The 71,027-nt window shown below is 38.9% G+C and overlaps 4 protein-coding genes across 8 annotated transcripts in view; 2 read left to right on the forward strand and 2 right to left on the reverse strand.

Annotated features, from left to right (window-relative positions):
- Positions 1-6,271, reverse strand: part of pou6f2 (POU class 6 homeobox 2) — a 96,472-nt gene extending 90,201 nt beyond the window's left edge. For both annotated transcript variants that reach the window (XM_008396660.1, XM_008396658.2), the window contains exons 1-2: positions 6,127-6,271; positions 5,553-5,654 (exon numbers count right to left, since the gene is read on the reverse strand). The gene's annotated coding sequence lies outside the window, so the exon portion shown is untranslated. The remainder of the gene's footprint in view (positions 1-5,552; positions 5,655-6,126) is intronic.
- Positions 6,272-7,105: 834 nt separating this feature from the next.
- Positions 7,106-28,059, forward strand: vps41 (VPS41 subunit of HOPS complex). 2 transcript variants are annotated; one of them, XM_008396661.2, is made up of 29 exons: positions 7,106-7,320; positions 7,601-7,639; positions 12,392-12,499; positions 13,969-14,046; positions 16,324-16,398; positions 17,245-17,307; positions 18,066-18,131; positions 21,369-21,488; positions 21,566-21,712; positions 21,794-21,860; positions 22,352-22,366; positions 22,703-22,800; positions 22,885-23,014; positions 23,149-23,264; positions 23,352-23,470; positions 24,101-24,182; positions 24,266-24,358; positions 24,446-24,573; positions 24,659-24,803; positions 25,544-25,585; positions 25,673-25,723; positions 25,808-25,945; positions 26,032-26,086; positions 26,155-26,295; positions 26,395-26,531; positions 27,323-27,422; positions 27,505-27,549; positions 27,627-27,706; positions 27,786-28,059. In XM_008396661.2, exons 1-29 carry the CDS (start codon positions 7,300-7,302, stop codon positions 27,864-27,866), a joined length of 2,580 nt encoding a protein of 859 aa, XP_008394883.1. In that variant the 5' UTR covers positions 7,106-7,299; the 3' UTR covers positions 27,867-28,059. The 2 variants fall into 2 exon arrangements, with proteins under 2 accessions (XP_008394883.1, XP_008394885.1); XM_008396663.2 differs by lacking the exon at positions 22,352-22,366.
- Positions 28,060-29,486: 1,427 nt separating this feature from the next.
- LOC103456849 (protein MLP1 homolog) lies at positions 29,487-45,212 on the forward strand. 3 transcript variants are annotated; one of them, XM_008396664.2, is made up of 10 exons: positions 29,487-29,586; positions 31,904-41,264; positions 41,349-41,448; positions 41,557-41,659; positions 42,680-42,743; positions 42,844-42,975; positions 43,236-43,325; positions 43,433-43,576; positions 43,665-43,849; positions 44,164-45,212. In XM_008396664.2, the coding sequence occupies exons 2-10, from the start codon at positions 31,905-31,907 to the stop codon at positions 44,330-44,332; spliced, it is 10,347 nt and encodes a 3,448-aa protein (XP_008394886.1). In that variant the 5' UTR covers positions 29,487-29,586; position 31,904; the 3' UTR covers positions 44,333-45,212. The 3 variants fall into 3 exon arrangements, with proteins under 3 accessions (XP_008394886.1, XP_008394887.1, XP_017157375.1); XM_008396665.2 differs by having other exon boundaries at positions 29,509-29,599; XM_017301886.1 differs by having other exon boundaries at positions 29,557-29,634.
- Positions 45,213-46,508: 1,296 nt separating this feature from the next.
- LOC103456850 (uncharacterized) lies at positions 46,509-58,318 on the reverse strand. Its single transcript, XM_008396666.1, has 4 exons — positions 58,211-58,318; positions 55,381-56,020; positions 54,393-54,549; positions 46,509-54,034 (listed from the first exon to the last, which is right to left on the reverse strand). The coding sequence occupies exons 2-4, from the start codon at positions 56,005-56,007 to the stop codon at positions 47,676-47,678; spliced, it is 7,143 nt and encodes a 2,380-aa protein (XP_008394888.1). The 5' UTR covers positions 56,008-56,020; positions 58,211-58,318; the 3' UTR covers positions 46,509-47,675.
- Between the last annotated feature and the right edge of the window lie 12,709 nt (positions 58,319-71,027).

The following is a 71,027-nucleotide window of genomic DNA, read 5'->3' on the forward strand; positions in this document are numbered from 1 at the left end:
CCTGCCGCCGTAAACACATTTTCCCCTCTGTCTGAGCCTGGCCGCGCTCTGCATGCGTTCGGACCCACCCCCCCGCCTCCCACCGCCCACCGCCTCTCCTTTGAGTTGCTTGATAGGTCCACTGGAGGGCAAAATTAATACCTAATTGAATCTTGCAGTCATCAAAATAATCAATAGTTTTTTATTATTTATTCTTCACAGTCTGTTGACTGTTTGAAAGCTCCGAGGGACAGCGGAGAGCACAGGCAGGCCCTGAAATTTCTACCGTTTCACAATGTAATTTTCACTGGGGCATGAGAGTTTGCAAGACCTATAAAAAATGAGCAGTGCTTTTTTGTCAGGAGGTGGAGGGGAAAGAATAAAGGAAAAATGGGAATCTTTGCCCCAGCAGCTACAATGAAAAATAGAATAAACAAGCTACTGACACTTCAGAGAAGGGCATGGTCCTTTCTGTCCATCCCTCCATCTTTTTCCCTTTCCCCTTTTCTCCTTATTTCATCATATCAGGAGTGTGGCGGTACCTCTCTAATGCTGGCATTTCTCTTCCTGACAGACTCCAAACAAGTGCTGGGAATGAGATCACAGCTCTAATCTTCCTCTGGCCTCTAAGGCTGCAGGATAACAGGGCAGCACATCTCTCACCATCTTACACAGCACATAATTACATCCAAAAGATGAGCTTCGCCTATTTGCAATCATGCCATCGAACTGGGTGTGTGTTTTAAAAATTTAGGTGATGGGTAAACATTATTACCTTTGTAAAAAATAAATAAAAAAAGCATCAATAGTTTATTATAAAGAATTCCATCACTGGTTTCAATGAATGATTGTGTAATATAATTAGGTATCAATTTTTAAAGTCACAGAGCCTCATAAAAGTATTCATACCCTTTAAACTTTTTTTTCATATTTTGTCACATTACAGCTAAAGTGATACACTAACAAAAAGTATTGCAAAACTGTGAAGTGAAGGGGAAATTATCTAAGGTTTTGCAGTTTTTCTGTTGATAAATATCTGAAAAATCTGAAATTTGTCTGCAACATTTCCACAGCATGACTCAGCCACTACCATATGTTACAATGCCCATATATTCATCTCCCAGGGCTCACCGCTCATCTCCCAGAGCGGTGAGCCCTGGGAGATGAGCAGTGAGCCCTCATCTCTATCATATGGAACGATGACATATGATAGAGGCCCACATTGCCCTTTTTCCACCAGTACCTTGTCTCTTACTGGGTAATAATTGTTTTACACTAATAACGGTTACATGGTACCAATCCCCTTTTATGGAAACTACTTCACTGAGGTTACATGCGTACAGAGTTGGGCTGAAAACACGACATCAGAAGACTGCAGGTCACTCATTGGCTAAGGATTGGAGTCATCGGTTTAAAGTCTAAAGTTTAAATTACAAGAATCATTCCCACCATTTGTAAAAGTCAACAGTGACAACAGTGAAATACGTTGTGTTAACTGGTCGCATCGCAAGTTATCAAATTAAGTTTATCCAAGTGAATTTTTTAAGTTGCCATGTTATGCAAATGTAAATAAAGTCACATAATTCGACTACAGGTAACAAATTAACACATTTTTTTTAACCTGGAGCATCATTCGCTTTGTTTTATGGTAGAGTTGTGTTGTGTTTGAGTTGCATTACTTTTTGGAGTCCGGGGCCGTCCTGCTATGGCGACTCCACCCAGTATTCAGTTGTAAAGGAAAACAACCTGAACCACATGCACTGAAAAAAATTATCTTTGAACCACCTTAAAAAGATTACTCAAATCTTTTTATTAGTTTTGCTCAAGTTATAATTCTGATTTTAATAATTCTAATAAAAATCTAATAAAATTAGCTGTAACAAATTAGAGTCATTTTTTAAAGTTGGTTCAGAGTAGAGTCGAGTGGAACCACACTCAGTAGGTAGATGGCTACATTAATTAATAATTCTCTCTGAGACAGCTGGTAAAAAACACATTAGGGTTAAAGAAAAGTTTTTCTTCCAAATTAAGTCCTGTCTCTCTTTTCAGGTAAAGAAATTAGCAACTTTTATTGACCGCTTGATTATAGAGACGCAGTACATATAAAAACCTCCTCACAGTGTTTAATCACAGAAAGCTTTGAGATTCATCACAAACCTTAGAAGTGTAACTCATTATTGGATGGTCTGCTTTGTCAGTGCACATATCCTCATTTGTAAAGCTATTCTTGGTCTTTCCCCTTAATTTCTAACATCCTGCATGTTTGATGAAATACAGGTGCTTATTAGTTTTGCTTGCAAAAGCTGTTCCTGTTGCCAGTAGTGCCAAGGGTTCATACAATTTGGAGAAAAACTTCTTGCAGGTTCTCTGCTTCTGCTCCAAAATCAGCTAGATTTGAAGGAACTAATTTAAAACAGTTACTAAACACTTTAAATAGTCAAACATATAAATGCAACTGTTTAATGTAAAAAGGTCTTTCTATTGAATATGCCATTGGACTTGTTGTAGTTTTCCTTATAGTTTAGTGGCCTCTAATGTTTTTATAGTGTGTTCATTTTTTTGTGTAGGTTTTGTCCTGAGTTGATTTTATTGTGCCCAGGACAACTTGCAAACAAATTTTTAAATCTCAATGGATATTTCCTGGTTAAATAAAGTAATTAAAAAAACTGTCTTTGTAGGTTTGCAGTTGCGCTTTCTTTGATTTCACAATTGATTGGCCATTGCTCAAAGCCTGGTATGGTACCCTGCTTTAAACTTATCCACAGTTTTATTCTTCTAAGTCTCATGACTCAAATTTCTTTATAAACCTCTGAGCCCCTCACTGCATAGCTGGATTTATACCGAGATCATATTACACACAAGCGGACTCTGTTAATTAGGTGTCTTTTGAAGGTAATTGGTTGTACGTGATTTAATTAAGGGGTATAGACTGCATTCAAAAGCACCCCATTCCTTTCCTGTTTTTATTTGAGAATAAACTGAAAACCACTTCTAATTTTTCTTCCACATCACAATTATGCACTATGCTTTGCTGACCTACCACAAAAAAAAAACAATGTTTAAAATGTAAAACAGTTCATTGAGTATAACTGTTACTATGTCCCAATTAAGCAATAATGGGGGACAAGGTCTGTCTCATTTCCTCTCTGTTGGATCAGGGTGGCCACAACGCTAGAACAGGTTGCAGGAACAAGAAAAAACACTCAACACCCCCCTCTTCAAACCCTCACAGGCAGCAGAATCAGTAGTTAGTGGGGTCCTGAGAGTCATCAGATATCTCTGCTAAGTGCTGCTGGTCTTATCAACTTCCCCGAGCTGAAAGGAACTAAATGGGGAATTTTCGTTTAAAACCAAACATGTAAAGAAAATATTTTTATAGCTGTTCTAGATATAATCTGTTGTATTTAAAACTGCACAACTCCATTAATAAAAGAAAGCTATTTTATTTGAGTGATTTTTTTTTTCAATGACGTTTTTTTTTAATCTTGCTGTGTGAGATCATAATATCTGTAAAATTAAAATCAACATGAAGATTTTGCAGTAAGAAGTTAAAGTTATGAAGCTGAATTTGAGCAAAGTTTTTTGTTTTAATTATCATTTGATGGTTGAGCTGCTCTTAAACTTGGAAATAATGAGTTTCTCCAATTCAGATAAACCTTCTATCCTCCTTTTTCAACAAAATTATTATTATTTTGCTTATGAGACTAAAATAATATAACACTCAGCAGGTGAAAAGATAATCCACTGCTTCTTGAGCCCTTATATGATGAGAACCAGCATAAATCTGAAATTCACTCACAATTTAAAAGGACTTATAAACAGATGCACTCTTAATTTTCTGACTGTCATATTAGACATATTGTAACCTACTACAACTTTTTGAGTGGCTGCATTTTTAATTTTTCATGAGCCACTTGCTCCTCTAGATCTTAGTGTACATCAAGAGACCAGTAACTGGCAGGGCTAACTAATTACAGCTAAAACACAGATAATTAATTATGTTTTTATATCTTTTTAATCTTGTTTGTTGGAATGTGCTAATAATAAGCAGATGTTCACTTTATAACTCTACCATGCAAAGTGTCATCCAATGACATAATAATATGGCATTAGTAAAATGCTTTAATTGCTGGAGTGAAAGTATTTTAAGTATTTCCATTATTTTTTTTATCCACTTTTATGTGCAAGTAATTTAAAGCTCAAAAAATTTTACGTGGATGTCAAAAAGAGAAAACATATTGATGTTTTTTTCTTCTGAAGTCTCATCCTACATGCAGTAATTCACCTGAAAATGTCAAAACAAGATAATGACGACAAATGAAAAAAATCCAAAATGCATCTAAATAACTTAATTCTGTCTTTTTTTATGATAGCAAACACAAATAATAACCAAAAATTTGACAGCCCAATTATTTCATATCTATGTGAATTCGCTGCACTGAGTTAGATGCTGATGCCTAATGGGATTTGGTAGATGATAGTTTGTCTCCCCCTTAGGGCTATTAACCAAACTGTTTCTCTATATCCTGCTAAATTTGAATTGATCCTTGCACAGAGATTTACTAATGTCACTAAACGTCCTCATGCATGTGAATCTACGACTATTCATTTCAGAAACTTAAACACAAAGATGCATCTTTTTAAAATATTGTTAAAATTAGTTGCTTCAATTTCTCTTTTTCCATTCTTAGATTAAACGTTAAATGTTGAAAATCAACCCCAAAACTTTAGGTGATACGTTTTATTTTATTTTATTTTTTTAGGCTTGTTAATATGATCAACAGCTATGCCTCTCTCCCCCACTAAAGCTAAAACGCTCCCCAGTGGATAGTCGGTGGGGCCAGTGAAGGCTGAGGGCTATCAAAGCAGTGTATTAAAAGGAGCTCTTTGAAGCTTGTAAACCGCCGTGCCCAGCAGGTCCACAACAGATAGGCGCCTCTGATTGGTCAGGTGTGTGTGTGTGTTTTTGTGCTAGATCGATCCGTGGAGCTGACATTCTGGAGCATCAAAGCTTTCAGTCCACTAATATGACTCCTCCTATGTGGGCAAGGGTTGTTTTTTATTATTTTCCTTTTTTGTTTATGAGCTGCTTATGCCTTGGAGGGGCTAGTCTGTGATCATTATGAGTGAACAGTGTGCTTTCATGGTTTGGAGAAGGGATGAATACATATGAAATCAGGTGATACTTACTCACCAAATACTGAAAATAGTGATTAACGGGAAGAAAGTTGGAGAATCACAGAAGAAAACCATTAACCGCTGGCAGCAGAGGGGCGACACCGCAGAGATTCAAGCATAGCTGCTCCTCAAAGTCAGTTTCCCCCCCCCTCTCATTGCCTCTGGAGACCTGTGCCACATACACACTCATGAAAGGTGTGAAAATGTGATTTCCCAAAAAGGATCGGTAATTCTTCGTAAGGGTGGAAGCAGCAATCAATAAATCATTGCTAAGCAGATTGTACAGAAAAAAAAATATATTCCCCCTCGGTATCGGTACATTAGGATTCTCCTGAGGATGGATGAGGCAAGACGGAGGTGTGAGACAATCTCAATAAAGAAGAGGCAAATCATACCTTTGGCATTCATCTGGACTACGGCTGTCAGCAGAGTGACAAAGGAGCGGCGCGAGTCGACCAATATCTGAAGGGTTCTTTCAACATCTTCCTCAGGAATGTCTGCAAATATGCATAAAGTAGCGTCAAGGAATATTACAACTTACATTAAAAAAATAAATCTCTGAACTTGTTTGGACATTTGGACTCAATGAAGTTAATTTGACTTTGTGTCTTGGTATTCAGCGTGTAATATTAAAATAAATTCAAAACATACCGTACACAAAATGCATGCGTAAGTATCAAAAATGTCTCTGTAATAATACAAGTTAGATTTTCTTATAATGAATAAGTGGTTTTGAACCACAGGCAGTACCACAGCATGTTGCCGCCACTACCAAGCTTGATAGTATTTTTAGCTTTCACACTTTTAAAGATAATTTCCTGGTTTACTTTCTTACTTCCATAGCATTTGTGAAAATTGCCTTTTAAACTGTATGCCATGGGTAAATGTTGTGATATCTTTCCTCTTGTTTTTCACAATGGGCCAAGGATGTAAGTTATCAATTAACGAGTTAGTATAAAGTTTACTTACGCTGCGCCGCTGGCTCATTGCTATTAAGGTGATAGTTTAAGGATAGTTTAAATAGCTTGTCGAGTGTTTATATTTCAAAATAAAACCGCATAAAGTGCATTTTGCGTCCCGTACAGGAATCCATCAATCTTTTCACTTTCCTTTTTCGGGGGTGGTCCGCCATCTTTGTTTTTTGTATTAACTGGGTAGCTCCGCTTAAGCAACACCAGTGGCGCCGCCTTCTGGATGGCGACCCCATTACCGTAAACGGACATTTAAACCCTAATCCTAACCCTAGTACAGAATTGGTCACTGACCAGGGGACCGTGATCCAAATTTATATGTAACTTTTAAATTAATGTGCACACTTCTCACCCCAACGCATTCATATCTGGAACACAGAACCCATCTCTTTCCTGGACAGTATGATGTGTGGTTATATTGCTCATGAATGTCACATTAAGCTTCTGAGGACAACCAAGACATGTGAAAATTTTTCTTTATATATTTTTTCTTCAAAATTGCCTCCATTCAGGCATATAGCAAATAGAAATAACTTAATCCCAACTGGGTAAAAACGTTTAATCTGATTTACCTAAACCAGTTAAATTTGCTAAAACTGAAAACAATTAAAGGGAGCAGCAACAAACAAAAAAGGCAAAAACTATGAGATAAAAATTATCAAGCTTTTTTTTTGTGTTAGTGAAATGAGGCATCGTCTCACTAGTCACATAGCCATGCCTTTTTTGGAGCATTTTAAGATTGTCGAAACCATTATTGATGTGCCATTCTTTAAAAAAAAAAAAAAGTCCAAAACACTAAAGACAAAACTTGCCTTATTTGAAAACATTAACACTATAGCTTCAAAAGCTTGGAGGTAAAAATAAACAACAATGGAAACGAAACGGAAAATCTCTTAGCCCCTACTAAATATTTGGTGCGTCATCCACAAATTTGCTGTAGTTATTATCGTTTCTCCAACGTAAGACTCCAATACCCATAAGACTTAGCGGTCTGAACTCAATCATGTGATTTCACCGATGACCAAGAAGCTTCCTTCGACAACAAACATTATCGTGTTGTACGGTATATTGAATGCTTTCTTCATGAACCTTTGTTTTCCCCTCTTAGCTAACATGTATTTAACGTTTTGAGATAACATAACGATTGGACAAAACGCTATTTGTCATCACAATGGCGGAAGTGGAAGAGCAGGTAAGCTAACAGGCTAATTTTGATGCATTAATGTACAGTTTTATAATTTCATTACGAAGTTTATTCTATTAAAATGGCAGGCTGACTTTTTAAGGAATATTCAGTTTGCCATTCATTTAATTTGGAGTACGTAAGACACATATCTGAGATGATGTAGCTGTGCTATTGCGAGATTTCTGTAATTCTCTCAAATTTAGACCAAAGTCACAAATATTTATCATCCGATCTGGCACTGAAAAGTTTTTGTTTAAAGAAACTCTCCGTGTTTTTATTTTTCCAGGAAAGGCAGCAGAGTGGGGAATTCACAGATGAATCTGAGGTAAAGCTAGTCATTACATCATTTTGTACTGATGCTTTCTTTCTCTTTCAAAAACAGAAGCAGGGGAAATGAGTGTTTGAGTAGTTTGTATGAAGGTAAGCTTATAGAGAGGGGGAAAAAACAACACAAGGCAGAAATATCATGCAGTTGCACCAGTATGTCAGCACAGAAATGCATCAACAACATATTGTTAACGTCAGAGGGGTGTGCATAGTTCTGTCAAGCCTGGATGATTTTTAACTCGTATAAAGCTCTGTGTCCGCTGAAAGGACTGTAATACATCAACACAGCTTGATCCCCGAAGGATCTTTGTCAGAGTTTGAGAGGTGTCAAACACTCATGAATTACAGATGGTTTTCCAGATCTTTCAACATTATGACTGAACTTTGGCATGTTACAGTACACCTGTGCTCCGGAGAATCACATACGAGCTAAATAAAACATGACTTCTACACGGCAGCCAGGGAGGAAGCTGATTTTTAGGTTTTTGCACGGGAAGCAGAGATAAAATAAATTATTAGAGGTTATGTACGTTTGTCTCAAGCAAGTCACAGTGAGCTAAAGAGAAGCATGGAAATCCATAAATTATGTGGAATATTTAATCCAATGTATGTTGCTGTTTCCGCATAAGATAGAAAAGCGGCTTTAATAAATTCTGCTTTTGAATGCAGCAGTTATAAATTATAAACTGTGTAACACAGAAACACTTTCCAGCGTCTTATCCACTTTAAAGTCAGAGAGAAATTATTTTAGTTCATTTTTAAATTCTCCTTATTTTAAGTCTGATTGAATATGTATTATATTCTGAAGAGCCATTTTGCTCTCAGGCCAGTCAAAAAAAGTTTTTGATCAGAGCCACAAATGTCACATCCCCTTTTGAAAAGACATTTGATGAATTTTGATAAATAGCTACTTTAGGGAATGTGTTACTTATTTTTCAAAGAACAGCCATTTTATCGCTGTTTATAGGATTTAAAATAAAAATAAACATCAAATTTTGCAATGAGAGGTTGATATTTTTTTCTGTGGGATAGAGTTTATTTAAAGAAAAAGGAAATGTATAGATTTTTAATGGTTTCTGTCTACTTTTAAGTATTTTATTATGAAATTAATATTTTTAGAGTCCCTGTGATTGCTACTTGTAACTTTGACTTGTTTGCATTTCCTTGTGCATCATTGAGAAAGAACTACTTTAGATATGGAATGTGATTTCTTCTTGAAATCACCTCATTTGAAGTGATTAACTCCCAAGTCAATTTAGAGTGCATTCACACCATCCCTGTTTAGTCCGCTTTTTTCAAACTCTGGTTTGTTTGCCTAGAAAGTCCGGTTTGTTTGGGGAGATGTGCGTGCGCAATCAAACTATTATTTGGACCAAAGAAAGCAAACACTGGTCCTCCTAAAAACCTATATCTCCGTTTGATTGAAGTGAACTCTGGCGCAGTTTGCATGTATATTTGAATGCCAAGCAGGCTGGAGATTTTTCCAAAATCAATAAGCGGACTGTAGTGCTGGGAATTCTGGGTAAATACAGGCAAAAAAAATCTTGTACGTGTCTAGCGCTCCTGGGAGAAATGGTTTGTGGCCTTTTGCCAAAGACAAAAGGAAGATCCTACAGCCGCTAAAATCTGACTCCGCTTTATTTTTGTTTAAATTTCGTGAAGAAGGAAGCTGTGCTCAGTGTCTTCTTCAGAGGTTTTGTTGTCGTTTTCTTCACTGGTTCTTGTTGCAGCGCCACCACAGGTGGAGGGTGGGAGGAGCAGGTTTTCAAAGATTTTGAATCGTTTGACAAAATGAACCGCAACTGCTGAAAATGGAACAAATGTTGTAATTTTGGTTCCCAGTTGAACCGAATCTACTATCAGGTGTAAAAACACCCTTCATCCCCTTGAATGGTGATAGGTCAGCCTGTCAGACTGCATGATTTATTTTCTGTTGTAAAATTTTTAAATTTAAATACAAAATGTTAAGGGTTTTGCAATGACCCAGATGACGACCAGAAGCCAAAATTCATTCGATTCTGTTAATTACCAGACCAATTAAATATATTTCAGGTTTTGCTGGAGTCTTCACCTCACCAGGTTTTGTCCTTTTCCTTGCACCTTTGGAGTCGAGTTGAGCCAGAAGCTTTTAGATCTCTGCATCTTCTCATGAAAACTGGGGTCACATCATTTTTGTTTTACATTGAGCTTGAAAGTATTACTTCTGAATCTATTTGCTGTCCAGACTTGCATGTCATATTTAACACAGCTGGATGGTTAGCTACATGCCACATTATTTTCTTGATATTGAAGGAATTATCTCCTCAATCTGTGTCGAGTTTAATCCTTCTGTCCTGTTTTATGCTTCAGGTAGAATGTTATCCTTGACGTCGTCACATTGAACGGTTCAGCATGTCGTACTTAAACTGACAAGAGGCAAAAGAGCGGCGTAAACGATTACAACACAAAACCCAGTTCTTTAGTTGACAAAAACAAAAGGCAACTTACAAGATAGCAAAACTTTTAAAATGGGTATTTTCTCTGTGGGGATGAAGTTTGCCTTTGTTGTTTGATACGCCTTTGAAACCCGTGACAAATGCCCTCGCATCAGAAATCTCACAACCAGAATACACAGGAAATAGCCTAGATATGGCGTTGTTGAGTGGGGAAGGATTGTTTTTGAAAATAACATTTTTTCCACGCTATTGTCCCCCACCTCCAAGCCAGAAGCACATAATGGCAGACAATGTTTTGAGTTGATGCACCCTCTGGGCAGCCACAGACTGTGCAGCATTGGTTATAAACCGAATTATGAGTAATATTCAAGCTGTGACCGGCCTCCAATGTGGACTCATGCTGGAAAGTGTAACACAGTAGAATACCTTAAGTTTGTCTTATGAAAACAATAAATGCATGTATTTCACTGGGGACGAGCAGTACCAAGAAAAGAGAGGTGATTCTTTTTCATAAAGCATTTCATGCAAATTAAAGCAAAAGTAGATGTGTGCACACTATCCTTTAAAAACCTATTGATTTAATACAGTGGTACTTGCTGCTGATTGCAGTGAGGGAACATGTTATTCTTTACTTTTGCAGATTTCTCATATGGTGAATAAAAATATCTGTGAAAAAGTAAAGAAAATAACAAGCTGCGTTAAATTTATTGCATTTTTTATGGTATTTTCTATGTTTGCAGCGTGTTTTCTGTTGCATTTGTTTTCCTGCGTTTGTGTGGTAAGGAGTTTGCATCATTCATGCGTTTGCAGAATGTTTTGCCGTTTGGTACGTGTTTGCACCTGTCAGCCTGGGTGCTTTTTTCTGTTAAATGATAACATGGCCTCTCCTTACATATTATATGTAGACTTTGTTAAAACAAAGAAAACAAATTTTTCTGAAAATATATATTGTTTTTTTTTCAACTCCGCTTGTACAGACACTAAAACTAAACTTTCCAACCATCTCAGTGATTTCATTGGCTACTACTAACTACTGTTTGACATTGGTGTCTTAAAAATGACAACCCGTTCATGAAAATAAGTAAATGCAAGTCACCAAGATTTGAGGATAGTTTAGAAATTATTTATAAGATGTTTATTGAGAAATGAATTGTTAACTTAATAGATGCATTTTTCACGTAAAAATTATAGATAAATTTTTATAAATTTTTACTCCATTGGTGTTCTGAAACAAAAGCATTTAAAATCCAAACATGGTCTAATTGTATTTATGATCAAATCTGAACTCTGGATTCATTATATTAAGGCTCATAGCTAGTTATTGGTAATACTTTCTTTAAAATGGCTACAAATTATAACAATTGTGAGATGTAATGCAGTCTGCAGTAGTAAAATTAAACTCTAAATTTGGTGTTAAAAAACCTGAGTAAGACGGTCTGATTTAATATTTATGTTTATATTATTTGTCTTAAGTGAAGCTGAAAGGGTTAATCACTTATTTAGAGTAATTAGAAAAAAACCTTATGCAACCCAGTAATAACCAAGCAAGCATGGTTATTTCTGTCACTATTATGCAACACCATACATTACCCTAAATATTTGGTGAAATCTGATTTGGCTCCATCATGCTGTGGGAATGGATTTATTCCAGGAAGGCTGATCTGAGCTGTTGGAGCTGAAAACAGGATCATTTTGGAAGAAACTCTTTAAGCGACTACGTGAGACTTGGGTGGAGATTCATATTGTTTCAGGACAGTGACCCTAAACATTCAACCTGAGTTATGACAAGGGTTTAAATCAAAGTGTGTGTTTTTATAGAACTCAAACTAGGTGGAGTTTTGGGTAGAACATATTTATAGACAGTGTTTTTTTTTTTTAATCTTAAGTGCAAAATGTATACATTTTTGCACAATTTTGGCTTAATTACTGCTCTCTGTATGTTTTTCTTTCTGAAAATGACCTTTTTTAGAATGTGTACACTCAGGTTAACGATTAAATTAGTTGACGATTATTTCAATAATCAGTTCATCACGATTAATCCGACTAATTGTTTCAGCCCTTCCTGTAAGTAATTATTTACCATTCCTGCTTAGTTTTCAAGAAAGTATCTTCAAGCCCCGTTCCCTACAGCATCTTCTGACTTACCTTTGTTTTCAACACAAAATACTAAACGGGGGGACACTTTGTATATTCCTTCTCACTGCATGATGGACCATTTTCCAAGAAAGCTCTCAGAAGTTTTAGAGGTGACCCTGGAGTAATGACTACCTTTTAAGAACGTGTTTTGGTGAGAGCCCATCTCCTGTCTCCACCAGGAGGAGGACAGCGAGGAGGAGCCCAAGCTGAAGTACGAGAGGCTCTCCAACGGGGTGTCTGAAATCCTCCAGTCCGACGCAGCCAGCTGTATGACCGTCCACGACAAGGTGAGGGTGATAATCCACCGCCCACGAGGGTGTTTCAGCTTCAAGTCCAATCATCTCCGGGGGGGATTTTTTTTTCTTTTTTTTTTTTTTTTTTATGTTTACGCGCACATTTGAGAGATGCCATCTTCAAAGTTGGTTTTCGTCTCTTCTTGCTGGATCTGTTGAGGCAGGCCATTCTTTTCTCACCTAGCCTCCTTGCTTTGTCCCTCTCAGGGAGGTGCATCAGAAGGCACCATTGTCTTTTCCTCTGTTTTTTTTTCCCACTTCTTTCATATTTTTTGCTCCTCTCCTACTCTCTGCTGAATGTAGGATTTTTTTTTTCTTATTTTTATTTTTTTAAGAGAGCCACTCTTGGCATGATGTTTAGCCGTCGTGGCACCACCAGCACACCCTCACGCCTGAGCAGAGCAAAAGTCAAGCCCAGTTTCGTCTCCTCACCTGATGTTTTATTAACAACAATTGATTTTCATTTATTTATTTCTGCTTTGAGGATTCAGGTCTTTTTTTGTGCCGCAAAGAAGCTACGTTTGTTAAATCATAAATTAGATCCAACTGTTTTTTGTTTTTTTTTACTTCGTAATTTTTGTGTTTTTCTACCTTTAGCCGTCCGGCTACATGTGTGGTCCCCGTGACAACCCCCTACACCCTCCAAAGCCAGCGGCAGCACACGCCGCCTTATGTTGCCTCATATTTTAAGTGTCTGAATTGGAATTTCATTTGAACAATTCCCATCCTGATAAATCCCTTTAAAAGTCGCTCCGCCTCACAAGGCTGAACCTTTTATTTATTTATTTTTGGTTATTTTATTTGGGGAGATTGCAGGGGGCTCTGTCTGACATGCTCAGCTGTGCCTGTAAATATAAGCATTTCATTATAGACTGCACTGAAGCATGGTGGGCTCGCCGCACATCCACATGCTGCTCAGGAAGGGAGGGGGATTAGGAGACGGCATGCAGCAGGGGCCGGGCTGGAAGAACACACACTTAATCTAATGCTAGAAGCCCCCCGGTTTCTGTAATTTTTTTTGTCCCCGTGGACCTGCACGCACGCACACACACACACACACACACACACACACACACACACACACACACATCCACAGCCGTATGGACACATGCATCCCTGCTGAAGCCTTAAAACACAGAAACCAGTTGCTGCTCAGGAGGAGAAATGAGTCTATCCTGGAAAAGAAGGCGATTGGGTTGCAAGAGGAGCATGTAGAGTGCATTTATTATGCTTAAGCATTTTAATTTGAGAGGGGAAATGCCATTTCACACTGTCTGCTTTAATAAATAGGGCTTTTCCACTCCCTGCAATTTCACAGCTTTGCCTCCAAGCCCACCCAATCCCCACTATGACCACGTTCCAGGAAATATTTTTTATCCTTTCCCACAGCCAACTTTTTTTCTTCTTAAAATTGTTAAATATGTCCTTGTTTAACTCACTTTTTGTCTTTTTTTTTTTTTCAGTTTCTTGCTCTAGGAACCCATTTCGGAAAGGTTTTCCTGCTGGACATTCAAGGAAATGCCACTCAGAAATATGATGTTGTGAGTATGAAGTTCTCAGATGTTTCGCCATGTTGTGTTTTAGCAATAAACAATCATTGAAAGTGTTTGATCGCTGTGATGCCAATAAACATTTTTACATTGATTATTACAAATGGCACAGATCATTTTTGGCATGACCTTTTGAAGGAATATAATAAAATAAACCTGACAGGAGTATGCATAATTTTTAGTTCAACTGTAACCTAAAAAGTTGTCCTTAATTTTTATTAGGTTGATCAGAGCGTCAATGGAGTTTTCATGAGTAATCCTTAACGAAGTCATTTGTAGGGAGGTACAGGGGCCTAAAATGGGAACAACACATATCTGCCATCTGAGAAGTAAACCTGCTCATATCTATAATCCAAGGCACAATCATAAAAGTTTAACTGGAACTGCCGCAAAGTTAAAAAAGAAAAAATTTGGAGGCACGCACTGCGAGTGAGAAGATGAGGGTATCTCAAAGGCTTGCTGCTGGAGCTATAAGCAGCAGTTAAAGTGACATCTAGGGTCACCGAGTCGCCATAACAACAGCTGGTTTAAGGCTTTTGTACACCTTTTTACAGGGACGCCTTTAAATACTGGAGGGAGCTACAAGTCTTTTTACATTCTCAGCTTGCATAAAGAGAAAGAAATTCAGATCGTCTTGGTGACCTAAAAGCTAGACGGAAAAATTCTGCCCCATTAAAGCTACTCCATTTGTAAAAAGCTAATCACGGTTCATACAAAGCCTATTTTGTCAACATTTTTGCTGCCGTCACTTTTACTTTCAACAGTTTTTGTCTTTAGTGTGCATTTATTTATCCTGGAAGTCCAATCGAAATCAGAAATCTCTTTTCCAAAGAGCCAAGATAGCAGCTTATGATTTCATTTAGTGGCTGTTTAACATATTTTTGTTCATCTGAAGCAGATGTGTTAAAGCAGAGGAACATCTACAACATGCAGCTTTGAGAACCAGGGTTTAGAAAAACTGAAGCGTCCCCAGTGCCTTTTAGTACTGCACAATATTTCACAAATATATCATCATTGCAATATTGATGCATGCAATATTCACATGCCAAAGAACTTTCTGAAGTACATTAATAATATGCAATCCAAGTTTTATGAATTTGTATTTTATCTGTTCCTGGGAAGCCTGTGTGACACTTTAGCCCAATCACATTGGCTCTTTACGACATTGACTAAGAAGAATCAAAATTAACTATTTTTACCTCATAAATGCAATAGATTAAATCCATCGTCGGATGCAAATCCTGTAATGTTTTTGACCTGTTGGGTATCTTTCACTGCCCTTGACGCCGACACGTCTCGTATATTTTTAGTGGATTAGATGCTAAAGCTGCTAAAGAATCAGGAGAATTTGAGTTAATCAGTGTCATTATTATACTATTCAGCCATGCTATCACAGTTAAATGTTTTCCTGATGTACGTGTGATGGTTATGTGAAACATTTTTAAATGTGAGATCATTTAAGGTTTTTTCAGGATCAGGGTAGCTCCGATTCATAACTATGTGTTTTCCAATGTTTCATATGGAGCAATTTGTTGAAGAGGCTGGTTAATTAATAATTCCCCTCATAACATTTCCCTTTGCTGTTCTAGTTGATTGTGTGGAGATGTGCTTCAAATACATAGGTCTTTGCCTAACTCTGTTATTTCATTTACCATAAAGCTTTCGAGAGATGAGTGTCAGTCAGGGAAACACATTAAACATAAACATTTTTATTCTGTTTCTTTTGATAAACGTAAAAAAGAGAAGATGTCTTCTTTTATTGCTTTGACCTGTAGGAACCGTTCAAAGCATAATTTGAGTGCATAGACAGAAAGTAGGTTGCTTATTGGTTTCAGGCCTGTTGTTATATCAGCTTTGAGCAAGAATGTAATTTGAAAATCAGTAGTCAGGACTGAATTGATCAGCACAAAAGCATCTGTTTTATATTACAGTACCTGCACTCAGGCTTTAAACTGCTTCAAGTCTAGCTTGCTGCCAGATAGCCATCATTTCCTAGGAAACAAGGAAGCTGAAACCTCTGAGTTCAAGCTATTGGCTTTAAATATGAGTCTCTTATTTGATAATCGACACAACTTATCTTTTGAACACTTACAGTCTATAACTTTGGACTTGTTTTTGTAATCTAAAAGCATTATTAGGGAATAAATTACAAAGTTCTTCTTTATATGCCTATTTCTTTATTTTTATGGTGATTAAAACCAGAAACATTTAGTCAGTTGGACTGAAATATCATGACCTCTCGTAAATGCTATTTTGTGCCATCTGCAGAGTTCAGTGAAGATCAACCAGATCAGCCTGGATGAAAGCGGGGAAAATGTGGGCATCTGCTCTGAGGACGGGAAGGTGAGATCCATCTGCCCATCAGTGCAGGCTGCAGATTCTTCGTCCCACAGCTTCTTTCCAATCAGTCGTTTCCCATCTTTAAGCTCCTCTTATCAGCCTCAAACTTTATGTTAATAATCTGAAAGTTTCGGAGACAATTCTTCCACATTTACAGCATTAACCTGGAGTTTTATCTCCCCGCAGATCCGCACGTAAATTTTTGTCGCAGCATTTTGAAGAGCAGTTTAAGGGATTGCACGCTGATGCGTTGAGCTGTCAGTCAGCCATCAGCTCTTCCATGGGTGTCATCTCCATGTTCTTGCTGTTATCTTGTCTCTTTCCATCATTATCACTACCCTTCATGGATGCTGTCAAGATATGCTCTGCGATATGGCGCTGTCCCCCTACTTTCAGCAAAAACAAGATCTTGTCGCATAAAAAAAAATGCAGCAGACAATTAAAGCTGATGCAACAGCAGTTGTTCACCACCAGTAATTCAGTTTGCTGTTAATCCTTTGAAATTAGACTTAATCCGTAATCATTAATGCGAACAAGTAGATGGCATCTAAGTTTTATAATATTCCTCCGTCTTGGGAGAAACCTGCTCAGAAACTGGCCCTACTGTAGCAAACTGAAGCTGTGGTCAAGTCCAAGATTAGGACTTCTGTTCTAAAGCCTTCAGGGTTTAAAAAAATCAGCTTCTCCACTAATTGGTGACCCAGAGGAAGAGCAGGGCGCCAATCAATCTCTTTTCCGACCACTTTTTCCCCTGCTGGCCTTGGATAGTTGCAGAGACAGCAATTAAAGGAGAAGCGTTCAGTAATTCACCTCTGCGTTTGTGTTTCTGCTGGCTCATCTCTGTTCCAGGTTCAAGTGTTCGGCCTCTACACGAGAGAGGGCTTCCACGAGAGCTTCGACTGTCCTGTCAAAGTACGTTCCCCCCCGCCCCCCTTGTAACTTCTTTTATCATCTTGCAAAAGTATTCATGCTCCAAGCTTAGGGCTGGGCAATGTGACTTAAAAATAAAATGTCTGATTTTTTCCATACCAGATCCAGCTTCCAATTTTAATTGTTTTTTTTGCTTTCTTTTCTAATAAAGAAATTACCAAAGATGCAAAACATTTTCTAAAAGTGACTTTTATTTCAATCATCCATTGTATGAGTTGTACGACAGAGTATTACGGCCGTGCTATGAGAACTTTTGTTTAATTACGAGAATATAGTCATAGTTTTTGCAGAAACACTGAATAATTTTCACAGAAAAACTTATTATAATGATGTTTTAATGACAATAAAGCTTTGATAGACAGGCTGAGGTTGGATGCAGTGCTCCAGCAGACATTTTGAAGTCTCAAGTGGATTTAGGTCATTATATTACACACATGTGAACTCTTTAATAATTAGGTGACTTCTTAGGCAGTTTTAAAACATAGTTTTTTTTTATTTAGGATGCTGAATGGTAATGCACAACAAATGTTTCTTTTTTTTTAATTTATTTTTGTAAAACATTTTACAGACCATATATTATTTCCTCTGTACTTAAAAAAAAAAAAACCACATGACTTTGCATTGATCAATCTTACAAAACTTTATTAAATATGTTAAAGTTTGTGTTTGTAAAGTCTTAAGCTCAGAGAAAAAGGCAGTGAATGTCAGTGATGGTGAAATCTCTTCTTTTCATTTCGCAGGTTGTTGCTTTACACCCTCAGTTCAGCAGATCAAACTACAAGCAGTTTGTCACCGGGGGCAACAAGGTAGGTTTAAACCGTACTTTCCCCCTCCCACTAAGCGGTCATTACATACAGTTTTCAGCGTTTATAGAAATTCTTCTGCCGTAATAATTCCTTCCTGATTGCGTCCGGGTGAAACCGATTCCCATGAAAAAAAACAAAAAAAAAAACTAAGTGACTTTGGCCCGGCTCGGAAGGCAGAACTCGGGCCTTTTGTCTAGTGTGAAAGGCTCTTACTTTTCTGTCTCTTTGCTGGAGTGCTCTCGGCACAGCCGCCCATTTTCACAAAGTGCTATTCTCTCTGCAGTGTTTCAAAAGCAACGCTTTACGAGCGCAGCAAATAGATGCTATTATAAAGAGGCTACATAGTCTTAGGGTTGTCTTTGGGAGGCATGTATAGGGTGAGATGAATTTGAACATTAGATTTGATTTCTTCCTCCTCAGAAAAAAAACATCTGCCTATTAAAAACGAATATAGTACAATAGAGCTTTGATCTCACGTCATAAATAAGGTGCGCTGACGTTTACGCAGCAGTGTGAGGAAAACTTTCTCCGTAAAACTCCAATCACATGGTTACTTTGCCATTTTCTTTCAATTGCTGCTGATTCCTCTCCCTTCCATGTTGTGAAGGCCTCCACAAGGTGCCTGTGATGAAAATCAATAAGCCTCAACGGGCGCCACATCCTGTCAAAGGAAATTCAATTTTGTCTCCCCAGTTCTTTTGTCGTATCATCTCTTTGTAGAGCAAACTGTTTATTAACATAGCCCAAATGCTGAATTAGAGCGAATTCTCCCTCTTTGGTAACAAATCTGCACCTCTTTTGGGCAGGAGCGGAGGGCTTTTTGTCCAACTTCATAAAGTCTAGGATGCCGACAATGCAGAGACTGTGCAGGAGATGAATCCGACGTGAGGCTGTGAATTCCATCTGTAATGATAACACAGACGCTGATTTTTAAATATGCTTCATTCTGCACCTATCTCATTATCCCCAATAAATGGTGTGCAGCCAAAAGAAGCAGTCGGCATCATGATGAGAGATGTGAAATCATGCCTTTAATGCAACACATTTCCAACACTGCCTTTATGGCTTCCACATGGTCTGCTTGCAAAATTTGTCGACCCATATGTGCGTCCAGAATGACTTCTTCCATCAGTGAACGTGAAGCTTGTCCTGCTTCACTGGAGTCAAATGAACAATCTGTCTTAATTTCCCTTGTGCCAAAATGCTCTTAAGTGAAATTAAGTCTGCACACAAAAAGGAAAAAGCAGGCTTTATGTCATTATGTACAGTTTGAATTGAATTTATGAGACTTCTGGTGGCACTTAGGCTGAGCTGCTGTTGCATCAGTGCAATATGCTGTTAATCTACTGCCCTCTGTAGGTTCCACTGCATTACTGCGCTCTAGAGGTTGACGTCACAGTGATGTATTCATACCACCTTGAACTTTTCCACTTTTCATAATAATGTTACTACAAGTTTTTTATGTATTTTGAGATTTTATGTGATAAACCAAAACAAGGTGATACTTAATTCGGATATGTAAATAAAGTGTAGTTTTTTTATATAATTAAAAACACTCTTAATACCCAATTAATAAAATCAACTGCCTTAAAAACACATAAAATTAGCAAATAATGTCAGTGTTTGGTTGTTTTAACCAAATATTTTCTGTCTTTGGTAATTTTGACAAATTATAATTCACACACTTGACCATTTGGTGCAGACACACAAGTGTTTTCCACTTTACAATCAATTTTACAAAAAAATTCCCATGTGAGCATCATCCTTTGACCCAGACTCCATATTTGATGAATCTTGGTATATGTATCTATCAGCTTGAAGAGTTTTGGACAGGAGGCTTTTGAACACATCTGTGACCGCTACAGGTCACTGACCAGAATCACTGCTTCGGGATTTCCTCCAGCTGAAGCGAGTGTTTGTGGGATCAGGAAACCTCTCGAGGTCTGGCTTGACTTCTGATAACTTCAGTTGGAGAAATGTTCCCTGATTTCAAAACTCTGGCTGAAGTGGCTCTTGTAATTCCAGTTTGCAGTGTGGCACCAGAGCATAGATTCGGTTTCCAGATCAACATTGAAACAGCCGTCTGTCCGAAGCAAAAGTTCAAAACACTTTAACCTCTGCAGCAGGACACCTTGAGACGTCTGATGAAGCACAAGCAGATGCTTAACTCGGGTTCAAGCCGACGAGGAGGAAGTTGTGAGACTGTGTGTTCAGGTCACAGCAAGAGAATCGTTCACAATTTTATTTCAATCGTTTCATGTCATTGTTTATGTGTAGTTATTGGAGCCACAGTCGGTGGTTTTTGTCACAGTAGGAAAAAAAGTTACATGTATTTATCTACTTGATGTGTGATGACGCAATGTGAATTGAATATGTCATTATCGTTTTAGAAAGTGACAGGTAAAAAAGTGGATTGATTTTGTTTTTTTTGGCCGCTGTCAGTCAAAATGACAAGCCATTAAAAAGTCTAGCGCAACCTCTGGTCTGTCTGTTGCTGATTCTCAGTATAAATGTTTCATTCAGGCCTCGGAGATTTGGTAGAGAACAATAAACAGCAGCAAAGTCAGGAGTAAGATTGTAAAATCTCAAGCTTTGAACAACAAACTCAAAACTCCTCAATCAAGAGTATGTGATAACTGCAAACCTGCCAAAGGGTGGATGTCCACAGTGACAGGCTTGGTTGAAAGAAACTCATAAGAAGTCCTGTTTGTAGTTTGACACAAGCCATACAGGGGACCAACCAGACATGTTAGAAGAAGGCACTCTGGCAGGCAACATATGTCTCATATGTTCACAGGTTTGCAATATGATTAAAGGACGAAATAAAGTTTTGTTTTCCAGGCTGATTTGAAGCTGGTAAATCCTGAAATCTGATTTCTGCGCAGAATTAAAAGGAAAATGTTAGTTTCAAAGAGATGGCTACTTAGAAAAGCTTTTCCTTTTGATATAGTCAGTGTATATTCATGCGTTAAAATGTCCTAGTCAAAGTCCAGACCAAACTCTTTTGGCAGCACTGGAAAATTGATGTTTATTTGTCCTCCTGGAAATGGTCCTCGTAACAAATGATGTCCTGTGTAGAACAGATAACATGTTACTTGCTATTTTATGTGGGTTAATCACAAAATCTCATTAAAATCCAAAAAAGGTTTATTGTCAAAATGTGGAAAGGTTCAGGAGGTATGAATAGTTTTACAACCACCGTCCAGTAGACTCTGCACCTGCTTTTTCTCCTTTAAGTTGCTCCTGTATGAAAGAAACTGGCTGAATCGCTGGAAGATGCAGGTCCTGCATGAAGGAGAGGGAACGATCACCAACGTGAAGTGGAGAGCCAACCTGATAGCCTGGGCCAACAACTTGGTGAGCGACAGCTTCACCAACCTCAAGCCTCCAGGGATAACTGATTGGATGCTTATTTTGGACATTTTTTTTCCTAGGGAGTAAAAATCTATGACTTTAGCACCAAGCAGCGGATCACCAACGTGCTGCGGGACAACGTGAGTCTGCGGCCCGACATGTACCCCTGCAGCCTGTGCTGGAAAGACGACACGACTCTCATCATCGGCTGGGGAACCTCCATCAAGGTCTGCTTCTTGTTCGTTTCAGAACTTATTTCAGACTCTACCTGCCGCACGTTTAAGCGTCGTCTTGTTGTTTCTCCTCAGATTTGTGCAGTGAAAGAGCGAAATCCTACTGAAATGAGGGATCTGCCCAATCGCTATGTGGAAATAGGTAAATGAACCATGGCGCAGTTGGGCAAATATTATATCTGCTGACGTCTTAAGGAGGTTCACCCAAACATTTCTCAGCAGTTCTGTGATTTAGAAATTTCCCTTCTTTTTCTTCATAATGAACAGAATTAAGAGTACAGATATTAGTGGATGCATGGATGTCTGATTGTTTATGATTAATGTAACTAAACCTATGAAGGAAAATGACAATTTCAGTGTCAACAATACATTTATATTGAAATGTATTTATCACATCCATAAAGTACTTTTTTTGTAATTGTTTAGCTTGGTGGTAATGAAAACATCCCTTTTTATTTTGCTTCTACAAAAAGATATTTATTTCTTTTGTTGTAGTTTAGTTTTCTTAAAAAAAAACTAACATGTTTGGATTGCATTTATTACATTATTTTTGGTTTTGTGTAAATATAAAGTATATATATCTTCAAATGATGTGATATTTATCCTTTATTGTTTTTTATCTTATCCTGTCAGTTGATCTTTCTAAAGGTAAGATAAGATATGATGAAATAAGATATTGCTTTATTAATCCCACAGTGGGACATTTTCCATTGTTACAGCAGTACAGAGGACAGAGCAGAACCAATATAAAAATCTATAAATACAAAAAATACAAGAAAAAAATAGAAATACTGAAACAGTATTATATGAAATATAAAAAAATTAAAGTAAATTCCAGGTTTATTGCTAGCTAAGGTTTAGTATTAATCATTAAATACAATCAAGGAAAAAGCATCAAAGAATTGAAATACTGTATGCAACATATCTCATCCTAAACCGCCTGATCTTTTTTTTATGCGACTCCTAACATTTGGCTCCTTGCAGTGTCTGCATTTGAGACGGAGTTCTTCATCTGTGGTTTGGCGCCGCTGGCGGATCAGCTCGTCACCCTGTTTTTTGTGCAGGACCCCACGAACCAGATGGTAAAGCTGTCCCAAACGTGTGCATTAAAAGAACGTAAAGAACAGAGAGGATTTAGGAGGATAACCCGTTACGTCTGCATGCAGGATGAAGAGGATCGTGCACGGCCTCGTCTCGACATCATCCAGCCTCTCCCCGAAAGCTGCGAGGAGATCTCCTCAGATGCTCTGAGTGTTCGCTTCTACCAGGACAACGAGTGCAGGGATTACCGCCTGGGTGAGAACATCAAACTCGCCCTGGGAGAAATGTCACCCTGCCTTCTTCTGCAGTCTGATTTTATTATACATCGACCACCAAATGTCAGCGGTAATGCTCTGCACGCAGAGCCATAAATGTATTTTCATTAACAGAGCATTCAGAGGGAGAGTCGCTCTTCTACATCATCAGTCCCAAAGACATCGTTGTGGCTAAAGAGCGAGACCAGGACGACCACATCGATTGGCTGCTGGAGAAGAAGAAATATGAGGTTTGTGTGGCTGAACTTTACCCGAAGGCTGCTAAAGGTTAAAGAGGAATGTCAAGAGTTTAATTCTGCATCCTTTGTCTGAGACAGGAGGCGCTGATGGCTGCGGAGATCAGCTTCAAAAACATCAAGAGGCACGACGTTCAGAAAATAGGGATGGCTTACATCAATCACTTGGTGGAGAACAGAGACTATGACGCTGCTGCCAGGTCAGTACAGAGTTTGTCGCAAGTTTACACTGGAAAAAGAAACAGGCATGTTCTTTCAAATGCAAAAATATATTCTAAAAAGCGAAATTTAGACAGGTTTTAACCAGTTTAATCAATCTGAATCTAAATAATTTTACTTAGAGAGTTAATTTGGGTATATAAACTTTAAATTAGCAGTGGTTTTTTGTTCTCTGTTTCGTTTCATTGAAGTGTCAAAGCTGTTCTTTTTCCTGGGTGGAATAAATATGCACATAAATCTTCACTGTTTTTTAAAAACAGAAGTTGGATGCACAAGTTTATAGTGTAAAAATTATACACAGAAGCTCAATATGTACAGAAGCTACATATTGAGCTTCTGTAATTGTTTTCTGATCGCATATTTGGCCCATTATCTGGGTAAAACTGGTAGACTAAACTTAAAATAATGACATCATACAAATCGGCTAGAACAAGGTCTGGACCTTTGGGCCTGATTCACCAGGCAAACATCAAACCATCCAGCTTTTTATTTGAGATGGAGATTCCATTGAGGCTGGGCATTTTTCAGGCCAAATCTATTTATCATGACCTACAATATTTTCTGATTATTGTTGTGGGTATGAAATGTTTTGCATGTGTTTTTGCTTTCAGAAAATGTCAGAAGGTCCTTGGAAAAAACATGGAGTTGTGGGAGAATGAGGTGTACAGGTTTAAGACCATTGGACAGCTGAAGGTAGGACTGATTTATTTCAAACAAACCTAAACATGTCTTTAAGTTGCCGTCATCTCCATGTTTAACCTCTCCTTTACCCTCAGGCCATCAGTCAGTATCTACCGAGAGGAGATCTGCGTCTCAGACCGGCCATTTATGAAATGATCTTGCACGACTTTCTAAAAACTGACTATGAGGTGCTTTGTCTTCTCTTAGGGTTGTAAAATGATGCATTTCAGTGATCACTTACTTACTCTCTATTTCATCTTTCTTTCCTCTAAAAGGGTTTTGCCACACTGATCCGGGAATGGCCCGGAGAACTTTACAACAACATGGCCATCGTTCAGGCCGTCAACGATCACCTAAAGAAGGATCCCACCAACAGCACGCTGCTCACCACGCTGGCCGAACTGTGAGTGACGCTAACACATCCACCATTTTAGACATTTAGCTAAAATTCTTAACACTTTTCCATTTGGGGCGCGATGCCACCTCAGGTACACTTACGACCAGCGCTATGACAGAGCCTTGGAAATCTACCTGAGGCTGAGGCACAAGGACGTCTATCAGCTGATCCACAGACACAACCTATTCTCCTCCATCGAGGACAAGATTGTCCTCCTGATGGAGTTTGACAAAGAGGTGAGACGACAAAGCTGATATCTGATCAGATCTCAAATGTGTGCACATCAAGTGTTTTTTGTAACCTCTCCACTTTTATTTAAAGATGTGCCTCGTCCAACTTACCTTAAATATCTATATAAGTTGTGAAAAGATGCGTGAATTAGTTTGGACATATTTAAACAAAAACTTGGTTGAAACATTTCTTTTTGAATCCCTTAACTAAAGCCACTGTGTGCAGACATGTTAGTAAGGTTCTAAATAACGTTACTGAGCAAAGACATCAGCTAAGAGAAGGGTTTAAAAAAACATAACTTGTAATAAAACCTGAAGGAAGTATTGGACAACAGTGATATTACAAAAAACGCAATGTCAAGAATTTTGCAGGAGTTTCCAAGAAATGCTGGTTGTGCTCTGTGTGTGACAACAATCTACATGAGACATTTTCTTAAAATGAAAAATGACTAAATTGTCACAGTGCTTTGTGGGAGTTGAATTTTATGGGTGCTTGTCTAAAGTTGTTTTAAGCTAAGTATGAGTTTAAGGGAGTGCATGCTCATGCAACCAAATTATTGCAGCTTACTCACGTTTTCCATCTTTCCCAGCAAACTGATTTGTTTTCCTTTCAGGTGCAGGATATATGTCACGTTAGGAGTGGAAATTGTTATGAAATTTTGTATGTTCAACAAATAACTTTGTTAATTCTCAGAAACTTTATACATACAGTTCTGTTCACATAATGTATAATCTTATGTTGCTAGAAAGCTGTTGATATGCTTCTCGACAACGAAGACAAGATATCTGTAAGTCCACTTGGTGGTTTTGAATCTTTCTGTTCTTTACAGAAGTGCGCCCTCTGCTGACGTCTTCTTCCTTATTTCTTCCAACAGATAGACAAGGTGGTGGTGGAGCTAGATAGAAGGCCTGAGCTGCTTCATGTGGTAAGTTGATTTTTAACTGTTGAAGTCTGAAGAATCAAACTTTAATCGGACGGTAAAAGTTTCATCGCTCTTTCCCCGTCCCAGTACCTCCATAAACTGTTCAAGCGGGATCACCACAAAGGCCAGAAGTACCACGAGAGACAGATTGGTCTATATGCAGAGTACGACCGACCAAACCTCCTACCTTTTCTGAGGGATAGCACCCACTGCCCTCTTGAAAAGGTGCGCCCTGCCCTGGAACATGTTAAAGTTAGTGAAGCTAGCAAAAACAGTTCATAACCTCAACTTATTTTGACTTTATTGCTCAGGCTCTTGAGATTTGTCAGCAGAGGAACTTTGTAGAGGAGACTGTCTTCCTGCTCAGTGAGTACTGATGGATGAACATGTTTGTTGTTGGAAATGAGAAAACTAATCCGCTCTGTTGCTCGCAGGCAGGATGGGGAACTGTAGACGAGCCCTCCAGATGATCATGGAAGAGCTGGAGGACGTGGACAAAGCTATAGAGTTTGCTAAGGAGCAGGACGACGGAGAGCTGTGGGAGGATCTCATCTCTTACTCTATCGACAAGCCACGTAAGACGTCCCATCTCCACTGCGCTAATTGAAGCTATAACCAGCTTCTTGCCATCTCAACCGATTCATTTTTTCTCATGCTGTGTTTTTCATTTCCAGCTTTCATCACTGGCCTCCTCAATAACATCGGCACTCACGTGGATCCCATTCTGCTCATCAAACGCATAAAAGAGGGGATGGAGATCCCAAACCTGAGAGACTCGCTGGTGAAAATTCTCCATGACTACAACCTCCAGGTTTGTCCAGTTTTTGCTTCACCTGGTCGTCTTTGCAAAAAAGAATGAAGTTTCAAACATTCTCTATGTTCCAATAAAACACTTTATTATCTGATCCATTGCAAAATTATTCAGACTTTTTCATATTTTATCATGTTGCCACCACAGACTCAATTTTATCAGGATATATGTGGTGGACAACCACCAAGCACTGGATTGGAATATAAAAATCTAAATCCGCTTTGCTTTACAACGGGACTGGTGTGTTCAGGGTGATGTCCAGCATTTGGTTTCCTCTACATTTAGTATATAGACCCAAACCTTTAGTTTTGCATCTCATCTGATCAGCTCTTTCATTTTTATTTGCTCCTTAAACACCAACATCTTTAAAAAGAACAGCTGAAGAAACCTTATTAAAAAATAAAAAGAACAGCTGTATTTATACCTAAAATAAAAGACATGCAAGTGGAATCTATTTACTAATGGGGTGATTTCTCAAGGCAACATATAGCACTCCAATTTGTGCACAGGTATCAAATAACAAACTCACGTTTGTGGTTTTAACATGGAAAAATAAAACTCAAGGCATTTGAATATTTTTGCAAGCTTTATTTACTGTTAGTCCAGCTTGTACAGTAAATATTCATATAAATATTTTTATTAAAAATAAGTTCTATCCAGAAGGAGGTTTGCTTTTTAGGAGTTTGTTTTTTAATTGATCTATTCTGATTGATCCAAAACAGAAATTTCATAATGGATATTTCTTAATGTAATAATCTTTAAATCAGATTTTTTTTTCACCTGTTTCCAAGATTCTTCTTCGGGAAGGATGCAAAAAGATTCTTGTGGCCGATTCGCTCTCCTTGCTCAAGAAGATGCATCGGACGCAGATGAGAGGAGTCAGGGTCGATGGTGGGTCTTTATATCGATGAAGTGGAGATAATGGACGTTAACCCAAACTCCTAAACATACCGTTTCTGTTTTGTTGTTCTAGAAGGGAACATCTGTGAGTCGTGTCACAGCACCATATTACCCTCAGGTAACGGGACGCTGTTGCAGCTGTATCCAGCTGTGCTAACATTGTTTGTCTAGCCGGGGTTTCTGTCTGTGTTTCAGATATGGCCCAGCCGTTCAGTGTGGTGGTGTTTCACTGCAGACACATGTTTCACAAGGAGTGCTTACCATCTTCAGGAACTGTAGGTGGAATCTAATGAGTTTTCATTATATCATTGTTTTGTTTTGGTTTTTTTATCTTTAACTTTCCTTTCTTCTCAGATTCCTGGGCTGCAGTTTTGTAATATCTGCAGTGCAAAGAGGCGAGGACCTGGAAGTGGGATACTTGAGATGAAAAAGTAACAGCTTAAGGCGCGTGCAGCTAGTGGTCCTGTTTGTCTCCTTTTCTTCTTTTCTTCTCGATGCATTGATCAATAAAAATCCCTTTTCCCTCAGTTGCTGTATATTTAACTGTAACAAGTGTAAAATGATGTGCTTTGTTCTGCTTCCCACTAATGTTATTTGCTGAAGAAAAATAAAATCATTCAAACTCTGTCTTCAGTTTGGATCGGATTGTTCTGCAGGTAACCAAATCCTGAGCAGGATAAAATGAACACAGACTGAAGAGTTTCTCTGAGCTGCAGAACAGCAAGTAGCTGTGTAAAATTAGCTGTGTAAAATTAATTTAAGAAAAGTGATGGGAAAATATGCCATAAAATAGTTTCAGAATTTCTAGTACAAAGAAAAATAAACCTACTCTTTAATGTTTATTCAATAAGCAGAATATGAGTGCAAACAAATGGACTCAATAACATTGTTGGCTATTCAAATTTCACATTTTATATATTAAAATTTAAAACTTTTTAACATTTATTCCCTGAGTTCAGTCTGTTTTTGTCAATTTTTAAGGAATAAATATGGATAGGTATTGAACCTGCAGAAACCAAACTGCAAGAAACTGGTGGAAAGCCATACCTTACAAATATTAGGGTTGTAAAAATTAATGTTGGTAATTTTCACAAGCAACCAGAATTTAATTTCATTAAAAAATGTAAACCCGTATTGGGTATCAAACCATCCAAGCTTCTTTGAAAAGTTATAATAGGTGCTGTGCACACACAGGGTCTCTAGATGAATACTGTTATTTGTGACTCTACTTCTTCATGATTGAAATGGTGTTTACAGAGTCCTGATTTTCCCAAAATCTTCTATCAGAGCCTTCATGTTCACTATCAAGATGAAATAATTGTTCTGACACCATGTCATGAAGTTGTCACCTGCTCTGTGATCAGCCTCTTCTGGTCATACCAACCTATTGGTGATGACTGGTAGGCAAGTTGCCCACATGGATAGGTAGCAGCAGGAAGCTGGAATCGAACCCACAACATTTGGATTGCATTAAATCTTACATTATTGGAAAGCCTGTTCGTTCATTGCTGTTTAGCCACAGTGTATTGACCTCTTTTCTGTAGTTTGTCTTATTGTTGACAAGGCCCCCGAAGTTGTATTATCTTCAAGTTTGATATAGAGGTTGCTGCTGTTTTGTGGCGTGAACATCCTCTGAACACCTACAGGTTGCCCTTCTCAACTTCTATCTTTTAAGATTGACTCCAGAAATGAAAAACCGTTTTTACAGTGAGAGTACAGCCATTTTCCAATACTATATTTTTCATGGGCACATACTTCTCAATGTTCTAAGATTTATTGCTATAAAGAAATAATGAACCAAACTTATTTTCTTCCATTGTGTGAAAGGGTAGTTTTCATTAAAAAAAATTTTGTGATGACGTTTTTGAATAGCTTTATTTTTTTCAGCTCTTCCACAGTTGTAATTTTGCTTCTTTTAAAAGGTTGACTTGACTGAACTTGTGCATATCTTTCTTTATCGCCACTTTACTGAATGAATGAATTAATAAACATTAAAACGGAGCTGGTTTGTTTTCTCCAAGAACCCTGAGATTTGGAGCGCGAGCAGGCAGAGAGTGGCTACGTCACATCCGCCGACTCTCTCCGGAAGTACAGTTAATTTTTATTCACAGGGAGAGAAAAAAACACAGCTGTTGTTGAGAAAGAAAACATCAAAGTGAGTTTATCGGGTACGTGTGGTGGTTTTGCCTTGTTGGTGAGCTCGGTAAGCCTCAGTGGGAGCTGTGCTCAGTGTGTGGAGCTGCTGTTTTGTTCTTTGTGAGTCTCGCTGCGCTCATTTTTCTGCGAGTTGGCAGCAGCTAGCGTTAGCTTCTAGCTATCCATCAGCTAACTGACCATTTCTGCCTGCCTGCTTTGCTCTCACTGACAACTGCCTCCCTCCTCCGTTAGATTATCCCTTAGAGCATTTGTTAAAATCAGTAATATGTAGGTTGTACGTCGTGTTACTTGCTAAGCAGTTACAAACACTTTAATTCCAATTTATCTGTTTGTGTCCACCATTAGCCTGCCTTGTTGCATGCATGATACACATCAGCTGCAGATCTATGGTGTAATGCATGTTTGGCTATGAGTTTTTGCATGTTTATGTGTTTTTTAGCAGAAATTAAATTTAAAATGCAAAGAAACGGATAACTCAAAGTCGGTTTTTATCAATAACTGTAAGAGCAAGTTGTATTAGGTGAACTGCTTGGGAAATAGTGTTTGCACGCTTACCGAAATCCTTGTTTACCTTTTTTTAAAATCTCAATTAAATTATTTAGAGTAGATTGTATTATCAACAAAAATGACTGTAGTGAGTAAAAGACAGTTTTCAAATAATGATTCCATTTACTGAGGAAGAAAAGCTCATGTGCAAACGAGTAGTGAATTCTTAACCCTATTAACTCTATTGGCGGGGTTATATTACTATAAGAATAGACTATCTCTTCCACAGCAGCTAATCATATTTGAATCCAGACTTTGACTAGGCCACTCCAAAACCCTCATTTATATATTTTTTTAATTTCTTATTTCAAATCTTTCCACTTGCTGGCGTGCCAAAGTTTTGCTCTTTTGCATAAACACAATGTTCTCAAGCGTAAGGTTCTCAAGATGATGGCTGGACATTCTCCTGAGTGATTTTCTGGTTTAGTAGAAGTGATTAAATCAGTTATGACTAGTCATCCAGGTGTTGTAGAATATGGATGTGGTGAAAGCATTTTTAGCCAGATATGATTTGACTCTATACTCTTTGGTCAGCAGTGCATTTTACCTCAGAATTTTCCCGTATGCTAGTTTTGCCCTGTCTATATTTTTATTGTTGACTCATGAACATTTACCTTAACTGAGATATGTGAGGTCTGCAGTGCTTCAGATGTTGTTCTGGGTTATTTTCTAACCTCTTGAATGAGTTGTTGATGCCTGCTGCTATTATTTAAAGAACATTATTAAAGAACAGTTATGGGGTTTGGATTGTTGTCCTTTTTGACCACCTCATATTGTCCATGTTTCAGTGTTTGGAAATGAACTACTGTTGCTGGTTGTGAAACAGTTTTACATCATGATACAGCCGTTACCATGTTTGACAATAGCTAGTGCTACTGTGTGCTTATGTTAAAAAGTCTTGCTTTGAGACAAAAATACTTCTTTTCATTGTGGTCAAAATGTCTTTGTGTGGTCTCAATTCACAGTTTAAAAATAGTTCAAATTTGATTCTCCAGCAAATGGAGCTGATGCAGATTAAGACGTTTTTATGACAAGATTTTCATTGATAGGTTTACGTGTCCCTAGTTGTAAACTTTTTAGGTAAACTTTTAATTTTATTCATAATTTTTTTGTTATAATTTTAATTCCATAATAAGTAGAGACAGACATTAACACCTTTTTATTCAGACCAGATTTTAACTTCGTTAACACAGTAGGGTTTGTAGAAGAAGTCTCCTTTTTGTTGTTGAGACCAACAAAATATAAAACATTTGAACCAAAAAGGATAGAAATCTGTACATCTTTCTTTTATTGAGGCAAATGTCTGAGACCCACAGTAGTTATTTTTAATACATAGCATGTTTAAGTTATTACCGTGCAGGTAAAAAGGAAATAACACACTATAATTATTTTTGCTTTTTAACAAAAACATGCCAATTTTGGCCCACTGTTCAAAAAGTTTTAGCAGCACTGCCAGCATTTTATTTTATCTAATTGTAAAAGTTCTACAGGAGGTTCAAACTTCTCAAAACAGGGTGTTCTAAATTTAACTCATTTAACTCAAAACTCATTGATAAATAAGGCTAAAATTAAGCTGAGAATGAACGGGCTGTGATTAAAAGTCAGCACAATCCCAGGAATCAAATCTAAGATGAATTTACCTTTACCGTGGTTAAATATCCAGCTAGAATGATATGAGCAGATGATTAATGACATTGATTCTCATTTGTGGCTGTTTTTAATTTACATCACTGTAGTCCAAGCCTCATTGTGCTTTTCTATTTCTACAGAATGCCTGCCTCAAAGAGAGAATTGTCACCGCCTGAATCTCAGCCCAAGATGAGGAAGGTGGAAGAGGATGGAGATGATTTACAATCCAAAACTGGACCAACTAGCAAATCTCCCAACACCGAAACTAAGAAAAAAAGATCTTCTATGGAAGATGAAAATAATTCATTAACACAGAGTTCTCCTTCAAATGATTCCAGTCCAACCCCCTCAGACCCACCTCTTAAAAAAGCCAAGCTTCAAACAGCCACAAGTGCCTCATGCGGAGAAGCTCCCTCACTGCAAGCTAACTCCAAAGGTTCCCTGAAGCGGACTGCCTCAGCAGAATCTGATGAGGAGCTGAGCAGCGACATGTGTAAGGTGGACTTGTTCAGAGAGCGGGATGATGAAGACAAGGCCCGCTGCATCAAAAAATATTCCAACAAAGTCAAAGCTAAACGCAAAGCAGAGGAGGGTACGTCTGATCCACCGGACACAAGTCACGATTCGTCACCTGCATCATCCGATTCTGTACAGATCGAGCACAACTATGGTAGAAACTCGGATTCAACATCTTCTCAAAGCTTATCAGATACTGATCAGCAAGAAACTTCAGTTGATGCATCAAATCTGGTGGGGTCTGAAACAGGAACGGTTGACTCTACAGCTGAAGAAATACAACTTTTGGAGTTTGAAAGCCAAGAAAACAAAACATCTTCAAGAGAAAATGTACTTTTTTCCTCTTCTCAAGGTGAGGAAACGATAGATAAAGTTGGGTCCACTGAAATCCTAAAGGGCGTAGATAATGAAACACTATCACCGTCAGAGGAAACACTACGTTCAGTTCCCGAAGATGTGAATACTAGCTGTGGAGGTGAAGGTCGCTCTCCATTGAGCCATCAGTCTCCTTCTGAAGAAAATCAGTGCAATCTAAAATGTGAAACAACAAAGGGTGAGCAGAAGGAACCCGAAACAAGAGGAGACCTGAGTTTTGGAAAGGTACACAAAGTGTCATCGGATGAAACAAATTCCCCTCCAGTGATGGAAAACTGTAAACAAGAAACCCAGGCTGAGAAAAACGGAACAAAAGCAGAACCCTTAACATATTTGAAAGAAGAATCAAATCCTGAAGAGAGACACCATAAGGCTTTGGGAACAGACGGTGACTTGTGTGAGGATTTGAACAAAACACACGAAAACTCTGAGGAAAGACTTAAAGAAAGCAGCAGAGAAAGGGTTGACTTACAGTCTCCTTGTACTGGTGCCAGTTCTGATCTTCCTGCAGATGAACAGAATCATAGCTTGATCCGTGACACTCAGTCTTATTGTCGGGAGATTTACGATAAAAATCAAACAGCGGACCTTTCTGAAAATGTCATCCTTCCACTGAATCACATAATTCAAGACAACGTGACCAAAGTAGAATCTTCAAACGTAGACAAAGAGACTGTTATGATCATTCAATCTGCTGCTGTACCAAAGATTCAAGATAAAGAGGATTTACTGGTTTCAAATCCAAGCGTTATGGTTGATTTACAAATCTGGGAATCTGCTGCCAACCCGTCCACAGATTTTCAAAAGCAGGAAAATGTTGGAATCATGGCAAGCAAAGATACAGTGAGTGAAGCAGAGAAACAAAATATAACAAAAATACAGATAGGAATTACATCAGAGATCATAAATCCCAGTACTCCAGTGGAAATGCAAAAGCAGGAATTCCATAAGGTCAGGGAACCTCCTACAGTTGTATCTACGCAGAGCCGTGATCATGTTACAATTGATAAATGTGAAAAGATGAATACTGTTGAATGCTCTGGAAAATTTCAGGGTCAAAGTGGGATGGAAACACAGCCTGTTGCAGCGTCTAAGCTTTTAGAACACGAACCGGAAATACAAATGCAGGAGAACCAAGTCAGTGAATCTACCACTGTAGAAAAAGATCCAAAGTCTCCAGAATGTTTTGCGACAACGGGTGAGACTCTAACAGAAGTGGACATGCAGACCTCTAATATATCCAAGGAGGTCTTTGACAGGACTGTGATAGAGCAATCACACAGTCAGATGAAACAGCTGGTCAGTGAATGCACCACTGGCATATCTGATAAAGCTCACAAAGATCTGGAGAGTGCAAATAATGCTACTGAGACGCACAAGGAAGTAAACAAAGAAAACAAGATTATGTCGGAGGCCGTGTCAAATATTGCTCCTACAGAAGAAACCGAAATCCAGCGGTCTAAAGAACCCAGTGATAGACCTAACACAACAAATAAAGATCTGGAGAATGCAAATGGCTCTTCTCAGAGTCAAATAAATGTTGAAGAAGCTGCAGACTCCAAGGATGAGGTCTGTAATATTGCAAAAGTCGAAGAAATGCAAAGCCAGTTGTTCACTGAACCCATAACTGAGATACCTGAAAAAGTTTACAGAGATCAGGATGGTCCCTGTACTGCTCAGGCTCAAATCAACATTAATGACCTGTCTGCAGCAACATCTGAGGAGGTCTCAAGTATTACTCTTATAGAAGAAATGCAAACACATGCAATCGGGGAACCTACTACAGAGATAGCTGAAGAAATTCAAAAAGATCCAGTTAGTCTAAAGTTGGCTTTTGAGACTCAAATCCATGTTCATGTCACACCCGAGGAGGTTTCTAACACTGCATCTATTCAAGGAATGCAAAACCAGATGGTCAGTGAACCTACCATTAGTGACAAAGCTCATGAAAATCAGGAAAATACTGGGATCACTGTAAAAGCTGCTGCTGCTGAGAGTCGAGGAGAAGAAAATTCAGAGGTTGTAGCTATTACTCAGATGGTAACACCAACAGACATTTCCAATGATGCACAGACTCCAATTGAAGTTGATGTTGCATCAGAAGATCTTTGTAACATGGCACCTGTAGAAGAAATCCAAACCCAAGCGGTCGGTAAACCCGTGATTGACATATCCAGTGAATATCAGCTAGAAACTGCTGGAGAGACTGTTTCTTTATCACCAGAAGTGTTGCAAAGCCAACCGATAAATGAACATGTTATTGACATGAGCAACGAGGTGCAGGAAGATCCAGAGCATGCAAGTTCTGCTCCTCAGACTCCAATTGAAATTGATGTCACAGAAGAGCTTTCGAACATTGCACCTGCAGAAGAAATGCAAACTGAGATCGTTAATAAATCCCCCTTTGATGTATCTGATGAACATCTGGAAAATGCACATTCTAGAAGCAGTGAAGATGTTGCATGCGTTTCTGCTCAGATTCAGTTAGAAGCTGCCTCATCATCAGAGGGGTTGCAACAGCAACTGATGAGTGAATCTACCAGTGACATTAGCAGCAAGGTGCAGGAACATCTGGAAGTTACAAGCTCTGCTTCTCCGACTCTAATTGAAGTCAATAAATTTGAGAATGTCTCTAACATTGCACCTGTAGAAGAAATGCAAACCCAGATGGTCAGTAAGTGCAGTATTGAAATACAAGATGAAGCTCTTACAAATCTGGAAAATGCTAATTCTACAACCAGGGACGAAGTATGTGTTTCTGTTGGTCAAAAACAAGCTGATGGAGAAATTGTAGGCACATCGGTGGAGGTCTCTGTAGCTGCATCTGTAGGAGAAATGCAAACTCAGCTGGTCAGTGAATCTACCAATGACATTCCTGATGATTACCAGAGGAATGGTGTTCAATGTGTTCATGTTGATCAGAGTGAACTGCAAGCTGACGGAGAAATTCCTGCCACATCACAGATGCAATCTAACTATCCTCCAATAGACGACACGCAAACCCAGCTGGTCAGTGAACCTAACATACCCAAAAAAACACAGAAAGACATGGAGAAAGAAAGCTGTGCAACTTGGACTCCAATAGAAGTTCTTGCAGAGGCCGTAGACATGCAAACACAGCTGGTCAGTGAACCTACCACTGACATACCAAAGGAAGTACAGATAGATTTTGAAAATGTAAATTCTGTAGCTCAGACTCAAGTAGAAGTTGGTCCCACATTAAAATTCTCAACTGTTGGATCTTTTGAGAAAATGCAAACCCAGCTGGTCAGCGAACCCAATGTTGCCACACCAGATAAAGGTCATGACACTCATAAAACTTCAAGTCATCAGAGTAGCTTAGATATTACATGTGCTCCTGATACTGCTCAGAGTCAAGTAGAACCTGATAAAGAAGTTCTAAGCGAAGCCACATCCCAGGAAGTCTCTAACTTTCCTCCAATGGAAGAAATGGAAACACAAACAGTTACTGAACCTATTACTGAGATACCCAGCGATGCACAGAAGAATACAAATGGTGCTGCTCTTCTGGTAGTGGCTGCAGGCTCACCCAAGGAGGTCTGTAACATTGCCCATACAGAAGAAATGCAAAGATCGAATGTCAGTGAACCTAATCCAGACATGTCAGCTGAACCTCTAGTTGAAAACTACAACAAGGTGAATGTGGAAATTGTAACTGTAACACAGATAAAAATGGAAGTGGACACAGCAGTAACAAAAGGGAGTCCAGTTTCACCCTCTTCACTGCATAGAAATAAAAATCAAACAGAACTTGACATGGAGACATCAGAGAAGAGTTTCAACATTGGTTCTGTGGTTGAAGCACATAGGCAGGAAAATCTCAATGTAAGTGAACAAACAGCAGGAGATAACTTTGATGAAGTTCATGATGATGTGATGATTGACAACAAAAGTGTGAACAAAACCAGCTATAAAGAATGTGTGACTGTAGAAGATCATCCAATACAATCTGAAATGCAATACACATCGGCATCAGAGGATTTTACAGCTACATCATTAATGGAAATGCAGAAAGAGGAAAGTCTAGATGAAACTGATGTTTTGAGTGCAAACTATCCAGCTGTGGAAATGCAAAACCAAATGAGTCAGGATGTTGAGAAAAATGGAGATTCTATGACTGTAACTGTTGCAGAGAATAAAATGGAAACTCACCCCGACTCTGAAGTAAAGAGCTTTGCTTCATATTCTACTGAAACACAAATCCACCAGATCTTTGATGGAACTCAGTCTGCAAGTGACACAAATGAGGGTAGTGAAGAAGAGATCAAGGCAGTGGAAGAATTTGTTGGCGTAGGTGAGAATAAAATCGAAGTGATTAGGACACAGCCTGTTGAGGAAATTTCTCAACCAACAATGGTGGTAGTAACCCAATCTCAGAAGAGCCTTGATGCCAGTCAGTCTACTGAAGACTCAAACATGAGCATTGAAAATGAGAACGAGACTTTCAAAGAACCCCTTGTTATTGCTGGGAATCTAATCGAAATAGAAATGCAAACACCCAAGCTTCTGGAGGAGATTTCTCAACCAACGGCTAACATGCTAACACAAAGCCAGAAAGCTCAACAGGGCCTCAGATTGTCTTTTTCACCAGCTCCTCCTGAAACACACAACCAGGTGAGCATTAAAGTAGCCGAGCCTGTAAGAGAGGCTAAAGCTGTCGAAAAATGCACTGGTATTTTTGAGAACACAATGGAAATACAAGCAGTACCTCTTGAAGCGATTTCTCAACAAACATCTCAAAGACAAACTGACACCCAGAAAAGTCTTGTGAAGGAGACTGTAAGAATTATATCTAAAAAGTCCCCAGAAAGTTTTCCCACGATGGAAAGTGATGAAAATGAAAATCAGATTTCTGAAGAATGTGTCACTGTTGCCAAGAGTCCAAATGAAATGAAAATTCAAACGGTAATAACGCAGGAAATCTGTCATGGAAATGATAAAGATGATGTCAGAGAATGCCCTAGAAGTTCTTATCTTTCAGAAGAGGTAGAAATGCAAAGAACAGAGGGACTGGAGATTTCCCAACCAACATTTACAGAACAAGAACATAACCAGAGAGCTCAGGAGGTCACTGAACTCACTGCAGACACCCAAATTTCAGCTTCATTGCTACAACCTGAAACACAGATTCAGAGGCTTGATCTTTGTATGGAAAATGATAATCAGGCTGACAGAAAAAGTCAGAGTATTACAAAAGAAATAGAAATAAAGAAATCAGAGTTGCCTGAAGGGATCTCCCACCCGTCATTTATGGAAGAAATCCAAAGTCAGAGAGACGAGGTCAGCGAACTCCCAGCAGACCCTCAAGCAGAAAAAGACTCTCCCCCTGCTGGGAGAGCATTAAACTTGATCTCTGTTAACGCTCAAGTTGTCAGACCTTCTGTAACAGACATACATGCATCAGAAACACCTACTGAGATTTATTTTGAGAAATCTGTTGTTCACCATCAACAGCAAAGAGGCAAGGAGGTTGCTGAAGAGTATGGAAATGAAAACGAGGTCACCTCTTTACATGAGAATGTTCTAGAGACTGAAACTAAAATGGAAACGTCTGCAGAGATGGACAAGATTTCTTCTCTCGAAACTGCAGCAGAACACCACAACCATCTGGCAAAAGAAATCAACGAACACAGCACACACATATCAGACAAAGAACCACTTCCTGTTCCTAACTTTGAAGTTACCAGGAAGACGGAGCTTGTTGCTGAGGATATAAGAACAACCTCATTAGAAGATGACATAAGTAGACAACTAATTGATGAAATCAGTGTTGACAGGCCTGTTGGTAATCTTCAAGAAGCTGATGGGAGCAAAGTAGTTGTGTTGGTTTGTACCCAACAAGATGAGTATGGTGGTATTCAGGCATTAGAAGATGAGATTAGGACAGCTAATGAAACAGAGGTCCATTTTAATGATAACCAGGTAGTTTATGAACCGATTAGTAGTCCAGAGAGCAACAGTGGTGGTGAAATTTATACAAAAATTGAGCTGGGTGGTAGCATTTCTGTTCTGGACATACAGAACACAGAAATCCCCCTCACTGTGGGTGATGGAGTAAACTTTTCAGTCAATGATGTCAAATTAGGAATTGCTCACCCTCAGCAAGAGGACAAAGAAGAAATTACTGTTCCAAACAGCCAGAGTTTGGAGGAAATGGGGGTTCAAACTTCTGGGGAGGTACAAGGTCCCACACATGCCCAGTTGGAGCAGAGTAACACAATGGCAAATATTTTAAGTGTTGACATCAGTGCTACAGATGGCCAGTCAGATGACGCTGCAGAAAAAAGTGAAAGAAGTGCCATTCCAGAGTGCACTGGTGCAGTAGAGTTTCCCAAGCAGGTACAAGAAAATGTTACACTTCAGGACACTCAAACCCACAGTGAAGTCGAGATAACAGATGGTGCATCCGAAGAGTATGTGATCCTGGAACCAGTTTTGGAGAGTGAAATTCACTTGGATATCTTGACTCAGGCTGCAGCTGAATCGGGATTGTCAAACCCTCCCTTGGAAGGCGGATTGCTGGGTGAAGAGCCAAATCAAAGTATTTTAAATGCCTCCCAGAAGATGGGGATACATGAAGCAACTGACAAGGTTAAAGATGCTTCTGAAGCCAGCACAGAGGAAGTTTTACCTCTGGATGTTCTTCACAGTGCTCAATATTCTGAAGACCATACCTCTACTGGTAATGTGGATTCAGAAATGTCAAATGCTGATACTCAGCCCTCAACTGAAGATGGTAATGTAGCAATAATGGAGAATGCTGACCGTAACTTGGAGCTACAAGAAGTACAGATTCTCCAGGATATTGAGATTGGTCGAGAGATTGTTGTGGCAGAGGAGGATGAGGAAGACGATGATATTAAAATAATAAAACCAACTTCCAAACCAATTTCTGAGGACCCTCCAAAGTCCGAAGAGAAGGTAGTAAATAAAAATAAAGATGTAATTAGCAGTACTTTGAAGGAAAAAACTGAAGATGATAAAAAGGTACCTGAGGTGGAAAAACCTAAGAAACAAGAAATGAATACACAAGCAAGAACCAAAGCTCGTCTTGCAGCATTGGCCGAACAAAAGGCTGCAGAGTCAAAGAGAGCGGCACAACGACAGCAGCTCAACCTCCTAGCGCTCTGTCAAGAAATTGCAGAGGACATTGCCACCGACAGCATGTTGTTGAAGAGGATAGAGGAAGAAAAACAAGCAGCAGCAGCGGCAGCTGCCAAAGCTGAAGCCAGCAAGAGGGAACAACCAGCAGTTGCCACACAAGATACAGAGCCAGATAATGTCGCAAGCCCTGCTGGGCCAGAAGGGAACTCCACTTCGGTGACCCCTGCTCTTGACTCGTCTGCTGTCCAACCTTCTACTGCAGAGTCGGCTGAACCCAAACCAGCCGCAGAGCCTCAGAAAAGACGTTTCTTTATATCGCAGATTTCAGTGCCACTGAAGGCCCATGAAAAAAAGAAGCTGACCCGATATCAGAGACTCAGGCAGGTTGAGCTGCAAAGGGAGAAAATGTCTTGGGCTCGTGTGAAGAAACTAAAATCTGATCAAGCAAATCAGATGTTTTCAGACATTGACTGGCAAGCGCCTTTTTCTGACAGTTTTTTAATGAGTCCCATAACTACTCCTCCTCCACCAGCGACGAGTCCATCAACAACATCCCCCGCAAACCCTGCCCCTGCCAATAAGCCTGCTCCACCACAACCAGAGTCCCCTAAGGCTGAGCCAACTGTAATGGAACCGACTAAAACAGAACATTCTCAAACTCAGCCCCCTAAACCAGAAACTATCAGAACTGAGCTTTCTAAAAAAGAAACAACCAAAGTTCAGCCAGTAAAAGCTGAAACTACCAAACCGGAACCACCTGTTGCTGAAGTTCGTAGAAGCACGAGGCAAAGCAGGGCTCAGGCATCTCAACCTGTTGCAGCCGCTCCAGGGCCTGCTCCAAAAGTGACCCGGTCCGCAGCCAAGAGGACTCTGCCAGCAGTTCCTCCTCCTATGCCCAACGGACTTAAAGCTCAAAAACTGAAACCTGTAGAGTACACGCCGTACAAACCCAGACCCAAGTACTCCCCAGATGACTTTGAATTGGATGATGACGACATGTTGCTAGTTGCTCCAAAAAAGCCAAATCAACCCACACAACCGCCTCGCCCCGCCATCCCTGCTCACCGTCCTGCAACTTCATTAAAACCAACTGATTCACCACAACTACCTAACCAGGCAAAACTGAAAGTTCAGAGCACACCTGGACAGATTTCAGGTCAGTCAAAGTCCATCACTGCAGCTCAGCCTCAGATAAAGCCAACACAAATCAAGCCTACCATTCCAACCCCTCAGTCAAAGCCTACATCTGCAGCTTCTTCAAAACCAGTTTCTTCCAAACCCAACTTGGCTGCAGTTCAGCCCAAGCCCGCCACTTCGACCCCTCCTTTGTCAAAAACAGCTGGTGTAAGTGTAACGGTGCCGAAGCAGCCAGCTCCAACAGAAGATAAGCCACCTCAATCAAAACCTTCAGTGGCTGAAGCTATTGTAGCTTCAGTGCCTCAGAAACCCGAAAATCCCCCGTCCCAAGAGAATAAGAAACCCAAGGTAATTCCAGATTGATTTGTTTTAAAGTATTAGCACCAGTATTATGAACGTGCTATGACCGACGCTTTTCTTTTTTGTGCACAGGGTACATCTGGTTCGTCTTCACCAGTTTCTGCCTCTTCCGTTACACCTGAGGACAGTACCAACATCTCTGACACAACAAAGTGTGAAGAAATATCTGCTGGTTCGTTGTTGCTGTTGTCATCTCAATTCAATGCAGGACAAATCTGCTACTTTTGCTTTCAGCCTTTTAAACTTCTCTGTCTTAACATGAACCATGTTTCCATTTTAGAATCCATTTCTTGTCCAGCAGTTACTACGGCCGTTCTGTCTCCAGGGAGTAACACAGAATTAGCTTTGACAGAGGAGAAGACATCAGAGAAGCCCTGCCAGCAGTAAGAAGATTCATTTTGGTGGTTCACTGTCTAGCGCTCCTCCTCCCCTCTGCCACACACCCCCAAGTGAAATCTGTGTTGATTTGACTAGGGTTCTTGCAAAGTTGTGAGAAGTCTAGAGTTTTATAAGACTGTTTTCCAGGTCTGGATAAGTATGGAAGGAGAAAAGAGTATGGAAAAATATGTTTCAAAACATTATCTCCCAATCTGTTGCCTGATATTAGTTTCCCTGCCTGTTTGTTTGTTTGTCTTTCATCCATCCATTTGTCCAGTCATCCACCTGTTCATCTATGGAACCATCATTTCCTCCATCTCTCCATCCATTTGTTCTCTAGTCTGTCATCCATCCCTCCACCCAGAAGTCTTACATTTTGGGCATAGGTGCTCAGGTATAACAAAGGGCACCTTGTGTGTCACTTGGAGCGTTATTAGTGTGAGATGTTTTACAGGCCACACACTACACTAAAAAACAATTCAGAATGGCACTTTTTGTCCAGAGGAAAAGGGCAGGTGCTCTAGCACCACCTAGTGTCTATCTGTACACTGCTCTGAACTCTTACCACCCATCCATCCAAGTATCCATTTTCCCATTTGTTATCCGTCTCTCTGTTTGTCCAGCGTACCCCATCTATTCATCTGTTTGTCCATATGTCCATAACCCATTTATTTGTTCGTCCATCCGTTTTGTTTACCCATACTGTTCTTCCATCCATCCATCCGTTTGACCATTGTCCCAGTTTTCCATCCCATCATCTCTTACTGTCTGTCCATCCAGCCGTCCATTTCTTCATCCAATATTCCATCCATCTCTCCCATTTGTTTGTCCAATTTTCCTTAGTCTATTCACCCATCCATTAGCCTGTCCATCTGTTTGTCCAACCAACCATCCATCCATCCGTTTCCAGGCTCCATAATTAAAACTCGACTTCCTTACAAATATGTTAATACTTGAAAAAAATTGCTAAAAAGTTCTGGGATCTGACTTGGAAGAAAAATTCCTGATGTGTGTCTGTTTTACAGCGGAGAAGAAAAGCCACAAGAAGCAGCGACTCATCAAGAGGTCGACAAAGATGGCACTCAGACAGTAAAAAACTTTGCCCTCATCATTTTACCAAAGATCTCGTATAGACTAAACAGGACAACTGTTGCATGTTTTGTAAAAACTGTCATCTTTTGTCTGCCAGGATGCGGGACAGAAACATTTTGGGCCAGAAGCCTGCAGCGTGTGTGGGATGCTCTACTCGGCTGCCAACCCTGAGGATGAATCTCAACATTTACTGTTTCACAACCAGTTCGTCAGTGCTGTCAAATACGTGGTGAGACCAGTCTGCATTCACACAAACCATATGTCGAGAATCTCTTTCGTCGCATTCATTTTTATCTGTTTAGCTCATATCTTGTGCTTGGTTGAGCTAAACTGGCACAAGGCCTGAGCTTGTGCCTTGTGCCTGTCCTTAAACCGGAGTTTCCTTAAACTTTTGACCCGTTTAAGGACACTCCGATTATTGTGATTGATATGGATAATCTCAGAGAAGACACCGTTTTCTTTTAATGGTTTAATATATGTTGTTTTCAGGGATGGAAAAAAGAGAGAATCATGGCAGAATATCCTGATGGCAAGATCATTCTCGTCCTCCCTGATGATCCCAAATATGCCCTGAAAAAGGTCTGTTTCAAGTGTCGGGCCATTGCCTTCATGAAGAATGCAGAAGTGAAATCCATTGTGTGTCATTTTGGACCTGCTGTAGCTTGATAATTAATTGTCCATCTCAGGTGGAGGAGATCCGGGAGATGGTGGACAATGACCTCGGCTTCCAACAGGTGGAGACAAAGTGTCCCTCTCAGACCAAAACCTTCCTCTTCATCTCTATTGACAAGAAAGTGGCTGGATGTCTCATAGCAGAGCACATCCAAGAGGTACAAGACTGCAGGCTCTTAAATCTGTGCATAGCCGTTTTGTCCTTGAGGCTTTTGAAAATCAAGATCTTCTCATATCCACTCAAAGGGTTTCAGAGTGATCGAGGAGGCTCCTCCTGAGGGCTCAGAGGGGGAGAAGGTGATGTTTGAACGTCAGAGAGCTTGGTGCTGCTCCACTACGCCGGAGCCGGCCATCTGCGGCATCAGTCGCATCTGGGTGGTCGGCGTGATGCGGCGCCGGGCCATCGCCACACGCTTAATTGAGTGCCTAAGGTTGGTCTTAGGATTCATACTCAACATTTTCACATTTTACGAGCAAGTCCATTGGGATTTTAAACTAAACTATGAAAGTAGAAAATCTAAAAGTGTGGTTTGTATATATCTATATATATATATATGTTTCTTCTTTTCTTTGATGCCCCTAAATAAAATTCACTGCAACACTTCACACTTTGGTTGAAAATTGATAACCATGTATAATCTTTCTAAAATTGTTTTCCAACATCTCTTGGTCTAACACAAAAGAATGCATTTTACAAACAAAAAATATTTTTTACATAATTAAAGTTGCTTTTCTTTTTACACAGGAACAACTTCATTTATGGTTCCTACCTGAGCAAAGACGAGATCGCGTTCTCAGACCCCACGCCCGATGGAAAACTCTTTGCCACCCATTACTTTGGCACATCTCAGTTTTTAGTTTATAACTTTGTGAGCGGGACCCGCTCGATCCAGCCCAAAACTGACTCTGTATGACGGCCCGATGGAGGAGGCGGCGATGGATTCAAACATGAAGTCTTCACAGCATGACACAAATTACTCCCAAGAAGTTGGTGATTGGACTAAAACTCAGGATGACAACTTTAACTCTTCCGGGCATAGTATTTAAAAAAAACAAAAAAAAACCTAATCTATTTTCTTTAGATTCTTTTTAAGTAAAAGGTTGGTTTTGTTAGAATACACATGCATGAAATGAGAGCAATAGAGTTTAAAGAACATATCATTTCTGTGTTCAGCAAACGGAAACATCTTTTAAAGCTGAGTGAAGATGAGAGTCAGGATCTCCTGGACGGTGAGGCTGCCATCGTCTCCAGTTTATGGGTGTGAATTGTAGTTTGGAGCATTCGTCATGTGTTCCTGTATAAACCGAGCCATATGCTGTCCACGTTTTAGCTTTTTGCTGTCTTATTGTTGTTTTTAAGTTTCACCAATACTCTCTTTATTTTAAATTTGCTTTGTTGATGATTGTTAATTGTGTTTTATTTACCTCTTGGCCACATACCCCCTCCCATCCGGCATACGGATTTTTGTTAAGTTAGTGTAGAGAATCATCCTTATTCTTTAGCAACAAATTAAAATTTATATCAAATCATGTAGATTTATGCGTACTACTACGAGATTTATAACGGAAGATGAGAAAGATCTTAAACCTGTGTTTGTTTTTGTTTTTGATATTAAGGTCCAGTCTTCACACGAGGGTTTAGATCACACTCCAATTAACAGCATCATCTCTTAATTTCTTCATCGTTAAAGCGGTCGCCTTTTAGAGACATTTTGTGTAAGAAAAACAAGAAGAAATTGATTTATATAAACCTCTTATGTAAATATTTATTTAAATAAACCATGTAAAATATTTGTTGATGCTGTCTAGTGGTGATTATTTTTGTTTAATGTAGGAAAAGTAGCGCTTAATGTACACAGATGTGGGTTATCAATAAATGTAATTGAAAGGTTATTTTAGTTAAGAAATACAATTAAAAAATCTAAATTTATATTAGATGCCTTGTACACAGAGTAATGCATTTCATTGTTCACTTCAAATGATTATTAATAGCGCTAATGATTTTTGTTTGCTGGCAATTCTGGTCATATGAAAGCATAAATAGTTAGAATTAGCTTTTTACAAATAACTTCATATATAAAATATTAGCTCCTATTACATTTATAGAATCTTTGGATCCTATGGATGTAAGCTCTAAAAGATTACATCTATAGGACCCACTGTGAATCTAAAGAGGGACATGCTGGTCCACAGCTGAACTTCAACAGACGAATAAAAAAGACTGATGTGAAGTCTCGCTAGAAAATGAGAGCAGGATTCATAAAACTTTTCAGTAAATGGCTGAATTAAAGAAGAGCAGCAGCTGTAGCCCATGTTGTGAATGTCTTCATCTTTATGCATTTATTTCAAATGAGGTTCATGTTCAACTCTCTTGAATTTGGTTTCCCTCACAATCCTCTCAAAACTGCAGTTGCACATAATACTTTGTGCACCTTTTTCTGCCACAGCTTTTCCTTCCACTCAACTTTCCAGTTCATTGGTGTTTAATGTATAATAAAATCCCAAATTCAGTAAAAAAAAAAAATGTCCCAGTTGCTTTCGCACCTTTACCTGTTTTTCTTCCATGACGGGGGGAATCGTTTTAATTTTCAGAAAAAAATTCACATTTGACTTTCATTAGCTCTGAAGTACTTAAATACATAACTGTAATTTATTAAATGAATTATTAAAATAGATGCATTTTTCTATGACCTTCAAATCTATTAGGATCTATTCGAGTCGTGACCGTTTCAAATGGTGGGAACTTTCTTGCTTGAAGATGTAAACACTCCCCTCTTAGCACATTCCTCGACGCTCCTGTCACAACACGGGGCTGCTCGATGGCAACTTCTGAGGAGCAAAACAGTCTTGGAACAACACAAACGCTTCCTCAAACTGAGGGGGACAAAACCGAGTTCTCCGCTGACTCCTCCTCAGGAGTTGATACGAATCAGGAAGAGACAAACAGAGCCGAGCTTGTTTAGGTGTCTTTCACTCAACGACCACCAATGGCATTTCTTTGTTGTTTGGTGCACAAAGGTCATCTCGGTTGATAGAAATAGTCAGGATCTGTGAGGCTGATTTAGGCTGGCTGACAAAAAGGCGAGCAGGTACTTGCAAACACACTTTTATTCTTACACATCAGCTTAAAAAGACAAAAAATATCACAGCTGCCTGATTGTAAAGCATAAATCACTTCATCCTAAACGTAACATTTTTGGTCCAGCTATTAAAAATATATTTACACGACAACCACAGCATTTACAAGTAATTTCTACAGTTCGGGTTCATTTTAAGAAAAGAAACCAGGCTTAACCTGAGCTGCAATTGTAGTCCTCACCAACTCCCTCAGTACTACTTAGATTGACTTTGTTTCCAGACTTTTGCAGGGACTTAAATCTCACTAAAGAGTTTTATAGTGAGATTTCAGTGAGTCTGACTGGTTTTCTTTACAGGCAAATACAGGAAATGTGGACAAGCTCTTAAAACATATGATGTGAAGGAAAACTAGAGTTTTCCATCAGGCAGCCAGACAGTCATATTTTAGTAATTTCCCAATCTTTCCCTTATCAATATTTTTGCATGTTTTCTGGAGATCTCTAGTTTCTGAGCAGGTTGTGTGCTTAAAAACTAAGAATAGAGGGTAAAAGAGCAATTTTTCATAAATAAAGGAAAATAAATTGGGATTAGTCATGCCTTTGCAACAGCCTGAAAACAAATTGCCTATAGAAACATGTATTTTGCAAAGGGAGTTTATACCTACATAATTTGAACTTGTTTCAAATTCCTTTCTTCAGGCTGACCTGAAGTATAAGGTAACTTTGTAGGCCTGAGAGCACCAACAGTCAGTTGAGTAGGTGTTAGCCATAGCAATCAAACGTACCACAAAGTCTTAAAATATGTAATTGTCCATAATAACTCTACATGATATATGGCTGAAATGTTTGACTTGGAAGAGGCCTAGAAAATAAAATTCTTCTTGGGGCGCCTACACCCATAGATCTGTCACTGATTTTATGAAAATGAGTGAAAAATCCAATGAGAAGCCTGAAAAACTGAAACCTGTAAAATCTAAGTCACCATAGACTTTTCCACACATCTTTAGAACGTAGTGAATTCACAACTATGGCATGATGTTTTACATGGAAGTTAGCTGAAATTAGTTGACATTCAAGGCCATGACGACATTAAAATGTAGGCACCAAAGACAATATTACTCTGTAACCCTGTGCACTCTTTAGTAATAGCTAAAACTTGGGGTGAGAGGGCTTTTTACTCTCACAGTATGGGACAATGCTCCCCACAGAAAGAATACAGCAAGTCCAAAACATCAGGCTCTTGAATTCTTCTATTAACAACCTGACCTTTCCCAGGCTGCACCACCACAACCTCACCATCAGATGGCAGCTCCACCAGCGGGTGCACTTTATTATCTTTCATCTTAAAGTCTGCAACACCAATGCTGGGCAAGGTGCCGTTTCTCTCTGCCCATGTCTTGCTGTTCTCTGAAGCGTCCTTTGTCTCTTCATCACTGTCTTCAGTCTTGCTGCCCTTGCTTACAGTGCTCATTTCCTCCTGACACACCTCTGATTCGCTGGCATGAGGCAGAGAGAAGTAGGTGCACTTTCCAGGCTGGGATTTGGTCTCGTCTTCTAACTCTGGCTTTGCACTGAACAGTGAATATGGAGTCTTCTCTTCTGCGTCTTTATGTAATTCGTCCAGGTGAAATGTGTTTGTAAAGGTTTTGTTTATTCCAGCTGGGTCTGACACTGACTTCCTCATTGATGTGTTTTCTCCACGGAGCCAACGTCCGTTATCAATAGGAACACTGTCTCCAGGCCCCACTTGTGCATTGAAAGCAATGCATTTCGTTGCTTCACTGAAGATGTCCAGTGCAGTGGAGGAATTGAAGTAGGACAATTCAGACATTGCTTTGGATCTAGCTGCCTGGAATGGTGAAAATATGCTTGAAGGTTCCCTCTTTGTCTGATCCGGCTCTGAAAGGGGTCTTTCACTGGCTTCCTCGGGTTCAAGGTCTTTTTTGCCATAGAGCATTTCGATCGCCCTCCTCACAAAACCTTTTGAGATGGATTTCTGTGCCGAGTCATCTTCAGCGCCCGAGAGGTCGCTGGAGGTCTGAGACTGATAACCTCCACTGTCCGAGGTCTCTCCTCTCAGCTCCGATACACTGGGACTCAGGAAGCCTCTCTGCTGGATGTCTTTGCCAGTCCTTGCTAAAAACATTTCCCTAATGGATCTGACTCTGCTTCCCTCAGGCTCTGTGGTTATAACACCGCTCGAGTCGTAGCTGAAAGATAACGATGACTGAGGAGCCGATCGGGTGCAGAGAGCCAACTCGGACGTGGTTGACTCAGACGGAAAATCTTCTGACTCTGGAGCGGATTTTCTTTGAGAGAAATGTCTGATTGTGGAACTTTTTGGTGCAAGTTGTGATTTCTGGGCTTCAGCCACCTGCTTTTCTAGAAGAGTCACTCGCTCTGCAACAGATTGGGTTGTGACTTCTTCAGACTGCTGTTTAGGACTTTCTACAACTGCCTCTTCATTTGACTCTTCCAGCTGTGCTCTCAGTGGAATTTCTTGATTTTGTGCATAGCTTTCCTTAAATGTTCCTACTTTACTTGCTTGTTCCTCCTCAGAACTACATTCTTGTTCATAGTAACTTAGATTTTCTTCAACTAAGCTTCTCTTTTGCTTATCTTCATCATTTGGCTGCACTTCATCCACATGTTCCTCAAAGGTGCTGTCATCATTGCCACTGTCATCAACATTAAATCTAAAAATCTTTTCTAAACTTTCAGATATTATCAAACTGCTGTCCTCGTTTTTGCTGCATACATCAGAATTTTCTAATAGATCAATCGAGCCTCCTCCAGGAGAAATTTGTCGTTCTGCCTCTTCGGTATACTGGGCCTCATCTTCTGAGCTAACCTGATCTTCCTCTGGCTCCTCTGTCAAAGCCTCCAACTCTCTGCCTTTTTTTGTTTGTTCTGCAAACTTCGGAAGGGGTTCCTCCTCCTCTTCCTCATTGCCAGACAAACTTTCTTCAACAATAACCTGCAGTTTTTTACAATCAACTTCTGGCTGCTCTTCCTCTGAACATGTCTCTTCTACATCTGAGCTTCCTATACTGTCATCGGTACTTAAACTTAACCCCATGCTGCACATTTGGCCTTGTAAGACTGTACTTTTAGTCTCGGTTGAATCTTCCTCTTGTAGTTTTTCACCACCTGTGTTTAATATTGCCTTATTCCCTTTTACATCAACTTCTACATAATAATTTGAGCTTGGCTGCTTCTCCACAGGCAGATTACCGAGGTTAGAACATGCACTGATCTCTTGTTTTATCCCTGGATGTGTAACTTCTGCTCTCTTTTCTGTACCTTGCTCACAATAATCTTGATTGGCACTTGGTATTGTCTGAGTTTCCTCATCTGGAGCTGATTTAGCATTCTGGGTTAAGTCTGTCTCTAAGTTGTTCTTACTTTGTGTTAGTTGCCTACAATCCATGTACAGCTCTTGGTTCACAGGTTTTTTCTCACTGCACACATCTCCACTATTTTTTTCCCTTTCTTGTGTTGATTTCTCACTCGTATATGCCTGCTGGTGCTGCTCATGTCTTTCCAGATTACCTTTACTTGCTACATACTTACATGACTGTAAGTTTGGAGATGTGGTCCTGCAAATATGCTTTTCTTGTGGGATATTTTTGGTATTAGAAACAGAATTTGACCAATCTTGGCACCCATTGTCCTCAGTTGCTTGACCTAATGGTTTGTATTTTGCTGCTTCTGAAAGCACCTCAGTTCTGTCCATTTCTGGTTGTTTTGGCTGGTTAATGTTAGTTATTATTGTAACATTAGACCTCACATCAGCATTTTGTTTGTCATCTTGAGCAACACATTCTTTGTTTGAAATGTTTTGCGTGTCTTCATGATTGCTTTGGTCTGCAAACAGCCTTGGTGTGGCAGAAGGGATACTTCCTCCATGCCCACCATCATCTTCTGCACCTTCTGAAAGGGAAACCAACTCTTCCTTTAGCTTCTGAGGAATGTCTAAATTTTCTATAATCTCATTAATAACATTTTCCCCAATGCCACAGTCTAGTTCAGAAACTACTGTCGTCCCAAGTCCAGCTTCTGAAGTGTGAGGTGTTACACTGCGTGTTTTGGATCTGTCGCCAAGTTCCTGGAAACCCCTCCAGCTTTGCAGAAGCTGCATTGAAGCTGATTGTTGCAAATCCAATAGACTTGTTCTCAGTCTTTGGGAGTCCTCGATGTTGGCAATTTCTTTGAGAGAATCAATCATTTTTAATGCTTCTGCACAGCTGACGTTGTTTGCGTTTAGCTCGCTCATATGCAGGTTCGTCAAGCCTTCCTTCAAGGTCATAACAGCCAGAAAAGCAAGAAGAACATTAGATGAGGAGCCAAATGTTGAGGCCACGTGAGAGGAAAAGTCAGGCAAGCTGTTGGACTTTTCCAAACAGGATGGACGTTTATTCTTGGTCATTTGTCTTATAGATTTTATTGAGTAGCAAATCTTCTCAAGGACTGGCTTCATGTTCAACTCTGGTATCACAGATATATCTTGATCTCCTGCTGAGACCTTAACGTCATCACTGTTATCAGCTTCCATCTGTGCTGTTTGGTGGCTTTCTATTTGGGATGATGTTTTCTTTGGTTTCCCTTTGTTTGGTTCTGAAGGGCTGTCCACAGAGAGGTTGCTTGGAAGCGGCTTTTTGCTGAGTTTTTGCCTACCAGGTGGTGAGGCCATATCTAGAGATTTAGACCACGGGGAAGTTCTCTGGAGTGCTTTTGTTTCATGGTGTTTCCTCTCTGTTAATGGCCTAGCATTGGGTGCTTCAGGTTTTTGTGGTCCTTTATCTGAAAGAACTTGCTTATCCAGGAGTCGTCTAGTCATTGGTGATAGTTTTGGAGAGGTATTTTGAAGTTCAGAGGACTTCTTGGTGTGAAACTTCCTCTCTGGAGACGGACTGCTTTTTAATTTAGCTGTTTTCATCAAACTCTTAGGCGATTGCGTCTCAAGTTTTGTTATGTGAAATGGAATATTCCCCACAGCAGATGTTTCACTTGATACAACACTGGAAGAAGACATTCTTCCATCAGAGGTTAAGCTAAGTGGAGACACAGAAGTACAAAAAGATGGAGTGCCCACCTCTAAGATTGGTTGCTTGGTCTCCTCTGATGTGACTTCAACCTGTTGTGTTGTCCCTGTTGTACAGATTTCATTTCCAGTACTGCTGATGGGAGTAGATAATGCCTTGCTCTCTTCATTGCCATTGTTATGTGAAGCATGTTTATCCACAGTGGCCTTTCTGAGAAACATTTGTTTTTCCAAAGAGCGATTACTGATCAAAGGAGCTCTTTTAATGGATGGTGTTCTAGATAATTCTGCTCCCTGTTGATTCTTGCTCTGAGAAGATGATTTTTCCAATGTGGTATCATCTGGTGATATGACCTCGTCAGAAGTAGGACTACTACTTAGGGAATAATTATGTGATCTCTGACTGCTCATAGGGCTGCTGGTTATAGATATTGCATTATTTGTGAAATCATCTGCATTCAGTAGATCAGGCGGTGGTGGCGGTAGCTCCATGGAAAGTGTACCAATAAGTGTGGCCATGTCTTCTTCTGTCTCAGTTCTCGGTGGAAGTATTTCAGAGCAGATCCCGTTTAGTAGAGGTGTAGCCTGTGCATCTTTCTGGCTTAAGCTGTTGTAGTTTTCTCCATTTGCATGTGCTGTATGGTTGTCAGAATTTTTTGCCGTAACTCTGATTTTCTCCTCTGCAGGCACTGATTTGTTTTCGAAAGACTGTACTCTTAGCTTGACTGAAGGGGAGATCACATTTTCTGGTGAAGAGAGTTCAAAGATTTTGCTTGTTTCTGATGTTTCCTCTGAAAATGTTCCTACCTTTTTCTGTGTTTGCAGAGCAGTAAACCCTCCTGCTGTTTGACTTTCTTTGTCTTGGTTTGATGATGGGTTTGAATGAGCCTTCTCAAGCCAATTCTCTACATACTCTTTAGCAATAGAACTGGAGGGATAAAATGATTGCAATGGCACACCTTTATTAATATTCAAGTACTCATTTTTGCTCAGTTCTTTTTGTGGATGACTTGTTTCAGTTTGTGTGTTAAACAACATTTGCTTGTTCTTTTCTTTCAAAGACAACTGAAAATGTACATTTTTAGCATTTGGCTTTGGTAAGTTGTTCCAGGTTGGTGTTGCTCTCCTTTTTATGTGTTTTGTTGTCTTTGTTTTAGCTCCATAAATTTTCTTGATGAAGACAGCGCTTGAGAAAGGTTTCACTGTTTTATGTTTTTCAGCTGCTTTTGTTGAACTCTTCCTTTGTCTCTTACCTGGCGTCATAACCAGCCTGACATGTTTCCCGACCAGTTTAGGTTTTGAGAAAACCCTCTGATCTTTCCTAACCTCTTTTTCTCCAGGCTTGTTGTGACTCTTTGTAAATTGCTGGAGTGTTTCTGTTTTTGCTCCTTGGACTGCACCAGGTTTTAGAGAGGCCAGGTGCAAATCTGATGTTACAGACCTGCTGTCAGTTCTGTACGTGCTAACTGGCTCAAAGGCTGGTGAAGGTGAAGGTTCAAATTCATTACTGGAGCAAAGCTGCCTGGTTTCTGAGGTAGCTCCAGATGCAGACATACCATGAACTCCAACATTTGCAAGAAAATTGTCATGATATGTCTGTTGTTCATATATGTGCAAGACTGCTTCAGTAACTTCCTCTCCGCTGGAATCAGTCTGCATAATTTCAGTGGATTTGAATGCAGAAACATCCCTGCTGTTGACATCCACAGAGCCATGTCGTCTTGGTTTGGGAACTGGTTTTGTCCTGTTCTGATTCTCCATGTAGAACTGCTCTGTTGTCCTGTTCTCTGTCTCTTCACTGAAAATATAAGAACCAATCTTTCCTTCTTCAATCTCATCCACAGTTACAGATTTAATGCTCTCCACAGAAGTTCGGAGTTTGCTTATTTTCTTGCACCCTGGGGTAGGGACTCTTCTTGATAATGGCAAAGACCCATTGTGGTCTTTATTATCATCCTCCTCCTGAAAAGTGTCACTGACAGCTCCATTTCCAAGTGACGGTGGATCATCGTCATTGTCCTCTCTGGTTCTGTCCTTGTAGATAATGTCTGTGGAAGTGGCAGAAGTTTGAGAAGGATTTGAGCAAACCTCCTGTTCTGGATCTGGCAAACATGCCACATCAGCCTGATCTGCAGCAACTGAGCGTGTCAGGGTGGTCGTCCACTGAACTGTTTCCTCTTCTTTAATCGTCAGTCGTACCTTCATCTCCACCGTCATGCTGCCATCCTGATTCACCCGAAAGGACTTCTCGATGTTGTCGTCACTGGGCAGAACGCTGTCCTGCCCTTCTTCACCATTCCCGTTGCTGAGACAGGTTTCCTCCTCCGTCTCTGCCAGAGACTCCAGTATTCGATCTGAACCCGACTCGATGGAGTTAGTTGGTAGGTCACAGGAGCTCTCGCCAACACTGTTGTGAATCTGATGGACGATGTACCTCTCAGATGACGTAGAGAAATTTCTAGACTTTGAAGAAAATGAAGGCGTCATTTTTTTGGCTTTTCAGAGAGTCCAGAAGATCCGAAAAAGGGTTTTAAAAAGATGGAAAATTAAAAGTAAAAATGCCAGAAGTTTCCAGAGAAGCATGAAGGGAAAAAAGAAAAGAATAAGAGAAGTTAGACAGACTGAATGCTCCTCAAGAACATTAGCCAGCAAACCTGTGCATGTAGGTCATCTACAGCATTACATACAATATTATCACCTCAGCACTTTCTCAAGCTTTATCCCTTCAGGGATGGCAGATTACTGCAGCACTTATACGCCATGCTAATAAAAGGCTAGCAGACACACTCCTTTAAAATACATCTACAATTGTTCTCATAAATAAATAAATAAACCAACTTATTTTTTACTTACAGACTGATGTCCTTTGTCTTTTATAAGCCCTTTGCTTGGTAGGCCGCCTTGTTGGACTTGGAGATTTATTTGCACCGTACACTGCAGGCCTGAAAGGCTCCCTGCCTACAGCCACCACACTTCCAGAGCACAAAATCAAACCTGGAAGACCATCAATCTGAAGCAAATAGAAAATAAATATTTAATCACTTTGAAGTAGTCCATCTCTAACTATTCCATGTTATAAATCTTTATTAAACATTTATTCATTCTTTTAACTTAACCCCTGCAAAACAATCTTCTGTTTCTTCATGGGATTTTTGAGGTAGCATTTGGGAATTCCTTCAAGACTTGGATATAAATGAGAAACGATATTAACAGTTCTCCAGAATTTTACACTTTGTCATGTTACAACCACAAACTTTATTTTTTTTATAGGGAATTGATGTGCTAAGAGAGAACACAAAGTAGTGCATATTTATGAAGTAGAATGAAAATGCATTTCATAATTTCCTGATAGAAGTCTTCTGCAACTGCTAACATGTTTTCTTCCAGGATTGTCCTGTATTTAGCTCCATCCACCTTCCCAACAATTCTGACCAGATTCCCTGTCGCTGGTAGCTTATGGCTGCTCCTCCAGAAAAGCTCTTACTGCCCAACCTATCATTGCTAGGTTGCAGCCAGACATGACTACTCTTTCCATTTTAGGATGATGAACTGTGGTCATTTAAATGTAATCAACTAATTAGGTGGTTCTTGAAAGTGATTTGTTGCAAATCTCAGTACAAAACATTGAAGTTTGTAGCATGACACAATGTGAAAAGGTTTAAGGGGTATTAATGCTTCTGCAAGGCGCTGGAGGTATTAGATGAGTTGGCAAAGAAGCTTTTCACTTTTTCACCTCGTGTGACGGTCACTTCGTGCCAGGTTTAAGTTCATGTTTGTACTGTAAGGGTCAGTATTTGCACGAAAGGAATGACTGTATGTGCTAGTGACAGAAAACTCTTACCCGTCGTCCATCTGGAGTGTGTAGTTTGCTCACATGGAACTGCATCAGCTCTGAGATGTGTCCCAGGATAGACTCATAATTTGGTGTAGTCTTCTTGTGTAGCAGCACAACATGCCAGAAGGAGGGGTCTCCATTGCGGAAAACCACAAGTTTTTTGGGTGTACGAATGCCATCTCCGTGGATGTTTTTCCTGCCTGGGAAAAACCTTGCTGTCCTGCGGCGAGAACTAACAGGTCTCGCATGGTACCAAGGTGGTAACCTCCTCCGGGCCAGGGCCAGGTCGATGGGCTTGACTTTCCTGGTGTCGGAGCAGATGTACGATTTCCCATCCTCCAGCTCGTCTAGAGTATTGATGCCGTGAATCCCTCGCGGAGTCGTGATGTTCCGGACTCCAAATGGCAGGGGAACCTTCTTGGAAAGACTGTCCAGGAGCGCATCGAACGTTTTAAAGGTCCGGTTGTTGATGACCACGCGAAGGCCGCTGAACTGAGGATCCCCACTTTTGTAGAAGCAGACCCGCTTTGACAGGATGGTGTTGGTGATGCTCGGGTGGTGCGACGTGTCAAAGGTGTGCCCGCTCCCTGATGTCTGGTCAGGGAGGGTCCTCCGAAGCCCAATTTCATTCATCTTCTCTGGTTGACTGCAAATGAAGATTTAAGAAGACATTTAGAAAAGAACAGGATTTTATACCTCTGAGTTTTATTGCCCAATCCAAATGCACTCCTAAAAAAGTTTTACATGCCCTCTTCTCCCCCACTTCCTGACCCATTGCCATAAATTCAGCAGTAGAGGTTGGTCAATGAAATAACTTTCCTTCTGCAAACAAACAAAGGCTGACCTTTTGTCTGAGATCTTTACATGGGTCACTGACATTTGTGCTTTTGTCTTAGTAACAATACAATTTATGACTGATATGCACTCATTGTCTACTTCACTAAGTGCACTGCATTACTAGCGCCAGGTTGGACCTCTTTTACCTTCAAAACTTTCTTCATTATTTGTGACATGGATTCAACACAGAGGCAGAAACACATTTGGATTTTGTGTAAATTGGTTGGATTGTCTTGAATTGATATCTGGAGATGGTTTAGGCAATTGGAGAACAGTGAACTCCTCTGAAGTTGGAGAGGATTTAACCTTAGGGGGCAATAAATGCTTTAAGTAACCAACCAGTTATGGGGTCATAAAGGGACACACATAGTCAACAACAACACTCAAATAGGTCGAGGTGTTAAATTGATACTCAGTTGGTACAAAGAAGCCAAAAATAAGAAAATAGCCTCCACAGAATTGAACCAACAACTGGCAGACTAAACCACTGAAACCAGACTGGATGGATGTGACCCTATATCATCTGAATGTTTCAGCTGAGATCAAGGCTTATTGGACCAGGCAGCGTTTTTATAACCTGTTATTTTTCAATTTTGGCAAGCTTCAATGAATTGTAGTCTTTGTTTCCTACTCTAACTGACAGGATGCCATTTGAGGTGGTCTTCTTAGTGCTCCGGCAACTGTTGCCTTTCCGTTATTTCGTACATCTCAGGTCCATTTTCATCTGACCTCTGACATCAGCAAGGTGTTTCACCCACACAGTTGGTGTTGGCTGGCTACTTCCTTTGTTCCCTCACCATTCTCTGTAAACCTGAGAGATATTTGTGATTGAAAAATCACAGAATATCAGCCGATTCTGAAATAATCAGACAAGCCTAATGGCAATAACAACTATGCCACGTTCAAAGGCGCTAACATTTCTTTGCTTCACTGTCCTAATCCTCGGTTTGCGAATTTCCTTCAATGCAAACATATGGCTAATTTAATTGAGTTGTATTTGTGTAAACTAGCAATTGAACAAGTAAAAACTTGAAACCACAACAGGAAAAGCTGCGGAGTTATTCAAATTTATAGTGAATTTGATAAGAGTTTAAATATATATATTTTTACCTAATAAAAGCAAGAGATTAAATGTTTATTTTTTTCTGTCCTGTTGTCTTTGGTTTATTTGAAGAAATTAAATTAAAGAATGTGGTAAAATGAACAGGAGTCCTCATCTAGTCTTGCTTTTCATGTTCCAAGTTGCTTTAAACTTTTTAAAATATTGATCTCACTATAGACAAGTTTAAGCAAATAGCTATTTTCTAGCATATCCTGACTTGTGACTCACCAACACATATTATTCCTCATTTGAGAGGCCTGTTTTTTGGTCTTTCCATCTTCCAAGAGTGGCTAAATAAGTGTCATGTCACAAGGTCACTGATGTGGCAGCTTTAGTTAAAAACCTTTGTTTCTTATTCCTGCTGAAGAAATTCAATGACACATATGATTTTTCTGTTTTAAGGGTTTGTAAACATGTTTATGAGGGGCTTGGCTAAGGTTGTGTTTGAGGCAACATGAACAGTTCTTGTAAACACCTGATTAACCTGCTGCCAAGCATCTGTTGTTTACTTTGTCAGGCTGTGGTCATCAGCTAACATGACCTACCTTCTGCTAAACTAGCCAGACAAACACATCGATGCACGCATATGCTTCTAAAGAGCTAAAGAACCTTTTGTTGCCCTTTTCATAAACATTTTTTATTCGATTATTTCATTATGAATTTTAAATGATTTTGTCATTTTTCTTAAAACATATTTTTTATGTACTAAACCACACGATTAGAGTAAAATTAGCAGTAGAACTTTTCATCTATCTTTTCTAAATGTAAGTATTTTCAAGCACTTACAGTAAAACCTATGCTTATCTGACACCTGCAGCACTCAAAGTACAAAGCAGTAAATACGTCAAACAAAACTGAACTAGCAAACAAATGGAAACAAAAAAACAAACAACTCACCTTTACTGACATAGGAGTGCCAAATATTTTTAAAAGATCCATGGATTCTCATTGCGTGCTGCACTGCACGACTGTTGCTGAGCTAACTGACAGTAGGAGTTTATTCCAGGAGACACCATCATTGGCAATTTGCTTAATCTTTGCTCAGAGGTAATCTTCACTGCAGGTGCAAAGCTTGGAAATCCTCTTTGGGAAGGTGTGTCACACCTTATGGAGCTATCATAGCAGGCCCAAGAACTGGTCCAAAAAAAAGCCCCACTGAGATAAATTACATGTTTTATTTTTAATTTGATTTTGTTTAGGAAGAACATTACTAGTGATGAGGAAAAAGCTTAAAAAAATCATCACCAAAGGTTAAAATTGTTTGAACATAATTTTTTTGTGTGTTTTTGTAGATATTTTCTAAACAGCTCTGCTGTTTGAAATCGAGGAATAAAATAATGTGAGCAAGGTTTTCTGAGTGACAGATGGTAAGTTAGTGTCCACTTGTAAAATACAAGCAGGTCTCTAATCTCATTAAGGACCTCTTTCCAGAATAGGGATTAAAGTGTTTTCAATTCTCAGGACCCTTACAGAGCAGCGCTTGTTTTCAACATGAAAGTGTAAGATGCTAAATTAAATTTATGGCAGTAATGAAATCCAAACAGTACTATAATTTTTATTTATATGTTTATCCTTTTTTATAATTATGGCTTGCAGTTTATGGAAACCCATGATTATTTTTCTCCAAAAATTACAAAATTATAAGACCAATAAAAACATTGCAGTTTTTGATGCGTCTTGAGCAACATTTTCATCCACATCTTTTCCTTCCACTAAACGTTCCATTAAGATACTTGTGTACAACTCTCGATAAATAACCAGCTTCTTCCATAATTGCATTATGTATTCTTCCATCCATGTAAAATGTGTTAATTATTGTCTTATTGAAGAAAATCAATAGAAAAATAAGATTTGCAACAGATTTTATTATGTGATAGCCAGCCATTCTATGGCCATCGCTAAGTTTGCTTCTACGTCTGGCCGGCCCTAACTAAAGCTTTTTCAACACAGTGGATGTGAGATGGGGACACTCTTCAGACAGCTAAGATGAACGTTCTCTTAATAGCAAATACAGGCTTTTATTGTCCCCACAAAAATACTCTTGCAGCGACACTGTGCTGGTTTTGGAAATACAGTTCAGTTTAAAGGGGTAGTAGACACTAATAGATTAGACTGAACTGAATTACGGAGGAGGGTATTAGCTGGTCATGCATATCCTTCACCGTGAACTATCAGGGGTTGCATAACAGCACCCAAACCCGGACTGAACCAAATCTATTTCTGTAGTAAAACAGATTAGCGTACGAGGGGGGATGACTTCATTCCACAGTAAACCTGTGGCCGAACTAAAGGAATCAAAAGCTTTTAGAGAAGTCATCAGATTTCAGCATCGCGTAAAAGGATAAAGCGATCCCTCTCTGTTGCAGTGTTTAGCTTAAACCCCTTAAAAATATCTCAGATGTATATGAAACGGATAATATGTGCCGTAGGAAAGAATTCCTGCTGAGCCCGACCAAACTGACGTCCAGGAATGCCACCGGACGCTCCCATGATCCCAGTCGACTAAAAAAAAAAAAACCCAACAGGCGCAAAAATGTGAAAAATCCTGCAAAGGAAGCTGAAGGGGGAACAATGGAGGAAGCTGTCAGTGTAAACAGGTAGGCCCCAAGCCTGCCCGTCATTCCAGCTCTCCACAGCAGAGATAAGGATGCTGAAAGCGTGAGGGGAAAACGGCTCCAACAGACTTTTGTCATGCAGTCGTGTTTCCTCTCGTGTTTTATTGCTGTGTGTGTATTTCAGAGGGGACATCTGCCACATGTCATATATCTGTTATATGTTGGCATCAACCTGCCACGGTACTAGAAGGAAACAAACCTCGGGCCGTGATCTGTACAATGTATTTCTTCTAGTTTTGTCAATATTTTCAATAAAAATAAATCTGCCAAACATACCTGACTTGAAATGAAAACCTCTCCACTCAGCATGTCGCACCAGGTAATGTGTGAAATTAAGAAATGTCACGATAAAACAGCTGACAATGTTAAAAAGTTGTTCTCATCCATGTTTAAGAGTAAAATCACATGCCGCCAAGACAGAGATATCTGTCCCTGCGTTCCGCCTGTATTGCCACTTCAGCCCAGGCCTATTTTTACGCCCTTGCGACTGTAGGGAAAGTAATTGGCGCCACGTTAGATTCAAACCTATGCTGTTAATGGGAAAAAATGTGTGATATGTTTTGGCTCTTGTTCTCTTTCTATATTTGTCCCAGTGTCCTCCGTGCAGCTGCTCCTCCAGATCTGTCTCCCAGTGTTCCCATCAAGCACCTCTCTTCAGCCTGCATATACTTCTTGAATTCGAGTGTCTGCCAGCCTCCATCAACTCCTGCTTAAAGCAGCAAAAATACTCTTGAAGGCGCATTTGAAATGCCGGCAGCGCGCTTTGATGTGTAACTACACTTCGACTCTGTTGTGTCATTTAATATCGAATATGTGCCTCATTTCTGGCCCTTGAGCAAATACCTTCCACTGCAGCTGTCATGATTCAACGATTTTGTGGCCAAACAGCTTTTATAGGAAGCAAACCTGACTAAAGTGGATTTATGTTAACATTTTTTTTTTTTTTTTTTGAAGAATAAACCACCCAAAAATATTTTTCATTTTGCGCCAACATGTTGATAAATTCCTCTTTTCCTCTGGGGTGTGTTTTTAAAAAAAAAAAGCATCCTGGCCCAAGTTGAGTTGAAACTATGCCTACTATTCAAAATTCCTTACAAGTTAGATGATGTTGAATCTATTTTTCCGCCTCCTAATTTCCAGTGGAATTCCCAGATTTTGAATGAAACCGTGCCAAACAGGACTCAGGAGGTCAACCCACTGACCGTACACTCCCCTCCAGTCCTTTTCGCACAGCCAGGAGAGGTCTCCACCCCATCCATTTTGAGCTCTCCACATCAGCTGCGCCAAGCTTTTAATCTGCCTGGTGACATCCCAGTGTTTCCTGCATAGGATGGAGGGAGAGATAAGCACACTCCTCTGGGCGGTAAATCACTCCGCATTCCCGCTCCTGCTCTGATATCTCCATTATTCAATTAGACTGCGCTCAAATTCACCATCATTTCTGGTAATTAGAATCAGAGACTTGGAAGTTATTTTTAGGGTGTCAATCATTTTATTTCTCTCCTTTTTATTTGGTCTCAATAGGATATGATTTTTAACAGTGGCAAATAACAAAGAAACTAAACTAAACCTAAAGTATTTTCTGCAGCATCTAGTGAGCTACATTAAAATCAAAACTGTATATATACTAAAAACTGTATATAAAATACATTAATTTAAAAAAAAAAATTATATATATATATATAGGTATGTTGAATAAGTAAGGCTTGATGTATTATTTTTACCTTTCATACAGTTTATCAACATATAAAAATGTCAAAATGATGTGTTAAGCAGTATCTGTTTCATTTACACACAGTAAAAATGCCAGTGTTGAATTAACACCCAAAAGTGTGTATATGTGTCCAAGTCAGCTGGTGTTAAATTAACACTTTTGGAAGTGTCGAATGATTGACACCTTTTTTTTGTTTGTTAAATTAACACTGGTCATTGTTAATATTCAACAATACCAAGTGTCACATTAACATTGCAGTGGTGTTAATGTTAAAAGTAACACCGGTGTAATGTTGATCACAAAACATAATGTGGTGTTAAAACGGTAAATAATTGACCCCACAAGGTGTCAATATCAACAAAATCCAGTGCAAAAATAATCAAAACAATACACAGAAATGGAAAATTGTACTTTTATTAAACCCATTTCCATTTCAATTGACTGGTGTTCATTTAACAAAAAAATAAATTAAGAAAATGGGTGTCAATCTTTTAACACTTCCAAAAGTGTTATTTGAACACCAGCTGACTTGGACACATATACACACTTTTGGGTGTTAATTCAACACAGACATTTTTACTGCACAGCACCCAGACAAATATTATTGCTTTTTTTTTTTTTTTTTTCCTGATTTTGCCTAAATTATTTACATTTTTAATTTCAATAACATATTTCTTCTGAGTGAATTTAATGTTGTAGAACAGCCAAGCCAGAGTCTTGAGAATATAAAGATTAAAGTGATGGTAAAGAGGCTTTCCAAAGAACTGGAGCTCATCACCAAAGATAATCCTCAAAATACCAGTAAAGAAAGAAGAAAGGAGCATTTCATCAGTTTAATGCCATGGAAGATTCTCAGTGGCATAAAAGAGCAGGAATTGTTTTGTTCAGATGAAAACAAAAAACTTTATATATTCCTAAGTGATGCCACCTGCCTTATCTTTTGGGAAACGTGTGTATTGGCTTAACTGTAGCTGTATGCGACTTTAACTATTTTCACAATAATCATATAACTATCTTGCAACTTTACTCATTTGTCTCAAACTCTCTATTTTTAATTAATGTATTTTATGCTTATAGTTTATAATGTGATGTCAAGATAAACGTCCTCAACTCCAGCACACCTGACTGAAATGATTGCATTAGCGCCGGCTTCCTCTCCCATCCGGTGCAACAAAAGCCTGCTAATCACCCATCGGCTGGAGCAGGCCTGGCCCAAGGTTGCATGGAGCTTTAAGCAGAATCTTACACGGAGCTCCGTTAGAAATATCTATACTGGAACCATCAAATCCAATGTCATGATTATTCTCTTGTTCTCATGTATAAATATAAATATTTTAGATCTAGAGGCCATGTAAAGATTCATGCTTTTCTGGGAGGATACTGATGGTTTGGTTTGGTCTTAATAATCCACTTTAATATATTTAAACATAGATTCTCAGCCCTACTGTTCTGTGTTTTTGTTTTCCTGCTGGAACATAAATGGTTCAGATGTTTGAAGTTCTTCTCCCCAAATTCTGCAGAGGACATTTAATGAATCGTCGAGTTAAAATGCATCCAAGATTTCAGGAATTGTATACCTTCAGCCAAACAACCACTGACTCATTAAATTCTGTATACTTTTAAAAAGCATTTTTACACCACATGCTAACAGCATATTAATGAAATTTTATAGATTTTAATATGTGCAAATGTCAGTATATTTACATCACAATTAAATATGATTTGTGTTATACCTTAATTTATTTACTATTTCAAAATTCATATTAAACATTTGTATTACTCTGAAGGACTTAAAGTAGACTCACGCATTTCATTGATCCCTTAATAATTATGCAGAGAAAAGACCTGGCAAGCACAGACATGCTAAAGGTACAAGTAAAATTAGTTTTAAATTTATTCAGAGGACATGTTATTCCACTCTAGTGCAAAAAAGGTTATTAAATACAGTTTAAGTTTGACTTTTCTGCAACTAATGAAAGAAGAAGTAAAGAGGATTTCATCTCTGAGTTTGTGAAGTGGAGTATGAAGCAACAAAATGACACAAAGCACACCAGTAAGTCCACACCTGAAAACAAAAAAACCCCCAAAAACTAAATGGATAAAGGTTTTGGAGTGGCCTAATCAAAGTCCTGTCTTCAATTTAACTTAGATAATTGTTGCTTGTGTTCAAAAGGCCCAAAAGTGCCTGAATTAAAACAATCATGAAAAGTAGAGCGGAACAAATATCGACCAGATTGATGTAAGAAACTCGCTGGTGGTTATCAGTTGTTACTTCTTATCTAAGGGCCGGGGGGTGATTTTGGATATGTGTTCCCCTTATTAAATGAAATCATCTTTTGTATTTATTTTAGTTATGTTGTTTATTTTTGAATAATCTGAAACATTTATTTATACCAAATACTTCTTCATAGATCTGTAGGTCTTAAGGCAGGATTAAATCACATTAATTTTATATGAAGAACTAAAACCGTGTTGGATAGAGAACCCTGTTAAAAACAAAAGATGAAGCTGATGTTTTATTATCTTATTTGCATATATAAATAATAATAATAATAAAAAGATTTTACTTGACAGATAAACCATATGAACTTACAGCAGATTTTGACAAAAAAAAAAAACTGAGCAGGCAGCCGAATACGTGGGCTGTCAGTGTCTCCTCAGTGTTCAGCGACTATCGGCAGCCGAGCCTCTCAACAGAAACATTAACACGCAGAGAATGTGGACTATTATTCTCCAGGGGACGGTGGCGGGCAGGGTCCTCCTCATCAAATAGCTCGGCTCCCTCCCACCGTGAGCCCTGGAAGGCCGGTGGCAGAGGGCCAACCCTCTGACGGGACAAGCTGACTACACGCGACCCAGATAGCAGCCCTGGGTGCAGAGTGATTTATCCGTCATCAGACAACCGTCCTCTGATTAAGGGTCAGTCACCGAGCAACAGAGCTGAGTGGAGAGGTCGGAGACAGGCAGCCTCCGTGTGCGAGACGCTGGCATCCTGACCGGCCGACACTCACATGAAGTTTCCAGGCGAACATCGACTTGAACATGCACACTTCTACCGATGGGCATGTACAGGAACAGCCCCGCAGTCCTTTCCTCAACCCACTTCTCTGTGGTTTATATATGTTGGCTGACTTACACACACTTAAATACACACATGCCAAAGCCAAGATAAAGACTTATTGAGCTGGCCTTGACTTTCCCTGAACCTGACAACAAAAGGATGTGGCAGATCTGAGTCGCCCACTGTTTGACTTGTCTCTGAGGGCTCTTAAAGATCAGAGGTCTTAATGTTCAGGGTTCAAAAACGGGTTACTGCGTCCATCCATTTTTCATGAAAATGCTGCCTATTGTGAGCATGAAAGGGAATTCTGCCTGAGGTGACTCGAGCTTCCTGAGTTTCTCCAATCAATCCAGTTTCTTTAGTCTTATGTTCTTGCTTTTCAAATTGTGTTATTTGCATTGCATGATTATATTGTAAGCTAAATATTTTAAAGAAGCAGCCTTAGAGATTATAAGACTGTAAAACGCATTCTGATTCATTTTTAATCTTATTGTAAAAAGAATTATGTTATTTCATTTTCATCACCCTACCATCAGCGTCGATGCTTGTGCTTTTATGTGGTTGCCATGAATGTGTTGTTGTGAATTTATTTTTTTATTTTAATATTTGTGCTTCTATACTTTGATGAGGCTTATATTCAAAATCTATCTTTACATGTTTTTATGTTATGTCAGAAAAAAATATTTTTACAGAACTTAAAGAAATATTGTGCAAAGATTAACCGTGGCTTTTCAGCAGCTCTTGTGGTGCATACATAATAAAAATAACAAAAACAAAAACCAACACATCCAACTTTGTGGAGTTTCTTTTACCAATTTAGTGTCTTTAATCTTCTTTTGTTGTGTCTTATGGTTTAAAAACATTATTTAATTCTATCTTAATTAAATCATTAACTTATAAGTTAATCGTCTTTCCTGCTGCTTTCAATCGGTTGCAGCCAAGTTGCTGTCCAGACATTTTGCTGTTGCTCACATTTTTTCTCCACGTTATTTAAACGTTTGACCTATATGCCCAAATAAACTCTGTTAGCAAATCATACACCTTGAATTAGCAAAACATAAATAAAAAAATAAAATAAATAAAATAAACATGGCTGTTGATTTCTTCTGTGGTGATGCATAGGCAGAATTAACTCCTAACATTTTAAAATAACAGTATTGGAAACCTGCAACCATTGCCAACTGACTTATATAATTAAACATTTGGAATAAAACTGTTTTAATTATACACGCATGCTTAAAATAAATGTTGTTTAATCTGTTGTTACAGTTAAGGTCAAAACCTTTTTGATTTTGTTTCAGCCCACAGAGAAATCCTAAAAATGAATGTGTTTTCATGCTCAATATGCAGACCCAAGGCTGTAGGAATCCCAAAATATTATTTTATTTTACCAAAGTAAAGTATATTTCTGTTAACTTTGGATATTTAGAGATAAAAATTAATTTAAGTTTTTGAAAAAAGATTTCTAATACAGAACTGTTATGATCTACGTAATCAGGGGGAAAAACTGCTGACTTGACAGTTATCCAGCAAACACTGATTCCATTTATAATGAAAGTAAGACGGCAAAGGTCTAAACAAATTGTTCACAAAGAACAATGTCCAGGCACATTGACGGAAAGTTGAGTGAAAGAAAAAAGTGTGACAGAAAAAGCAACATTTCATTTCTTTCATTTCTTTCATTTAAGCAACTAACGATATTATTAAAATTTGGTTTCATTTTTCTTTTTCTTTTTCAATGAAACTGAATTTGAGCCAAACTATAAAAATCAAAGTTAAAATACATAGATGTTTAAAAACTTTGTGTGTATTAAATTCACAAATGAGTTTATTTGAAATAAAAATCGAGGATATATTATTGAAATGCACCAATAAGCTATATAATATTTTAGTTTACCTTTTCAATGAAGGAAAGAGATCCACATTGCTAAATAACTGATCTTTAAAAAACTCTGCAGTGCTAAATTAATGGCTAGAAATCCCATAAAATCCACCGAACACAATAATGTTTGACTGGAAACTGTATTTTATGAGTAAATTTTCTAGTGCAAATGTTTGTATTATTAATCCATTACTTCCTGATTACCAGAAGTACAAAAATAACACATGGCAAAGACAAGGTATCACTGCATTTAAATACAGTCATTACATATTATGTTGGGAAATTGCTCAGGAAACACTTTGATCTGAACTTTTACATAAGTAGATTCAGAGAAACAACTCAAATGTTCAAACCAGCTGTTAACAAAGACTACAAGTTGTTTTAAGTTGGTTGTGCGCATCTTTACCGGCGATGCAAATAAATGTGGAGAGTGGTGTGTTTTGTACGTTTAACATCTTCAATCATAAAGATTTCCAGAATGTTTCTGTTTCAGAGTGTAGCTCAGATTTTCATACAGTGAGACAGAAAACAGTCGCTGCGGGAAGCTGAACATGGTCACCAGCACTGATTGAAATCTGAACAATACTCTATACAACAATCCCCTGGCTGTCCATATTTTTATGGCCTACATCTGATTTCTGCAACACTATTGGAAACTAGACAAAACCAGGAAATGATGATGTCATGTGTAAAATTATTCAGCATCTGTATTTTCTCCATTTTCATCAACTATCAGATTTTTCCTCGGCGCCCAGAAGGCCTAAAGCTCTTCCAGGGAAACACGCTACCATTTCTACCATTAACATCTCTCAATTCAATTTGAATAACCTAAAAAAACAGCACGCCGTGTCATCAAGTGTTTGCAGTCAGATATTCCCTCTTGCTAAAAGCACATAAGACATAAAAACAACATTTGACAGCGCAGGACGGAGTGAAGAGAAGCTTAAAATACTCTGCTGTGCGTCATGGTGGCAGGATTTATATCAGGGATTACTAACTCACCTGTAACCGCGGTCCGCGGGGGCTCACGTGCCTTTTACTCCTTCATGCTGAATGACTGCAAAGATCACACACAACAATATGAGGGCTGGATTTTTATCCTCTCTGAATTTGACAGAAGCACAGCGCAAAATGTACGACACTAAGACATCAACTATTTTTGGAACATTTACCTCTCGTTCCTGACTAATAAAGGATAATTATTTTTAAATATATACAGTATTAATACATTGGTGATTAAAAAAAGATGATTTTTCAGAGAATTATGACAAAATCTGTCAAAACTCAAAGTTAAAATAGAGTTTTTCAACATTTGCTGTTTTGGTCAATATACCATCTATTCACACTTTTAATTGATTTATTCAAAGCGTCCAATAAGCATCGTCAACAAAATCAAAGAAAAGAAATAGTTTTGCATAATGTTGTGAAATAATTATGCATTCATTTTAAAAGACGAATTACAAGTTATTTAACTTTAGCCTGTTCACAAAATTCTTGTACATTTGCAGAAAGGGTAAGTAAAGATGTATGTCATCCTGTGCAAAGCTGACCCCTGGTGGCCGTAACTGTCATCACAACTAAAACTCTCCACTTTTTTTTTTTAAGCAGCTTCCCATTATGATAAAACGTTACTTATAAGCAGTCAGTTTCCATTAAGATCTTTTTTTATTTTTTATTTAAAACAATCAGACTCCTTTGGAATAGTGCCAGTGTCTGATGAAGCAGACCGGTCTCAGGACAGAGCAGGAGGAGGAAATCGCTGTCTGTTTTTGGAGAACCAGAGGTGAGCGGTTTGTTATTTTAGTAAAAATGTGTTTGATATTTGTTTGAAGTCCATAATCCAGGGTCATGGGTGGAAATACTCTTCCTGTGTAAGAAGCCAAGAGCGTTTCTGAAAGAAGAGAAACACCAAAGAGCTTCTTGACATTGTTGTGCTGCAATTAAAAAAAGTAAAAAATAAAATAAAATCATGCATCCACAAATAAGGGATCGAGCTTTTACATTTTTTTAACAGCTTTATTGCTCGATGTACTAAATTTAACCATATAACACTAAATTACATACAAGTACTTCTCAAGTATTTCTCTAAGTGGATTATTATGTCTTTAAAAAATACAAATCAAAACGTATCTTTTTGATTTTCATCACTGGATAAACTTGAATGTATGAATTTTGATTTAATAATCAAAATCTTCTTCTAATTATTATTTTTTGTATCAGATTTTAAAAGCTAGATATTACTGATTGTGTAAAATATTAGCGGTTTTTTTTTTATTAACATGGCTTCATATCTACTTTTTAACCTTCAGACAATCAGACGTTTGGATGGTGGTGAGTCAAAGTTTAGTCTCGATAATAAAAATGACGAACCCCTTGAACAGCAGAGAAACACGTCGCATCAGCAAAAACAAACGTGTCAGCTGCTCAACAAACGCATGCACACAAAGACAAAGTCATTCATACAGAAATACAATGAGACAACAAAAGCTGTTGACCCAGGTCATGACACGCTGCCCTCTCCCGGCTTTATTTAGACCATATATTTATGTATTTTTATTTTTTAGGAAGTCCTACCGGTGATTCCCAAAATGGGGCGAGTGGCGTGAATTTCACAGAGCACGACTTCCTCTCGGATAGAGGATGTTCCCAGCCAATCTTTCATGGATGTAGCAAACAGGAGTCATCGGAACGAGGAAGTGGAGACAGGTGCTCTCTGGAAGACCGCGATTGACAGAAAGAGAAAAACAACAACAGACAATGGTGAGCATTTGTCTTTGGCTGAGCTGCAGCTGAGCTTTTGTTTTTTTATTTCCAAGATTTTTTGCAAATCAGCATATCTTTCCCCTAATAGCCTATTTTGGTATCCCAAACGCTTCCAAACCGGCAGTGTGATGTTATTGTTCATTAATAATAGCAGTGTCTGCTACCGTTGTTAGCACATACATGCTAACAACAGTATTTCATGTTAGCATGTAGATGCAATCAAGTTAGCGGTTTATTAACACAAAAATCATTTTAATAACTTTCCTAGTAATGTATTGGTTGAATAAATTGTTTTATATTTGTTGAGATTAAAAACTATATGTAATACCATTCATTAAATATATAGAATGAGATACTACTTTTGCCTTACATTTAGTAGCTTAAATTTTCCCAAAATATTTAACTTTATCTTCATTTAGCTATTTCACCAGCTTCACAAACTTTCAACTTTTATCATTCATACTTATCCACACAGTTTATTTGTTAGGTAAATTCACACTAGAGTCTAGGTTGCTATAGCTAACTTTATCGTAGCAGTATTTAATCAGTAGCTCACTAGCTAGTACGCAAACTTTAATCATAAACATGTTTTAACACTATATTAGATTACGTTAGCACGATAATTGTATTACTTTGCATATTTTTACAACCCTTTCTTTTCTCTTAGTCTATTCATATTATCCTATGGTCAAAAGTTAAACGTTTATGTTTTAATTCTCTATTTTTACCTAAGCAAACTCTGACCTTTGTAAATTTGGTACTTTTAGATATTTTGAAATTCAGCCACAGTGCTGCTGTAAAATGTTAGCTATCATTTTGCTGTTTTAGTTTCCTACTTTAAGGCACTTTTTAAGTATTTTTTACTTTAAGGCACTTTTAAGTTTTTAATTTCTGGATTTAACATTGGTTAACATCGTTTATCCTTAGTTTTAATTTTAGCTAGTAGTTTAACAAATTGACAAGCTAAATAATTAATTTGTCCATTGTTTATTTCAACAGTCTATCAATTAGTCAGTTGCAGCATTGAAGTCACTTTTCCCACATCATTTTGGTAATCTTTTAACATTTTGTGAACACTTTTGTTTTATTGTTTGTATAGTAATAGTATAATGTCTTGTTTATTAAGCTCAAATCTGTTCAAATTTTATAAGTCGCTTTTACTTTCCCTTGACTGTTTTTTAGTTTATGTTAGTCACAAATATTGCAGTTAGTCATATGTTTTTTGCTGCTCAGCATTGCTCACCTTCCTTCCTTGGTTCATAGGAAGGGAGGTCTAAAGGTAACTGGAAGTCTTGGAAGAAGACATTAGGACCTAAAGAGGGCAAACTTTGGTTGTAGTCTGCCAACACATTTTTGCCTTCCAAAGAAAAACAGTATAGAGGAAGCTGACTGCTGATGTAGTCATCTTATACTCACTACCAGCTTGGGTGTGAGCTAAAAATTGTCCAGAGTGCCACCAGGGGATTCAAACAAAAGAACAGAGAGTGCTGAGCTGATCAGGAGCGGTCCGGAGTTGATTCAGCTCCGTGTGTCAATTCCTGACTGAAACAAATGTACTAGTCGCCTTGAACAATGTACTCCAGCGCCAAACCAACACCTTGTATTCTGCTTTGGTGCTCAAAGCTTCCTTTTCATGTTAGAGTGCAAATTTTTGCCCTACTTTAGCACACTTCTATTTT

This window comes from Poecilia reticulata, linkage group LG20, assembly GCF_000633615.1.
Source record: "Poecilia reticulata strain Guanapo linkage group LG20, Guppy_female_1.0+MT, whole genome shotgun sequence".
Taxonomy (NCBI): domain Eukaryota; kingdom Metazoa; phylum Chordata; class Actinopteri; order Cyprinodontiformes; family Poeciliidae; genus Poecilia; species Poecilia reticulata.

Bases quoted from the DNA above. Each gene is read 5' to 3' on its own strand.
- vps41 (XM_008396661.2), top strand. From the start codon at position 7,300: ATGGCGGAAGTGGAAGAGCAG. The intron at 14,047-16,323 runs GTGAGTATGAAG...TGCCATCTGCAG, and splicing joins CCACTCAGAAATATGATGTT to AGTTCAGTGAAGATCAACCA. The intron at 21,489-21,565 runs GTGAGCGACAGC...TTTTTTTCCTAG, and splicing joins TAGCCTGGGCCAACAACTTG to GGAGTAAAAATCTATGACTT.
- LOC103456849 (XM_008396664.2), top strand. From the start codon at position 31,905: ATGCCTGCCTCAAAGAGAGAATTGTCACCGCCTGAATCTCAGCCCAAG. The intron at 43,577-43,664 runs GTACAAGACTGC...ATCCACTCAAAG, and splicing joins TAGCAGAGCACATCCAAGAG to GGTTTCAGAGTGATCGAGGA. The intron at 43,850-44,163 runs GTTGGTCTTAGG...CTTTTTACACAG, and splicing joins CGCTTAATTGAGTGCCTAAG to GAACAACTTCATTTATGGTT.
- LOC103456850 (XM_008396666.1), bottom strand. From the start codon at position 56,007: ATGAATGAAATTGGGCTTCGGAGGACCCTCCCTGACCAGACATCAGGG. The intron at 54,550-55,380 runs GTAAGAGTTTTC...TATTTGCTTCAG, and splicing joins ACACTCCAGATGGACGACGG to ATTGATGGTCTTCCAGGTTT. The intron at 54,035-54,392 runs GTAAGTAAAAAA...CTCTCTGAAAAG, and splicing joins AAGACAAAGGACATCAGTCT to CCAAAAAAATGACGCCTTCA.